Genomic DNA, 63615 nt, shown 5'->3' on the forward strand with positions numbered 1-63615 from the left:
TGTCAAAGCTGTATCTGCATCTCGCATACATCTCCGTTGCTATCTCATATGTCTGAAACAACGGCGCCTAATGTGCCTTGTGTGACCACAATGCCAACATTGTACGTATTGGCAAGAACGAGACCGTCGTCTCTCATTGTCACACATGTCTGATGCCATAAGTGAACGTAAAATGGCAACAAAGTGGTAGATCACTCGACCACTACACAATCATGAAAACCATGATCAATCGCATCAAAACCTGATGCTTGCATATGCACAAACAACTCCAAAATCTTCTATCTGAAAGCATAATCAGGGACAAACTGCTCAACTGAGCGTAAAGCGCATAACCATATACACAAGTAGAGAGCAAACTAGCTCAAAACGCATCCCACAAGAGAAACTGCTCACAAAAATCTGCAAAAACCTGTGAAACGTGTGATTGGCAAAGTCTGTAGCCACACAAGCATACGCTAATCCTCACTCCTGCGAGAATGGATACAAGAACACCAAACTATGTCCTAGCTGACAAAACCTGTCAAAATGGGAATATATCGACCACTGTACAAGATGGCATAACACTGCAAACTTTTATGGCGAGAAGACGAAAAAACAAACAAACATAATTTCCTTTGCAAAATGAGTCAAAACCCTGGCAAAATAAGCACTCCTGATTGAGTGTCTGTATGGACGTATACTTGTCCAAAAACACCTGTAAACCTGCTACCAGTGAGTTATAGCTAGCTCAAGCTGTATCTGCATAATGCATACATAGAATGAAACTGCACCAAACTATGCAAACAAGCTCTGTATAATGCTCCACACAGTTGTACATGAGCACTACATGTGCTGCATAATCCACACTGAAAAGATTGCGCAACCTGTGAGCAAAATCGTTGGGAAACTGGTAAACACTGTCTCATTAGTCGGTAAACACGTCGACGAAACGCCGCCAAGAGCCAAGTTCGCTCAAGGAAAAATCGCTTTGGAATGGTCCGTCGAAGCCGAAAAATTGAGAAAACGTCGAAGCCGAAACGCCGTAGAGAGTACGTCCGAGCCGTCTTCTGTCGCCGGGCGAAAGCGCACTAGCGTAATAGCTGCCTGATTGGTGTCGAAAACTGATGCCGAGCTAATGTCAAGAGCCGAGGCCGAGCTGATGCGAAACACCGAGAAAAACCGCCAAAATCGGTGTCGAAACCGATGCCAGAATGGCTAAACGCCAATGCTCAAAGCCGATGTCAAGCCAATGCGGAACACCGAGAAGAACGCTAAAGCTGAGCCGCTAAATCAGTGTCATAAACTGACGCCAATAGCCGATGCTCAAAGCCGTAGAGGAGATATGCCGAGAAAATCGTCGAATCAGTGTTGAAAACTAATGCCGATGTTGCCTCCCGCCGCCAGACGGGAGTCTCCGATGCTGAGGAGAACGTCGAGGAAAAGTGGCCGACGTCGGGTGATGCCTGGGCTTACTCACCGAAGTCACGGTCGTCGGAGATTGCAAATCCCTGCTCTCGCTCTCTCTCCACTCGCTCCCTCTCTCTCATGGCTCTCTATCCCTCCTATCTCTCAAGCTCTGTCAGCTTGGGTGTGTGTGAGAAAAGACGGGGAGTCGGGGTTCGGTGGTCGGGGCTGCTGGGGTGTCGAGGTCCCCCGTGGGAGCAAAACCTTGCACACAAAAAGTGTGTGAGGCTCAAAAGATTAAAAATTTAATAATTAATTTCCAGTCGAACTGCAGAGGTCTCTGTCGTTGTTGAAAACCTGCAGAACTGCCGACTTGCTACTCCCTTGCGGTAGCACACTTAGGGCGGCGTTCTTCCTCCATGGCAAAATTTAATTGGTTGAAGTTGAACCCAACCTTACACTCCCTTGGAGCCTGCAGTAGTTTGTATGTGTGTGTGTGTGTGTGTGTGTGTACGTACAAACAAGCTCCACTGCTTGATCTGGCTCAAGTCAAGCTACCCAATTGCCAGCGCGCGTGTGTGTAATCACACACCACCAAAAAACTCAAGCCGTCGATTTGGCTTCGGTTCTGCCTGCCTTGCTCGATCCTCACTGGCTTTTCTATGCTCGACACAGCTGGCTGCTCCCCCTAATGCTTCAAGGCTTCGATTCTCTCAAGCTTTGTCTTGCTTCCAAGCATGCCTTTGCTCGTAATTTACTGCCCCTCACTAGCTGCTGCTCCAAGTGCTTGGCTCACTGCCTGAGTGCACCCAATGCTCAGCTTCGAGCTCCAATTCCAACCTCCTCTTGCTGCTGCCGATTTGCCTTCGACTGCCTGCTCGGTTCTCAGCCTCTCGGTTTTTTGTATAGTATCACCACCATTGCCAAACTTTTCTAAAGCTCGAATTGCTCCTGGCCCGACTCTGGAGAGCTTCTCAAGCTTCAAAAAGCCCTTCTCAAGCTTTTCCAAGCTCCCCTCCTTTCTGCCCGAAGCATTCCTGTCACGCTCTCGACTCTGCCCGTGAGCTCATGGTCTTGTGAATGCCTTTTCCTGCAGATCTCAAAGCTTCCAAATCTTCCCCTTTGCTCAAGCTCCTGTTGCCCTGCCCTGTTTCTTGCAGAGATCCCAAATGCTCTTTAAGATTCTCCAAGCCCGAAAGGGGCCGTGCACACCGGGATTGGACCACTGAGATCCGATATCCTCGATCTCCTTCGATCGAGCCCCGATCCGTGTTGGATCTATTGCCACCACCAAGCTCAAACTTGAGCTTTGAGCTCCGACATAACTGGCCAGTTCGGTCGCTTCCAAGTCGGTCGTCAGAGAGCGATCGCGCACACGGTTCACCACCATAGCTCTAATAACACTTGTGAGTGCGTGTGTGCGCGGATACGTGCGTGTGCGGTGTAGTGCGTGCGGCAAAGGGGAGAAGCACGAGACCGGTATGGGTGGAGCAACCTCTGGAACTAGAGATTGAGGTGCTCCTTATTCATACTAGTACAGCCGCGAAGCCCGCCTCTCTCTCTCTCTCTCTCTCTCTCTCTCTCTCTCTCTCTCTCTCTGCGCGTCACTGTGCTCCCGGAGCTGCAGGCCACACCCACCACTTGAAGGAGGTTCTGACGCGTGGCAGGGAGGGGGAACCGGAATTCCCTCCCCCTTTATCCTTAGTATAGATATGTATAATGAATAAGAGCATGTACACATGGTGGGCGGGCGGTCGGACACTGAACGTCCGTTGGCCCGGGCAAAAGGCGTAGCGCCTTTATCCCAACACACCCTGACTGGCACTGGTTCTGATGCCTTCTGGTCAGTAGTTTCTGGCTTCAAACCTTTTGGGCATTGGGCATCAAAGTGTCCATACTTGTCGCAATCGTAGCAATTTAGGTTTTGTTTTTCATAATTTTCTCGTCCTCTGTCTCTACCAATGTCTCTCTGACACCTATCTCTACCAGCACCAGTACTTGTACTGACTTCATTATCCTTTGACCCACTGGTCCCATCTGTCTTGGGTGCTGCAGGATTGGTTAGTACGATCATTGATAAGTCCTTACCATTCTTGAAGTGATAGAATTCTTATTCCACAGTTATTCCATACGTGACCATATGCTTTTCAATAAGTGCATTCATAAGTCCTACGATCTTAGGATCTGTACTTTGAACACTTGGATTTTTGTCTTCTTGACTGAGGGTCTTGTCTTTGCGATTTCAACGATTTGCTTGGACATTTCCTCCAGTCTTCTGGTCCATGACCCTTTCTTCTTTCCCTTCCCCTTATTATCTGATTCACTCTTTGATGAGATCAAAGTGGAGGTTCAACTGGAATCCTCTTCAATAGAAGACTCAGTCTCATTAGATTGCCTTTTCTTATGTCCCTTTTCTTTCTTTGCTTGCTGCTCCAATTTCCAAGCTCTTACACTAAATCGTTGATATCCTTTCTTGGTGTTGTACTTCATGTTGTCTCAATTTCTTGCTTCTGAAGCCGTTCCGAAACCAAGCTCTCATTCTTTTCTAAGAAGGTGGTTCCTGTAGCTGTTAAATTAATTCTTTGATTGTTTCAACGTAGCTTCTGACAGACAACTTCCCTAGCTTGATTTTATCAACCTCACACAAAATATCCTCATCTCCCCTATTGTCTGAGTATCCCAGTTTGAAAGCCTTAATACGCTTGCTATAAGATCTAAGTCAGCAAGCTCGATAGTGGTGATACCATTTTCGTGCTACCTCCTTCAATGTTTGTGGAAAATACTCCCCTTATTCATCTTCATCAATGTCTTTAAGTTCTGTATATTGTTCAAAGCCTGAATATGCACATCGGGATAATCTCTTTTCCCACCTTTGAGCACTGTGAAGGAAAACTTCAGATTACTAAAGTGTTCAGCAACATGATTGGTCGTGGCTTTATGCGCTGGCTTCCTGTTGTACTGATCAATGTCAGCATTCCAGTCTCTATCTATTTCTATTTCCGATACAGTGTCCTCAACTTTGTTCTTAGCTGGCTTCCGTGCGGATGTGTGACTTCTTTTGCCACTCTCACTTTCTTTAGTATGTCTTCGGTTGTTCTGAGATGCATGGGATCGACTCCTCCTTTTGGCTTGCTCAGCCTGTCTTTGCCTGGAATGAGTAGAGTGCTGAGAATCCCTTGATTCATCAGTGGTGCTTGGTCCTGAACCCAAATCTGTCTCATTTCCAAGTTGCTGTTCGATTTCAGAGCCTCGCTCTGACTCTTCTATAATTGGACTGACGCGGTTGGGATCTTCCATGAATCTGGTAGCTGGCCTTCGATCTCTTCTGGGTGGCATGTATGGTCTGTATTTGCTCTAACACCAACTCGGAGATAGTTCGCTTGTATAGAGCAGCTTTAATTCAAGCCACCATGATCACTAAAATGGAATGAGCTGAATGCGTTTAGACAACTATTCCACGTTGGTAGTTAGAGTTGGTTCAATTGAGACTAAAGACTTCAGATCAAACTTCAGTATACAGAAAGACGAAACTGGAACTGAAAATATGAAACATACTAGAAACGACAACTGAAACTAAAATTGTATTGTTTTGATTAGACAAGTGTACAACTGGAATCAGCATCCTAGCATACTGAATTGCGTGTTCAACTTAATGAGAGTACAAAGTACATCATCCAATGGCTCAAGATACAAATATGAGACTTGGGGTTAGGGATCTAAACTTTAGGCTCTTGAGTATCAAACATTGGGTTATCATGTATTCGGTCCCCAAAAAGAAGTAGTGGGTCCTATTTATAGTCATCGGACTAACTAACTGTGTATTGTGTCGGTTATTGTGGTAACTGTCTCTGGGTTACTGCTTCCAAAAGCTTCCAGCCCCGCCTTTTGCCAATCTTCTGCTAGGGACTGTTCTTGCCTTCTAAATGTTCACAAGTCACGAATGGAGATTCTTGGACATAATGTGATCTACATTTCAATTTTCTTTGAGACAAACGATGCTCAAGATGGCATTCTTATCAAGTAAAAAGATTGGTGAAAGCATAAGCGAGATGTATTCATTGGAGTGTACAACTGCTAGGGTGTCCATGGTAACTTCATCATCAACTTGGTCATCCTGCATATGTCCACTATGAGCTGCAAAGAGGGTGTTGAAGTTACAACATCTCATACAATGTGATCCCAATATTTATTTTGGCTTTTGGTATTTATTTTACTTTTTTGTCAAATCTTGGTAAGGGCAATTTGCAAAGGTGAGTATACAAGCACCACCTTGCTCCCTTTGTAAATCATCAATTCATTGCCAAGGTTGGTTGCATCTCTCTTTCTCTCTCATCTATTCTCCCCATTGTTTTACGCTTCCGCATCGCCGACATTTAACAGAGGCCACCTGCTATTCTGTGGGTACCTCTATATTTGAGCAAATGATTCTCTGCCACGTTGGCTGCACTGCTTAAAATTCATGCAAACACCATTGTTACCCATGCAAGCATCGCAGGTATCCCTCATGGATCATCGCATTTGCAGCCGCAATACCAGAGGAGGAATGGCCCTGATGAATTAGCTGGAAGCTTTTCGGGACGATGGAGAAGCGCTCCCGTCCGCTTTTGTGCGCTAGCATACCCTTGGCACTTCAGGAAGCTGCTTCGGAAGGGGGAAGTAGTGAGAGTGTGGTAGAGATGAGTGTGTGCCTTGAGCTGCTACAAACATCAATCTCAAAAAAAAGGCGCCCACACCAGCCAACACCCCGAACCCAAGTCTACCAAATAAAATGATTCTCAGAGGGGGAAGGCTAGCTAGGACGTAAAATTAAGTTTCCTGGTCACTTTCTTGAATACAAAGCCAAGCTCCAACCAACCAACTGTGCAAAAAAGACATGGCCAAGCTACTCCTCTGAGGACAATTCTGCTGTACGACATTCAAATGTTGAGCTCTGTGTAACTCTGCCTTGGCTAGAGTGCAGATCCTATCCAAGCATACCTTTACCAAGCATATCCAATGTGAATCCTATCGACGTTGCAGGGGTGCAAATCGGCAGCCTCACCACACAAAATTTTCGTGTCAAATTATATCCGGTCGGATAAAATTAACGAGGTAGGAGAGCAGATCCTGCAACCATCAAGACGTATCTAGTTGCCCCCAGTTTCTCTCTTCAACGTTCCAAAATTGGTTCGTAAAGGAATTTGGTTTGTTTTCCTGTACGAGAATTGTGTGTGGTACAAGGACCAAGTCCTGCTGCAAATTCGCCTCAAAAACTTCCAGGGTAACTTGCCTACCTTCACCAAATGCAAACCTTTGGGTATGTTTATATTTGTTTTGCGAAACTAGGTAAATATATGTCATGGACCCGGCTTAGCCTACAATTACATCACACAAAATGTTGGCTTCCACTCCTAACAAATGAGGATGACAATACCCAGAAATTGGCAACTTTTCTGATGCTACAATGGCTTCCAACTTTTTTGCCTCTTCTTGCATACCAGCAGCTGCATAGATCTTACTCATGAACAGATATGGTACAGGAGATTTGTCATCAAGTTCAACTGCAGAATTAAAGGCCAGTAGTGCAAGTTTGGCATCCCCCCATTTCTGGCAAGCACCCAACAAAGCAAACCACATGGGGAGATGATCAGATGACGGCATCTTCTTAATCATGTCCACTGCCTTGCTTAACTTCCCCATACGGCCAAAAAGATCCACCATGCAAGTATAATGCTTGAAGGTGGGTCCAGTACTAGACATTTTTATATCCTCAAAAAACATTTGCCCATGATCCTCTAGACCTGAGTAACTGCACGCACTAAGCACAACAAGAAGTGTCACAACGTTTGGCTCTATACCTTCTTCTATCATTTTCTTGAGCAAATGAAAAACAAAGTCATGCCTGCCAGTTTGGGCATACCCCGCAATAAGTGCAGTCCAAGAAACCACATCCCGTTCAGGAAGCTCCTCAAACACTTCTTGTGCCTTGCTTACTGCACCACATTTTGCATACATGTCTACCAGAACACTACCAAGGATGCCAACCTTTTCCAATAGCTCCTCTCTCACCATTTCAGCATGGATTTCTTCACCCTTAACACTCGCTCCTGTGCTGCCACACACTTTTAAAACAAGCACGAAGCTCACTGCATCGGGGGAGACACCCTCATGATTCATCTGGTCAAAACACTCTAGTGCTTCTTCACTCCTCCCGTGCTCACAATACCCTGCAAGGAGTACATTCCACGAGACGACATCGCGAACAGGAAGCTGATCAAACACTTGTCGTGCGAGAGAAAATGCGCCACATTTTGCATACACATCTAACAAAGCAGCCGCAAGCACATTATCTTTCTCCAATAAACCTTCTCTAGAGATCTCTTCATGTATCTCTTTGCCCTTTTCTATGTCTTTTATGCTCGCACAGGCATAAAGTACACATGAAAAGGTAACTGCATCAGGAGAGAAGCCAACATGTTTCATCAACTGAAAGCAGCATAGCGCTTTCTGACTTTGCCCATGTTGGCTATAGCCAGCAATAAGTGCAGTCCAAGAGACGACATCCTGCATGGGGAGTTGATCAAACACTTGTTGAGCCATTGCAAGGTCACCACACTTTCCATACATATCCACAAGAGCATTTCCAAGTGCACCTACCTTTTCCAGCAACCCTCCTCTTACTATCTCCAAATGAATCATTTTGCCTTTCTCGAGTGCATCAGAGATGCTGCATGCTTTTAACAAGCAAGCAAAAGTTATGCTGCTTGGAGAAATACCCTTCCGTTTCATAGCTTGAAAACAATTAAACGCTTCCGTACAGAAACCCTGTTGGCAATATCCTGTGATAAGTGCATTCCAAGAAACCACATCCTGGACTGAGAATTTATCCAACACTTGCTGTGCCACAGACATTGAGCCACATTTGACATACATATGGACTAATGCAGTAAGAAGCACATCATCCTTGCCTAGTAAGCCCTTTCTAACAATCTCATCATGTAGCTCTTCCCCTTTGCCATCTGCTCCAATTTCTCCACAAGCTCTTAAAGTGCATGCAAAAGTTATTTCGTTCGGAGTAACACCCTCAAGTTTCATCACGTCAAAACACTTGAGGGCCTCCTCAAACTGCCCATACTCAGAATGTGCTGCAATGAGCACATTCCAACAAGCTGCATTTCGAGTCAGAAGTTCTTCAAAGACTTCTTGAGCCTTTGAGATTAAGCCAAGTGCAGCATACATTTCCACCAAAGCAGCACCAAGCAATCCATCATTTCTTAAGAAACCCATCTCGGCGATTTCATTGTGTATTTCTGTTCCAATGTCAGCTGCTCCTGTGCAGCCACAAGCTCGCAGGAGGCAAGCAAAGGTTATGCAGTTAGCAACGAGCCCCTCACTCTTTATTTGCTTATAATAGTTCAGGGCAACCTCACTATACCCATGCTGGATGTATCCTGCAAGAAGCACATTCCATGAGACAATGTCGCGGCCAGGAAGCTCCTCAAATACTAATTGTGCCCTTGCCAAGGCACCACATTTGGCATACATATCCACCAGTGCAGTACCAAGCACATTATCGTTCATCAACAACCCTCTCCTTGCTATCTCCTCGTGTATTTCTTCACCCCGTCTGATTGCTCCCATGCCACCACAAGCCTTTAAAATGCTAAGAAAGGTTACTTTATTGGGAAAGAAACCCCCAAGCTGCATCTGATGAAAACAGGAAAGTGCTTGCTCACAATACCCATGCTGACAATACCCCGAGATTACAGTAGTCCATGAGACGATGGTTTTAAACAAAAGCTCGTCAAACACCAACTGTGCCTTTGCAAGTGCACCACACTTGGCGTATACATTAAGTAAGGCATTGCCAATGAAGATGTTTGAAAGCAAGCCTCTTTTGAGAATATCAGCATGCAAGATACTGCCTTTGCCTGTGTCCTTCTGTTTGGAACACAATTTGAGGGAACCCACGATAGCAACATGCTCTGGTGAAACGTGACGGTTGGAATTGCTACAAACGACATCTGTTTCATACTCCCTTCCATCTTCATGTTGACAAGCATCAGCATTTGCATCCTCTGCTGCGCAATGCTCTCCATGCTTCTGTTCTGATATTCTCACATGCAGTTGCCGAACTCCTCTTCGACTCAAGTCGTCATGAACCCAGCAGGACCTTCCACAAGCCATGCCTCAAACCCTCAAGGATCTCCTGATAGTGAGATCGATCTGTCAAGGAAACCCAACACAAGTTAGCAAACCAATGCATACCTGCTTTGCTCCAAGCGCGATCATCTGCCCCGATGTCCATGGCCTGCTGCTGATGACCTCGTGGCAAGAACCTGCGAAGTTACTTGCACGTCAGGTTACCACTCCACGCGAAGGCTTCCTCTCTCTGGGCCGGCGGCAGAATGGAAGACTACCCACTGGGTTACAAAATCCTTCGGACCGTGCTGCGGCCAATGGCACACCCACCGCTGCTGGTTATCACTCCCGCCATTTTCTACACTAGTACGGCCGGCCGCTTTCTCTCTCCCTCTTTATCGCGTGCACAGTAGCTTGTTGGCACTGCCTGCAGTGATATAGGCGTGGTGCCTCACGGCAGGCGTGGTGCCTATGAAATGTTGTACGCAACTTTTAGGCTTTTTGAAAGATGCTATTCTTTGGAGCCATGCGTGTTGCAGTAAAAATAGCACGCACTTTAAAAAAACCGACAGCAGCAAACTCTCCTTGGTCGCTCTCGTCTCAAGCAATACTCTGTAAGCAATTCTCTCTCTCTCGTTGGCAACGCTACTTTGAAGAGGAACGTTATGCTTGTCTCTCTCTCTTTGTCTCTGATCAGGCAGTGCCGCCGTCGTCAAGTTAGTCACGGCCTTGTTTTATTGGCACTGTCATTAAGGCAGGGTCTAAAGGTAGGAAATTTGTTCCCGTGGCCATAGGGACTTTGGCCAATAAAAATATGGCATGAGGGGTTTATTTTTTGAGGTGGACGGCATGCAGAGAAATTGTTATTTTTTGTTCGGACGTGGTGGCTTCAATACTAACGGTGTTTTTTTGGGGCTGTTGCTTCACTTCTGTAGTGCGTGCTTTCTCTCTCTCTCTCTCTCTCACACACACACACACACACACACACACACACACACACACACACACACACATAAAAACACACACACACACACACACACACACACACACACACACAACTGTGTTGCGCAAGGATTGGTATCTACAAAAGCTGACACAGTTTCGTTACAAATTCCAGGTATGTGGCGAGGCACAATTGTGGGATAAGATAATTTAGTTAATAATTTTGCTGCATTGCGGCTTACTTGAGGCTGCTTGCCCAGCACTCTCCAAAGTGCAACTATAGACCTTAGCTTTCAATGTGACGGTGTGCTATTACTTTTGTTGTGCATAGATTTGAAAGTTGTGTCCTCAGGTCTCTCTTGTATTGTAGAGAAACTTTTTCTTTGGGCCTAGTTAGAAGGATTAATGTGATGATAGTACTACTCATGGATTTCAGTTTATTGAAAAGATACAAGACTTAAGTACATGTTTGACTACACTTGGAGAAAGCCCTTCTTCGTGTGTTTGGGCTAAGTCATATTATGTTTTCCCTCTCGGGGTTCTCAATATTTTAGTGGGGCCTTGAATGCTGGATTTCTGTAGAAGTTAGTGTCAATTATCTGAATCTTGGTAGGTCCAGGAGTGACTGTTGATGTGTTAACATACCAATTCTGAGCATTGTGTGAATCAATGAATTAACCATACTTGATTCAATGTAGACATGAACATTGACCAGTTTTCATTCAATTTTACACGGGCCAAATGAAGAAGACAAAAGTTGCTCGACCATTTCATGATGTTGCCTAGAATCTCAACTTATAGACCTGTATTTAAGTTATGAGCATTTTATCAAGTTGAGGTCTGGATATAATTAACAGCCCTTAGTCATCTGAGTCTATTTCTGGTTGTTAGGAGATGCACATTGGTACTCAAGCTTCAAGTGGTTGTGGTCTTTGACATTGAATGTAATGTTTTTGGATTGATCATTCTGCGCAGATTGCAGATACTGTCATACTTTTTGACAGCGATTGGAGTCCCCAGGTTAGTTTATGCATTCATAGATTATGTTAAGTTTCCATCTCGAATGGGGTTTTTTTTTTCTTTTGGGGGTTTTTGTGGGGGGGGGGGTTTTGGGGGGGGGAGGTTTTGTCATATGTTTTGTGATGTCCACTGTTTACAGCTCATTGTAGAAGTAATTGTGTTTGATTTGTGAGCCGTTTTTTGTTTTATGGTAATTACATGGACTATACTTGTATCTAGAACTTGGTTTGAAAGTCTAAAAAACATGATCATGTACGTGGTGGAGCAACGTTATGGCATTATTATCTATAAAGCAAGAGCCGGTGGTGTGCAAGACATTTATGAAGTCAACACATGTTGAAAGTTTGAGTTGAACTTTATGTTTTCCTAGTCAAAGAGTGGATATACATGTCAAATTAAGTCAACACAGTGAAACCACGTTGATAACGGTGTGCTCATTTTAGCTCTTCAATGTGGGGTTGCAATCAAGGTTTAACATCGATGGTTGGTCTTGCCTGGATTCATCCAGCGACATATATAGTATAAAGAGAGTTGGTGGTACCAACGACCTTTTGACGTATACAGCATAGAGAGAGTTGGTGGTACCAGCAGAGCTTTTGCCAGCGATCCAAGGTTGGAGCCATTACTGCAGCATGAGGTTCCTTATAAACCTGCATATATTTATTCGTTGTGGGTTTTGGAGCCATCCTGCGGCATGCGGCTCTACTTAGAAACACTGATAGTTTCGTTTCCTTTCTGTACGTTAGAAACGTGACATAATGAGGAGGTAGCTTAGTGCATCATGTGGCTTCCTCATTCCATTGTCATACTGCTTGCATGACATATTTGTTCTACAGCTATTTTTGCCCATTGAGGCCTGTTTTTCATGTGGATGAACTTCAAAAGGGGTCACATATTGAAGATTGTTTCTATAGCTTTTCCTTCAATCTCCAGAATATGTTTTGGCTTTTGAGACCTGTAATTTCCGAGCCAACGCAACTTGGCAAGATCCTAGAACTCGTAGTGCTTTGTACCTGTTGAAGGCTATTATACATCGAGCTGGACTCGATTCCTGCCCCATGTATTGATTTCTCTCTGATTATAGCCGAACGTAGAAGCTTATACTGTATTACTTGGCCTAGCAATTTCTTTGCTTGCAGTACCATTCTTCCAGCCAAATTATGCCCGAGAAAACTGCATGCCACTTTGGACAGTACGATTTGTGAAATGGTGGAGTTTGTATAGGCTTCAAGACTTTGCAACAACATCAGTAGCAAGTGACCTTAAGCGCACGATATACCTTGCATGGTGGTATTGGGCCTTAGGTGCCGAAGTTGGTGAGGATGTTTTTCTGGATACAACAGATATTAGTGAGTCAGCTTTGGTTACGATTGGCGATAGTCACTGTGACTGAAGGTGCTACCATACAAGCTCACCAGGTGTCAAGGGGTATTGTATGGTTTTCTCCACTTTTTGCAGGAAGGGGGCCATGGATGGGACCCTACTCTTTTGCCAGTCTTGGGTTACATATTCCATCTGGGCAATGCAGGTGTGGAGCAAGTTGATATTTTTTTAGTATGCATTCATTAATATAATGCACTTTTGATGAATGTGGTGAAGCTGTCCTTCAATGAAGTTTTCATGTGTTGTAGGACCTTCAGCCAAGGCGCTTACTGTTTTCGTTCTCTCTATGCATTCAACATTTCTTGGGATTGTACCTTGTAAACTTTGTAATGACCATCTCAACACTGCTTGTATATTCTCTTTTCATATGGTTAGAATCCAAGTTTTTTCAGTTTCCCCAAAAGTTATTCTTGGAATCGGAATGTGTTTACATTGCATTGCCATTAGCTGCAGTCCTCCCATGGCATCTAACAATGTTGATTCCGCTCCTAACATACCAAGATGACCTAAGTACATTATTCAAACCCATGGCAGAGGTAATTGACAAAAGAGTATTCCTTTCCCTGACAACTTGCTTCATAGGGACTTATGCAGTCCACTGTGTTATTTTGTGCACTCTCACTTGTGTGCTGAAGTGGTGCTTAGTTGGTAAATGGAAGCCCAACAAAGACCTTTCTCCTAGCTCCAACGCGGGATTTTGCCTTTGGTTGGTCCATCGACTTATAACCTCTGCACACACCAAGTTCGCAATGTTTTTGTCAGGAACTGAGGCTCTTTGCATATATATGAGAAGCATGGGATCCAAGGTGGGATTTATGGCTTCCATCAAAGGGGTGAATCCTCTCACTAACCCGGACCTTTTGAATTTGAATGCCAAATGCCACTTGGGCGATTTTGCCAAGATTATCACCAGCATGATGCACCAAGGAGGCAGCCTGTGCTCACTTGAGGCTAGACTAGGAGCCCACAAGTGTTGCAGGTGCTCATAGTGTGATACTTCCTGGCACCACATTTGAAGAGCGAGTACTTCTTGGAGCCATGTCAGTGGCCAAAGGGTAGCACGTTGAAAAAGGACAGCATCTATGTCGGTGTGCAAAAAGCAACAGCTCAATGGACAAAATTTCCCAACTCCAAATGGTTGGGTGCAAGAAACCCAGATTCATGCAGATGCGATTTTCCAAAAGGACCTTCCAGATAAAAGAGGAACCCCAACTTTTAGTTTGGGCTCTTTGAAAGTGAAATTGCAGGTGAGCATAAGCTTCCTAAACCTAGCATCTATTTGGGTAATACAGCCCTTGCTTCAAGTCTTAGTTCCTATCACCTTGCTAGTGGGCACGATGTATTCATGTAGCCTACAGGACTAGAAAGCTCCAGACTACAGTAAGCTGCTCCTGTAGGCTAGAGATTTCTGGTCATGTCTTTGTTGGGCATATACGACAACCATTGCACTTCAAGCAAGCATAGGTGCTTGCATATGGAGAGGTGCGTTCATTTTACAACAGTTGAAACCAATCCAGACCTTCTTTGCCCTGCCCTTGTTGGGCATATACGACAACCATTGCACTTCAAGCAAGCGTAGGTGCTTGCTTGCATTGGTTTTACAACAGCTGAAAACAATCCAGACCTTCTTTGCCCTGCCCTTGTTTGGAATATCCTGCATCCAACGTGTATATTAGGAGAAATACTCTCACTCCGCATTCTGAAAATAGTCGGCTGGAGCTTCGCAACCCTATCCCTGTTGGGTATATCCCGCAATCAACGTACTTCAAGAGATGCCATTCTGGATATGCGTGTTGACCAAGGCAGTGCTACATGTCTATAAGCCAAAAGCATACGTGATTGTATCTGGATAGATGTGCTCACTTTGCATCAGCTAAAAACAGTTCAGAGCTTTTTTGCCCCAGCCTGCTCGGTATATCCTGTAGTTAGTGCATACACCAGGTGACTGCATCTGCAGAGATGTGTTCGCTTCACATTAGCTGGAGACAGTTCATGGCATCCTGCAATGCTACAAATGAAGTGGAGAGTCGGTGTGATCTCCGCATTGGAGGCAGCTGTGTTGTCTGTACTATAGCAAGAGATGACAGAGATGTAGGTGATTGAGATTACCATGGTAGTCAAGCTAGAGTTCAAGGACCAACAGCGAACCCTTCGGCCAATTAGGCCAATTACGAGGCGAGGACACCCTAATTGCTAGACCTCGATTCCGACCTGGAGTGAAAGGCAAATAAGTTTCTAAATTGTTTCTGCTAAACCATTACTCTGAAATGGTTCTGTATGCATGATCTTCTCTGAGAACTTGATTCGATATATCTCTAGTGTAGTTTGCTTACTCTTGCCTTATCTTTTGATCGATGTTTCATGCAGGGGGCACCTTGCATGATTGTAACACAGAGTGTTTGGGTTGGTTCTTTTGTGCGTACGTCTCTATATACGTCCACATACGTCTGAGCATGTCGTGTGTTGCATTTTTGCCCCTATAAAGGGTCTAGTTGGAGTGCTTGCAGCAGGGACATGTATGGTGCTGCAACATCTGGGCAAAATAGACCTATCAATTTTGCGTTCTTGTAAGTATCTCTTATGTTTGCCTATAGGAACAGGACTAGAAAGCTTTGGGATGGTTTCAGTGGATGTTGAGTAACAATTTCTCTACACGTATTGTGCTGGACTGTACTTTAAGAGGATATGCATGGCAAGGGCTCCCCAAGTAGACAACTCTCAATATATGTAACTATCAAAATTTTCAATGTGCTCAATGCATGGTGTTATGAAGGTCTAGAGGACCAGAGCCAAATGTATGTTAGTAACATGAGAAGAAATATAGTATTGCATCAGACAAAAAACTGTACATTTGCATGGCTGATCCCTCTGACAAAGCTATTTGGGTCATATTGCTGACCCGGATTGAAAGACAGATGGATGTAAGAGCTTGCATATCTAGTACCAGATGGCAACAGTCCACGTTATGGAAACCCTTGAAATAGGTGCGAGTCGCAAGTGGGGTGATTATCTGAGAGAGAGAGAGAGAGAGAGAGAGAGAGAGAAAGAGAGAGAGTGAGTGGTTCATCTGCACTCATAGCCCCACCTTGTCTGCGCTTAAGTAAAATGCATCAGCATCTTCTTTTGCTGCCTTTGTTCATGGTGTTTTGTAATGTGTGTGTGAGAGAGAGAGAGAGAGAGAGAGAGAGAGAGAGTACAAACGATTTTTTGTTTTTTGTTTTTTTGCACGTTTTTTGGTTGTAGGTGGTTATTGCTGTTGGGAAGTAAAAAGGTCATAAGTTGTTTAGGTGATCTCTCTCTCTCTCTCTCTCCCCCCTTGAACCATGTTACATTTTTTACCCAAAGTTTGAAGAATTTGTGTACTACTGCCATGAAATTTGAGAATAGATTGAAAATATGCTTTTGTGGAGTCAGTAACTTTTTCTTGCCTTGCTGAAAATTTGTGGCTACTATCTTTGGTCCTAGTGACATCATATCTTGCTCAATACCTCCACACTACCCAGGCAAATAAGTCACTATGCAAACAATCATAATTAGGGTAAAATCTATTGCGCATGCTGGGGCTATACCTTTACTTGTAGCATGTAAAAAATGATGATCCGAATAAGATGTGTTGTAGCTAAGGCCAAGAGGTTGGGCATGGCTCAACTCTTGTGATGATGGTTGATCGGTCGGTGGGGCAAGGGAGAGTGAAATTCTTGGATACTCAAGAAGCTTCTGGATTGTTTTGATTTGCGTCTCTCTGGATGGGAGGCTGCCATGCTTTTGCAAAAGAGAATGTGGATATAAGCTAGAAGCTGGCATAGCTGCATGAGCGTGCACATTAGACGCTTCTTCTTGAGCTAGTTGTCTTCCAAGATGACTATATGGCCAAGGGTTATCGGTTACAGGCTGATTTGAATGAGGTAGGGCTAGCGTGGATGATGTTGCGCTGCAGTTTGCAACAAGTAGTATACTTTCTTGGGAAGAGGAGCTTACGGGTAAAGAGGCAGAGGCAAGTTTGAGAGGTAGTTTCCTACTTTTGGATTGTGTGGTATTCTTATGACTTATATATTGTGGGGATACAACATTCTGCAGGTGAGTAGCTGAGGTAAGACTATGCATGCTGCTACGATTTGGGACGGCGTCACTTGCTGCGGCACTGGAAATAGGAGGTGACTGTGCCGCACCGTGCAAAGATGCGGTTGGCGAAGGCTGCAGCTTCCGCTTGCACGAGCCTTGCGATTCTGAAACCAGTGGAAGACATTGGCCTCAGCAATAAACGTGAAGTTGAAAGCGAGTGCAAGTCGGACCGCTCCCTCTAAGAGTGACAAGGCTTTGTCTTATCGGGCTCTTTGTTTGACAACAAAAGAGAGTATCCAGTTGGGTCATGAGAATGACAATCACATGCTAATCCTCAACGAAAAGGCAGTCTCGAACCAGTCAGGTGCAAGTCCTCTTTGCAAGTACTCATACAGTTTGCTATTATACAAAAAAATGGAATCGAAGGTCCTTATATATCCAGAGCCGTGCTTGATTCTTGCAATTGGAATGCTCAAAAAGATGTTCGACTTCCAAGCTTGAAGAGATGACACAAGAAACATATCTAGGAGACTGGGAGACGTGGGCAACTTTCTTTATCCCCCCCCCCGCTCCCCTCCCCTCCAACAAGCATGAAACACTTTCTGCTTGAGGTTTACTGGCTTGCCCGACCTCGACGGGTGTAAGAGCCTCGAGGGTGGTAAGGGAAATGGTAATGACAGCCACATGTTTCAGGGATGTATTTAAGGCTTGAATATGTTGAGACCATTGTCGAGAGACCGTGCACAACTATATCTGGAGTGGCATCGCTGTGCAGAGGGCAGTGTGTGAAGCCGTTGTTTTCTACGTGCATGTCAGTCGTAGCTACAAACCAGTATGTGCAGTTAGAAACAGAGTTCAAAAGTTTCGATGACACTGGTTGTTAGGACTTGGACTGAATCGAAGGAATCCTCTCTAGAAGCCTATCTCGAGAAGTCTTACGCTGCTTCTTGTGAATGCAAAGCTGCAGGTAGTCTATAGCTTCTTGTCTCTATTGCTCAGATCCAACCACACATAATCAAAATATGAGAGAACCTATCACTCTACATTTGATGGAAACAGCTCGTAGCATCATCACTCTTGCCTTATATATTCTACGACCACAATGCCAGGTGTAAGCATAAGTCATTGCACATCGCAAAAAGTGCTCGCCTTGTACCTGATGACATCAGCCTAGGAAAATAGCCTTTACGTCGGACCAAAACAGCCTAGAGCTTTCCCACTCTTCTCATTCCAAAAAATTTTATAATAAAAAAATAATGCATCTAAAGAGGTGACTAATCCAGCCTCTCTTTCGCTTGTTGGACATGTTAAAGTGGTGATGAATACATTGCAAAGTTCAGATGCAGATCCCAGTTGCAATCATACATGATTGTAGCATGAGAGAGTTCATCGCTTTGCATTAATGAAACAACCGACAGCTTTCCCACGCATCCCTTGCAAATGGAAAACCATGCAAGTCTCCAGCACAAGCCTCGCAGAAGCTTGAGCAGCAACAACTGCGAGAAAGACGATGACTCATGCCTTTTCATGGACTTCAAAAGAAACAGAGGAAGACTATTTCTCGAAAACTCATGCAGGAAATTTCTTCCTTGAAAGCCTTGGAAGGGAAGACTTCTCTTCATTGGAATACAATCGACGAGATTACGACTAGTAGATACTCAACCTGTTGAAACCATCTCCTCAGAAATTTTGTTACCCATGTAGACGTCTTGTGCAAGGCCACAGACCTTCAAGTGAGAGCAATCACCTCTAAAAGCAGCATAGAGCGAAAGGCCTCCCGTTGTTAGGTGATTGCATCTGGTGAAAGGCCTTTTCCTTATTAGATGATTGTGTTTTGTGAAAGACCTTCAAATCTGCGATTCGGCGCTGCTCTGCGGATAGAGAACGGGTGAGGCAGAAAGTGTCTACGCACACACTACTTCGAGGAAAGTTAAGGAGCTCCTAAACACATGCTGTGAGGGAGAGTGTGCATACACGCGTGCGTGCATGTGTGTGTGTGTCTGTGTGTGCGTGCGTGTGGTTTATTTGTTGTCTATGAGCATTTAGTTTCGCAAGGAAGGATTGGCTGAGCTTCACTGTGATGTGCAAAAAGGATTTTAGTTGCTTGATCTCACTTCCTAAATCATAGACAAAAACTTTGGTTGCACCCTCATCCAAGTGTGACAGCTACGATATCAAATGTGTCATCTCAGCCACGACTTTACTGACAAGAATCGCCAGCTTTGGGAGAGCTCCAAGGCAAGCGAAGAGATTGTTTCAGCACTTACGAGAAAGCAAACATTGATTGTTCAATCTGTAGCTGTAGATGTCAGCCAATAGGAAATTCCAGGCAATACTTGTGAACAACTGGCTGCAAAAAAGACGCAGGTTTGACATGCAAAATGCAACATATTTACCATGTAAACCAGGACTGAAAACGCGTCTTTTAACGAGGCCGAGGATAGAAATCAACGGGAGCACTTAATGATGGCAAAAGAATGGTCATGCGGAGGCTCAATGGGCTGCCAAAGTTCTGAATCACAAAAAAAGAGGCTAGCCAGGCTAGATCCAAGGCAATTCAATGAGGGAAGAGCTAAAAACTGGAAATGCTAGGGGTGATTTATAGTGATGCACAGTGGTAGGGCTTACCTGATGATGCAGGGTAAAAGCGCTAGGGCTCAATGCTACTATTGAAAACACTAGGCTGATTTGAGTAAAAAAACATTGGGGTTACTCCAAAAACGCTAGGGCTGATCTGTTTCTCCACCTGGTGCTGCGAATATTACTAAGATTGACGAATGGTTGGGACTCCTTTACAAAAACATTGGAGCATGGGCGTTATCTGTAAACTTGTGGAATGGCTAGGCCGGGGTCTCTCTTTACATGCAAGTTTTCCAGTTACAAACCCTTCAAGGTTTAGGTAGGTACAAAACTATCTATGTCTTGAGCCGCATTCGGGTGTCATACATAACCATAAAATGGTTGCAAAATCTGTAAAATTTCAGCAACGAAAAGCTGAAAATATCATGCACAAGATGCCTGCTAAACCTCCTCAAATGTCTCTACTACCACTGATGTACATCGGTATGCATCTAAGTGTCAATCCGAACCTGCACATAGACCACCTCCACATGCAAAACACGTTATGAATTCCCTGAATTCTCAGCTATGCAGAGCTGGAAAGAACAGTTGCATATGGCTTGCAATAGGTCTCCTACTCATCGTGTGTATCGACTAGTAGTCGGGCTGCTCACACATGCATACACGCACTTGTCTATGGCTGAATATTTATCACTCCAAAGCTGTCCAAAACCCTGAAGTATACTGATGCAAAAAAAAAACAGCATACTTCAGTTGACACTCAAGCGTCTAAGACTGTCAAAACATTAAGGGCTGTGATACCATGTTAGAATAAGCAGTGGAAGATGCAACGAAGACAAAAAAAAGACTTTTGATCTGGCAAACACCTTGACTCCAAGTTGGCTCAACTTCGAAAGGATCCTCTACAGTCGAGAACAGTGCTCTGCATCTCTTTAGGTTCTCCTCTATAGTGAGGTCGGAGTCAATGAGGGTATCGGACGGAGAAGCCATAAGCGAGGTTGCCCTCTGTAAAGCGAGGTCGGAGACAATAAGGGTAAAGGACGAAAAAGTTGTAAGTGAGATTCCATAGCCTTACGTATGCAGATCAGCCCCGTTTCGGAGAAAATGCCAAAAAAAAGAACAACAAGATTCTCCTCACTCAATCAAGTCCAAAACAGCACCAGGTCAACCTACACTCCAGCGTCGAAGATTGTTGAGACACCTAGGGTTGCGATACCATGTCAGAATAGGCAACTGAAGATGCAATGAGGACAAAGAAAGTTTTTTGATTCGGCCTCGACTTCAATCTCGCTTAACTTTAAGAATATCCTCTAGTACTCAAGAACAGTGTTTTGCATCCTGAATCCTCCACAAGGTTTCCCTTTGAAAAGAGAAATCGCCGTAAACAAAGGTATGAACAGGAAAAGTTCTAAAGAAGGTTCCACAGTCGCCACGTACTCAAATCAACCTCGACTTGAAAAAAGCCCAAAAAAAACCAATAAGCTTCTTCTTTCTCAATCAAGTTCAAAATGAACCAGATCAGTCTACTCTTGGATATTATAATGAACAAAGGTAAGAGACGGGAAAGTTGTAAGCGAGGTTCAGGTTCTGCAACCTCTACATATCCAAATCAGCCCCGAATTGGAGAATATGCCAAAAAACAAAACACCACGCTTCTTCTCTCTCAATCAAGACGAAAATGGTACCAGATTAGCCCACACTCGAGTATCCAAAGCTGTCGATACACCAAGGATGTGATACTAGGTTAGAATAGGCGGTAGGAGATACAATGACACAAAGAAAAGCTTAAGATCAGATGAATAACTCGACTCTCTGATTTGTGTTACCTTCAAGAGGATCCTCAAATACTTGAGAAGAGTGCTCTATATCTTGAATCCTCTATTAGATTCCTCTTTGTACAGAGGTGGGAGTAAACAAGTATTAAAGACGGGGAAGTCGTAAGTGGACATCCATAACCTCCATATACCCAATTAGCCTGAAATTGGAGAAGACGTTGTAAAAAAAAAAAGCAAGCTTCTTCTCTTTGAATCAAGTCTATACCTCACCATATTAGTAAACACTTGAGCGTCCAAGACTCTCGAGACAACAAGAATTGTGATAGCATGTCAAAATAGGCGGTAGAAGATGCAATGAAGACAAAGAAAGGCTTCTGATCCAATAAACACCGATTTGGTTCAATGTCGAGAGGATCCTCTAGCGCTTAAGGAAAATGCTATGCATTCTTAACCCTCCACACAAGCACCCAAGGCTATCGAGACACCCAAGATTGTGAAACCATGTCGGAGTAGCCAATGCAAGATGCATTGAAAACAAAGAAAGGGTTACGACTGAAAACATTGAGATTCCGATCTAGCTCAATTTTGAGAGATTCCTATAGCAACTGAGATGAATGCTCGGTACCATAAATCCTATGCGAGATTTCCCTCTGTAAAGTGAGATTAGGGTAAAGGATGGGAAAGTCATAACTGGGGGTCCATAGCCTCATATACACAAATCAACCTTGCATTGAAGAAACACCGAAAAAAAGAACAACAAACTTCTCCTCTCTCAACCAAGTTAAATTGGCACTAGATCAGTCTATACTCGAGCATCCAAGGCTCTCAAGACACCAAGGTCTTTGATACCATGTCAGAATAGGCTGTGAGAGATGCAATACAAACTCCTCCAAAGGCCCACTTTCTATGGTGAAAGCGGTCTACTATTGATTGTACAAATCTCTACAATGCAATGGACTTATCGATGATGTCGACGACGATGAGGACGACGATAAGCCGGACTGAAAACTGAAAATGCTAAGGGCTGAAATCTGTAAGACTCTACATCGGTGAGGACGGCGATGACGACAACGTGACGGCGATGCGTTGAAAATGCAGATGTAATTTGCAAATAGTGGGCTGAATATGCAAACGATAGCTAATCTAACCGTGCGGTGAGGATCTGCTGCGCGAAGGTGAGATATGCGAAGTTTGGGGGTTGCGATGCAGAATCTAACTGCTGGAAACTGAAAACTGAAAATGCTGATGCAAGGGACACAAGTACTCCCGTTGTTTTCTATCATCGGCCTCATTGAAAAACTGGATTTCGAGTCCTGGTTTACATGGTAAATTTGTTGCATTTTGAGTACCAATGTTGCATTTTTTGTACTCGGTTTTCAGTTCTTTAAGTCAGCGTTGACGCCGTCGATTATCCGGAACTGCTCATTTCTCCATCACTCTCCTAGTGTAAGACTCTATCGGCTTACCTCCAGTAAGACTGTAAGACATAGTACCATCGTCATTACTAGCAAGTAGATGAGCAAAATCACATTGAGAGTCTCCGCAATGAGCTTGTTGCTGAAAAGGGAAAAGCCTGAATCTGCATCTTCTTAGCGATCAATAGCCATTAATCCAGAGCCAATGTTCCAACCTGAGGTAACCACCACGGGAGTCCGCAAGCATTGTGAGCCTACATTTGGAACCACATCTTTTACAGAGACATGGATTTATCTAGAGCTTCCATCTTTTAGCAATCGAGTCAAAACCGCAAAATGAGTCTCTATGTGAGGGGTGCCTGCAAAGCGAAACCTCGACGTAGCTATTCCACAAGCTGACAGATAACGCCCATGCTGTTGTAGCAAGCTTTCAGCTGTTCATTCCAACAAAGCTGAGTCTGTAGCATTCAAAAAGTCACCAAAACTAGAGAAGATACTCCATCCAATTACATCCAAAAGAAATCATGATACCAAACAAGAAGGATATTCTGAGGACTAGTCACCTGAAGGTTGTTAATTTTTTACATAGCTAAAGCAATTCAATCTTCGTGATGACTGTAAATTGTGGGGATATCTCATAGTACCTCACCAAAATGCGGTCAAACCTTCCTCTGAAGGCACCACTTCCTACGGTGAGACCAATCTACTACTGATTGCACAAACCTCTACAATGCAACGGGCTTGTCGACGATGTCGACGACGAGGAGAACGATGATGATACGGGCTGGAAATTCAAAATACTAAGGACTGAAATCTACAAATCTTCTAACTACTAAATTCTGACTCTACGTCGATGACGACGGCAATGACGACGACGCAACGATGACGATGCAGATGCTGAAACCTATGAGCAGCGGGCTGAATAGTGAGGTTCCATAGCCTTACGTACGCAGATCAGCCCTGTATCGGAGAAAATGCCAAAAAAAAAGAACAACAAAGTTCTCCTTACTCAATCAAGTCCAAAACAACACCAGATCAACCTACACTCTAGTGTTGAAGATTGTCGAGACACCGAGGGTTGCGATACCATGTCAAAATAGGCAATTGAAGATGCAATGAGGACGAAGAAAGTCTTCTGATTCGGTGAGCGCCTCGACCTCAATCTGGCTTAACTTTAAGAATATCTTCTAGTACTCAAGAACAGTGCTTTGCATCTGAATCTTCCACAAGGTTTCCCTTTGAAAAGAGAGATCGCCATAAACAAAGGTATGAATAGGAAAAGTTCTAAAGAAGGTTCCACAGTCTCCACGTACTCAAATCAACCTCGACTTGAAAAAAGCGCCAAAAAAAAACAATAAGCTTCTTCTCTCTCAATCAAGTTCAAACATGAACCAGATCATTCTACTCTTGGATATCATAACGAACAAAGGTAAGAGACAAGAAAGTTGTAAGCGAGGTTCTGCAACCTCTATATATCCAAATCAGCCCCGAATTGGAGAATATGCCCAAAAAAAAACACCATGCTTCTTCTCTCTCAATCAAGACGAAAATGGTACCAGATTAACCCACACTCGAGTATCCAATGCTGTCGATATACCAAGGATGTTCTAGGTTAGAATAGGTGGTAGGAGATACAATGACACAAAGAAAGGCTTAATATCAGATGAATAACTCAACTCTCTAATTTGTGTTAGCTTCAAGCGGATCCTTGAACACTTGAGAAGAGCGCTCTATATCTTGAATCCTCTATTAGATTCCTGTTTGTACAGAGGTGGGGGTAAACAAGTATTAAAGACGGGGAAGTCGTAAGTGAACGTCCATAACCTCCATATATCCAAATTAGCCTAAAATTGCAGAAGACGTTGTAAAAAAAAAAGCGAGCTTCTTCTCTTTGAATCAAGCCTATACCTCACCATATTAGTAAATACTTGAGCGTCCAAGACTTTCGAGACAACAAGAATTGTGATAGCATGTCAAAATAGGTGGTAGAAGATGCAATGAAGACAAAGAAAGACTTCTGATCCGATAAACACTGATTTGGTTCAATGTCGAGAGGATCCTCTAGTGCTTGAGGAAAATGCTATGCATTCTCAACCCTCCACACAAGCACCCAAGGTTATCGAGACACCCTAGATTGTGAAACCATGTCGGAATAGCCAATGGAAGATGCATTGAAAACAAAGAAAGGCTTACGACTGATAACATTGTGATTCTGATCTGGCTCAATTTTCAGAGATTCCTATAGTAATTGAGTGTTGGGGTATAAAGCCCAATGTGGTCGCCCAGGTAAGTGGGCGGGCCGCCAGGTATGTACACATATTCTTTTGTAAAAACCTAATAAGAACTCACTATGCTCTACACATTACAGTAGAGCGAGTTCACCATATCGTCGTGCTCTTCTTCTCGCACTCTCTCTCACGTCGCACTTCCGCTCGTACTCCTTCAACTGGTATCAGAGCTCAGATCGAGGCTCGGGGCAGCACTGCAGGAGGCTAGAGTCACCAACTCAGATTGGAGTGAAATTCGACAAGCGAAGACACGGCCCCAAATCTCGTGGGCGAGACCAAAGGGCTCGGTGTTGTCAGAATTTTATTCTGAGGTCATCTCGGCCACCGTTTGGCTTCGACAAAGGTCTACACAGGCCATTTTCGACTACGTGGTCTCGACGGGTGCAGATCCGACTCTGCAAATTTGGGGTTTTCGGCTTACGACTGCAGGTGCTGAGGATATCGACACTCCCAGAGTGTTGATTTGTGGCTGTCTACACATCGAAGGACGGCTCACAGTTCTTGGAGGCGTGTCACATACGACACGGGCACATCTACACACAGATGTGGGCGACATCCACTAGTTCATCAGGTAGCTTGTGTTTGCTGCTTGATATTCCAGATTTCATCTTGACATTGCAGGTACTTCCACATGGGATGTATTGTCAGAGATGATGTATGTCTGTTGAGGGTTTGCTGGCTGTGAGTCACGCAGCAAACAACCGCCGCAGCGGTTACAGCATATAGTGGGAAATTTGTGGATGTATGACTTTGTGGGAAGTCTATGTACTGTCAGATTTACTGCAGCCTTTGTTGAGGGTCGAGTGAGGTTTTATTGAGCTGGGGGATTCTCGAATGTTGAGATCCTTTCGGTGATACAGGTCTTGGAGCGATCCCTCAAGCACCCTTAGATAGGCAGCTAGGATGTATTGACTGTGAGTTAGACAGTTGGGATTGCATCTTTGCTTTACTGCCGTTGAGGCATTGTCGCAGTCTATGCTTACAGGACAGTGACAGGACAGTGAGAGACAGTACAGGTGCAGGAAAGGTTTACCCGCAGCTTACAGTGTCAGAGAGACAGTGTTTTTTGAGCTGTTTTTGGTCTGTTTTTTGAGTACACCAGAGCCATTTTACAAAGGAGACTCTGCCAAAATTTATGCAGAATCTGAAGCTTTCTTGGTTCATTTGACAGGTTGATATTGGTTCAGAGGTCAGTTTACAGGGGAAACTCTGCCGAATTTTTCCCAGGAAAGTAAACCACTGTGAAGCGTAGCTATGGTTGGATCACACGACACTGCTCTTTACAATATCAAGAAGCTGGATGGAACCAATTTCCCATTGTGGAAGAAGCAGATTTGGCACGTGTTGGTACAAAAGAAGCAAATAAAACCTATAAAGATCAAGGGGATAAAACCAGAAGATATGGACGAAGATGAATGGAGCGAAATGGATGAATTGGCACTTTCTACCATTATGCTGACTTTGGCAGAAAGTGTTTACTTCAATGTAGCAGACGAGATGTCGGCTTATCAAGCATGGTTAAAGCTGAGTGATCTTTATGAGAAGCAGAGTGCAGCTTCACAGGTATACTGGCTTAAGAAGCTTGTTGACTTGAAGATGAAAGAAGGGACACCTATGTCCAATCATCTGAATGAATTCAACACAATCTATAGTCAGTTGTCAGCTCAAGGTGTCAAGTTTGATGAACCTGTTAGAGCTATGTTCCTGTTGATCACATTGCCGGAAAGTTGGGACACTTTTCGCACAACTTTGAGTAATTCTGCACCTCCAGATGGTTTGAACATAGCAGGTGTAGAAGGAAGTCTGCTTACTGAAGAAACCAATAGAAAGACAATGGACAAAGGCAAAGGAACAGCCTTAGTTGTCAGGGGAAGGACCAAAGAAAAGTACAAAGGTGGAAAGAGGAATCAGTCTCGTAGCAAGTCCCGCAGTGCTAAAGGCAAGAGTGACATAGAATGCTACCATTGTGGCAAGAAGGGTCACATGAAAAGAGACTGCAGAGAATGGAAAGCAGAAAAAGGCAAAGAGAAAGCTAAAGACCATGGTGAGAAGAACAAGTCCTCAGTGAAGATTCAAGAAATAAATGTGACAAACACTGTTGCAGAGGATGACAGTCTAGTGTCAGGAGACATCTACTTCTTGAAGAATACAATGGACTCAGCTCTTCTTACAGCATCTGATGGAAATGCACTGAGTGACTGGATTATAGACTCAGGGGCATCACTTCATGTGTCTCCAAACAAGGAGTGGTTTACCTCTTATGTGACCACTAAAGATCATGTTCGGCTAGGCAATGGGCAGACATGTGAGATCTTAGGTGTTGGAGATGTTCAATTGAAGTTTCAGAATGGCTCTTCTTTCACGTTGAAGAATGTGAGACATGTTCCCGCAATTACAAAGAGCTTGATCAGCACAGGTTTACTTGATGATGCTGGCTACGTCACCACTTTTGGACAGAACATGTGGAAGATATCCAAGGGTTCTATGACAGTAGCACATGGAGTAAAATCTGGAGGACTTTACATGATTTATGTATCAAATGTCTCTAAAAATGTAATCAATGTAACTGAGCAGCCGAACGTTTCTTTGTGGCATAGCCGGTAAGGACATATGTCCAAGAAGGGAATGGAAATCTTGTCTCGTTCTAGTTATTTGCCTGGCTTTTCATTTAATGATTTTGAATTCTGTGAACATTGTCTGTATGGTAAGCAAACACAGCAGCCACATAAGCATAGAAGTAGTAGAAGAGATACACAGTTGGCACTTGTTCATAGTGATTTGTGTGGACCTATGCCTAACCTATCTCTAGGGGGAGCTTCTTACTTTATGACATTTATAGATGATTACTCGAGGAAAGTATGGGTTTACTTTCTCAAGCACAAGGATGAAGCGTTTAGTGTTTTCAAAATGTTTGTGACACTTGTGGAGAATCAGAGTGGCAAGAAGCTTAAATGCTTATGCACTGACAATGGTGGAGAGTATGTTTCAAAAGCCTTTCAGGACTTTTGTGAGTCAAAAAGTATAAAATGTGAACTTACTGCTCCTTACAATCCTCCTCAAAATGGTGTTGCTGAGAGGATGAATAGGACCATACAAGAGAAGGTCAGAAGTATGTTGTCTAATGCACAGCTGCCAAATGGGTTTTGGGCTGAAGCTATATCAACAGCTGTTCATCTTGTAAATAGATCTCCTAGCAAGGTTTTGCAAAAGGATTCAGTGCCAGAGATGGTATGGTCAGGCAAAATGCCCTCATACAAGCATCTCAGAGTCTTTGACTGTGAGGCATATACTCACGTTCCAAAGGAATTTAGGAACAAACTTGAGCCAAAGAGTAGAAAGTGCATCTTTCTAGGCTATGGTAATTCTGGTGAGATGGGGTACAGACTTTGGGATCCCGAATCCAGAAAGGTTGTCCGCAGCAATGATGTTCACTTTAATGAATCCAAATATCATTCTAAACCAGAGAGGGTTGAGGATATTAGAAGAGTTGTCTTCCAAGAAGATGGACCTACACGTGCAAGACAAAATGTCAGGGCTCAAGAGGAGCAAGGACAGGATAGAGTGGAACCACAGGTTGTGGCTGAGCCTGAGCCACCTATTGTGCGTAGATCTGGACGTGTCACGCGACCTCCTGATAGGTTTGTTCCATTTATAAACTATGTCATGTTGACTGATTGCAATGAGCCTTCATGTTACAAGGAAGCAGTGCAAATGAAGGACTCCGGGAATTGGCAATTGGCCATGCAGTTAGAGATGACAGCTCTGCATAAAAACAAGACATGGAAGCTAGTTAAATTACCACAGGGCAAAAAGGCTCTACCTTGTAAATGGGTTTACAGGTATAAGATCACCGCTCATGATAGTCAGCCAAAGTACAAAGTAAGGCTTGTTGCCAAGGGCTTTCAGCAAGAACAAGGCATTGACTTTGATGAAGTCTTCTCTCCGGTGGTCAAGATGACTACATTGAGATGCTTTCTTGCATTAGTTGCCATATTAGATTTGCTGTTGCACCAAATGGATGTCAAGACAGCGTTCTTGCATGGTGATTTAGATGTGGAAATTTACATGCAGCAACCAGAAGGGTTTGTTGAGAAAGGAAAGGAAGATTGGGTATGCCAGTTGTTAAAGAGTCTTTATGGCTTAAAACAATCACCGAGGCATGGTACCATAAAGTCCACAAGTTTATGCTTTCTCAAGGCTACAAACGTAGTGAGTTCGATCACTGTCTATATACAAAGAAGGCTAAGGATGGTAGTTGGCTGATTCTTATTTTGTATGTGGATGACATGTTGATTGCTGACAAGCACTTGGAAGAAATTTCAGCTTTGAAGTCAAAGATGGCAAAATCGTTTGACATGAAAGACATGGGTGAGGCAAGTCATATACTTGGTATGCGCATTGAGAGAGACAGATCAAAGAAGTTGATTTTGTTATCTCAAACAGAGTATATTGACAAGGTTTTGCAACGTTTCAATATGGAGAAGGGAAAGGCACTGAGTGTTCCATTGCCACCATATGTGAAACTTAGCAAACAAGATTGTCCTGTGTCTGAGGAAGAACAAGCTGAAATGGATAAGATTCCATATGCGTCTACAGTGGGTAGTTTGATGTATGCAATGATTGCTACTCGCCCAGACATTGCATTTGCAGTGGGAGTAGTAAGTCGATACATGTCAAACCCAGGCAAGAAACATTGGGAGGCAGTGAAAGGAATATTGAGATACCTGAAAGCTACAAAGAGTATGTGTATATGCTATGGGAGTCAGGAGCTAAGTGTAAAGGGTTTTACAGACTCAGATTATGCAGGTGACTTAGACAACCGAAGGTCTACGTCAGGGTATGTCTTTACATTGGCTGGTGGAGCAGTATCATGGCGTTCTAGATTACAAGATTGTGTTACTCAGTCTACTACAGAGGCTGAATATGTTGCAGCATCAGAGGCATGCAAAGAATCAATTTGGCTTAATCGACTAGTAACAGATTTGGGAATCAAAGAAGAGATGCCTGTGTTATATTGTGATAGTCAAAGTGCTATACAATTGGCTCGCAATCTAGTTTATCACTCAAAGACAAAGCATGTGGATGTGAAGTATCATTTCATCAGGGAAATGCTCGAGGATAAGCAACTTCAGCTTGTCAAAGTTCACACCACAGAAAATCCTGCTGATCTACTTACAAAAGGACTTCCCTCAGAGAGCTTTGCGCATTTTCGCAAGCAGTTAGGTGTAGGGTAGTACATCACTTCTCTACATCTCTTGTATATTAGCTTGTATAGTAGCTTCTCTCACACTTAAAGTACCACATTGGACTTTAAGTGGGAGGTTGTTGGGGTATAAAGCCCAATGTGGTCGCCCAGGTAAGTGGGCGGGCCGCCAGGTATGTACACATATTCTTTTGTAAAAACCTAATAAGAACTCACTATGCTCTACACATTACAGTAGAGCGAGTTCACCATATCGTCGTGCTCTTCTTCTCGCACTCTCTCGCGTCGCACTTCCGCTCGTACTCCTTCATTGAGATCAATGCTCCATACCATAAACCCTACGCGAGATTCCCCTCTGTAAAGTGAGGTTAGGGTAAAGGATGGGAAAGTCATAAGCGGGGGTCCATAGCCTCATATACACAAATCAGCCTTGCATTGAAGAAACACCGGAAAAAAGAACAACAAGCGTCTCCTCTCTCAACCAAGTCAAAATGGCACTAGATCAGCCTATACTCGAGCATCCAAGGCTCTCAAGACACCAAGGTCTTTGATACCATGTCAGAATAGGCTGTGAGAGATGCAATACAAATTCCTCCAAAAGGCCCACTTTCTATGGTGAAAGCGGTCTACTATTAATTGTACAAATCTCTACAATGCAATGGACTTATCGATGATGTCGACGACGAAACGGAAAAATATAAGGGCTGAAATCTGCAAGACTCTACATCGGTGAGGACGGCAATGACAACCATGTGACGACGATGCGTTGAAAATGCAGATGTTGAAATTTGTGAATAGCAGGCTGAATATGCAAAGGATAGCTAATCTAATTGTGCGACGAGGATTTGCTGCGCGAAGGTGAGATATGCGAAGTTTGGGGGTTGTGATGCAGAATCTAACTGCTAGAAACTGAAAACTGAAAATGCTGATGCAAGGGAGGCATGGTTTACACGGTAAATTTGTTGCATTTTGAGTACCAAATCTGCGTTTTTTGTACCTAGTTTTCAGTTCTTTAAGTCAGCGCTGACGCCATCGATTGCCTTACCTCCAGTAAGACTGTAAGACACAGTACCGTCATCATTACTAGCAGGTAGACAAGCAAAATCACATTGAGAGTCTCCGCAATGAGCTTGTTGCTGAAAAGGGAAAAGCCTGAACCTACATCTTCTTAGCGATCAATAGCGATTAATCCAGAGCAAGTGTTCCAATATGAGGTAACCACCACGGGAGTTCGCAAGCATTATGAGCATACATTTGGAACCACATATTTTACAGAGACAAGGATTTATCTAGAACTTCCATCTTTTAGCAATCGAGTCAAAACCCCAAATGAGTCTCTATCTGAGGGGTGCCTACAAAGAGAAACCCCGGCGTAGCTATTCCACAAGCTGATAGATAACGCCCATGCTGTTGTAGCAAGCTTTCAGCTGTTCATTCCAACAAAGCTGAGTCTGTAGCATTCAAAAAGTCGCCAAAACTAGAGAAGATACTCCATCCAATTACATCCAAAAGAAATCATGATACCAAACAAGAAGGATATTCTGAGGACTAGTCACCTGAAGGTTGTTAATTTTTTAACATAGCTAAAGCAATTCAATCTTCATGATGACTGTAAATTGTAGGGATATCTCAGAGTACCGAACCAAAATGCTGTCAAAACTTCCTCCGAAGGCACCACTTCCTACGGTGAGACCAATCTACTACTGATTGCACAAATCTCTATAATGCAATGGGCTTGTCGACGATGTTGATGACGAGGAGAACGATGATGATACGGACTAGAAACTGAAAATACTAAGGACTGAAATCTACAAATCTTATTACTACTAAATTCAGACTCTACGTCGGTGATGACGGCAATGACGACGACACAACGATGACAATGCAGATGCTGAAATCTACGAGCAGTGGACTGAATCTACAAACGTTGGCTGACCTGACCATGTCACGAGGATCTGCTGCAAGAAGGTCAGATCTACGAGGTTTGGGGATTGCGCTACAAAATCTAACTGCTTCAAAAACTGAAAACACTGATGCAATGGAGGTAAGTGTTTCCGTTGATTTTTATCATCGGCCTTATTGAAAGCTTCATTTTAAGCCCTGGTTTACATGATAATTATATCAGTTGCTTCCAAAAGGGATTGGCATCGGCTTAGAGGGTCACTCTCTATGGCGAGAGCGGTCTACTATTGACTGCACGAACCTCTACAATGCAGTGGACTTGTCGAGGATGTCGACGATGATGAGGACGACGATGAACTAAAAACTGAAAATACTAGGGCCTGAAATCTACAAATCTTGTACAGACTGAAGCCTGACTCTACAAGCAATGACAACGACGTGACGACGATGTATCAAAAACATAGATATTGAAATATACGAATAGTGGACTGAATGTGCAACTGATAGCTAATCTGACCGTGCGGCGAGGATCTGCTGTGCGAAGGTGAGATATGCGAAGTTTGGGGGCTGCGATACAGAATCTAACTGTTGAAAACTGAAAATACTAATGCAAGAGAGGTAAGTACTCCCGTTGTTTTCTACCATCGGCCTCATTGAAAACTGGATTTTTTGTCCCGGTTTACATGGTGATTCTCCATCACTCTCCTAGTGTAATATCCTATCGCCTTACCTCCAGTAAGGCTGTAAGACACAATACCATCATCATTACTAGCAAGTAGACGAGAAAAATCATACTAAAAGTCTCTGCAATGAGCTTGTTACTGAAAAGGGAAAGGCCTAAATCTACATCTTCTTAGCAATCATTAGCCATTAATCCAGAGCCAGTGTTCCAATCTAAGGTAACCACCATGGGAGTCTGCAAGCATCGTGAGCCTACATTTGGAACCACATCTTTTATAGAGACAAGGATTTATCTAGAGCTTCCACCTTTTAGCAATCCCGTCAAAGCCCCAAGATGAGCCTCTACCTGAGGGGTGTTTATAAAGCCAGACCCCGATCTACCTATTCCACAAGCTGACAGACAACGCCCATGCTCGCATGTTGCATTTTTTGTAGCAAGCTTTTAGTTGTTCATTCCAACAAAGCTAAGTCTGTAGCATTCAACAAGTCGCCAAAACTAGAGAGGATAATCCATCCAATTACATCCAAAAGAAATCATGATACCAAACAAAAAAGATATTTTGAGGGCTAGTCACATGAAGGTTGTTAATTTTTTATATAGCTAAAGCAATGTAGCCTTCGAGATGGCTGTAAATCGTGGGGATATCCCAGAGTACGACACCAAAATGTTGTCAAACCTTTCTCCAAAGGCCCCACTCGCTATGGTGAGGTCAACCTACTACTAATTGCACAAACCTCTACAATGCAATGGGCCTGTCGACGATGTCGACAACGATGAGGACAATGATAAGACGGGCTGAAAATCGAAAATACTAAGGACTAAAATCTGCAAATCTTGTAACTACTGAATTCTGACTTTCCGTCGGTGACGACGGCGATGACGACGACGCAATGATGACGACACAGATGTTGAAACTTATGAACATTGGCTGAATTTGCGAACGCTGGCTGACCTGACCATGTCGCAAGGACCTGCTGTGGGAAGATCAGATCTATGAGGTTTGGGGGTTGCGATTCGAAATCTAACTGCTAAAAAACTGAAAGCGCTAATGCAACGGAGGTAAGTGCCTTCGTTGATTTGTACCATCGGCCTCATTGAAAGTTGCATTTTCAGCCTTGGTTTACATGATAATTTTGTCGCGTTTTGCATGCCAAATCCACGTTTTTTTGTAGCTAAATGTGACATAGAAAGATAGTACAGTTGCAATAGAGGCTATTGCAAGGGTTCTCCATTTGTATCTTTGAGCTTGCCTAGTTTCAACATACAGACCTCCTCGCTTGTACATGGCTGCTTTATAGTGCAAAAAGATACGTGGCTACTCTTCATTGGCCAAACACCCTCGCCATTCCCACAATGGCAAAACAATGAGGAACTATGTGCATCGTGTCTAAGTAAACGGCTGCCATAATGTCTACCTTACTGCAAGCCTATGTAAGATTGCACATGAGAGTACAAAACCAAGAGGGTTGTTTTGGGTAGACCTACATTCTTCGCAACTTGCCATCCATTAATGTGTGGATTAGTCTTCTCACAAAGGGATGCAACTGTGCACGGATCTCATTCAGCAAGACTTGCAATCTCAATGAAAAAAATACATGATGCCCAATGGAGGCAGGGGCAAAGTCCGCATCCACCTGTATATCATGGAATGAATTATCAAATTGGACCCTTCTTCTTGCTAATGCAATAGACCATGCCTGCAGCCTTGTATAATTACGTCACTTTGACCTTTGCTACCTAAAAAACGTAAAATAGTCAGAGTAATTTAACCATATTTACTTTTTCTTCCCAATCGCAAGTTCCCACATAGTCCAAGTTCAATTGGATTAATGTAGTCGGAGGCATCCAATACTGCTTTCTCTGCAGTGAAGGTAAAAGACTTGAATTGGACTCCAACACGTATTGTTCCTTTCATACTTAAGCACCGTAGAATTTAAATTAGTAAATATTCTATGTGATCAAAACTTCCAAGGTTTGCTTACTCTATTGAACCATCTTCAAGTCTTACAATTAAGTATAAATTAAAAAAATAGTAAAATTGAATATTTTCTAAAACTTGTTTCTTTACATTTATGAAGAGAGAGAGAGAGAGAGAGAGAGAGAGAGAGAGAGGAAGATGGAGGGAAAAAATAGAAAGAATATTAATCTAAACAATGTAAAAATGGTATATATATTAATAACAGTTTCCAGTGAATGGATGCACGTAATGTATTGTGATCTGAATACAAATTTAAATTAGATTTTGATTCGTGAATTTCAAGTTCTTTGTTTGTCTTTGTAGAAAATTTATGGTTCTTTCATATAGTAATGTAGTCATATCAACAAAAAAAGATTGATATTGATAATAGTTCATTGAGACTAAACAAAAGAAATATATATAACAACTTTGAATGTTATATGAGGTAAACTTCGATTTTAAATATATATAGATTTATTTTTTTTTCCCTTTTGAAATGCACCCTACTATCCTATTCTCAGGACATAGTTGTGCGGGTAAAATCTTTTCATATTCAAATAAACGTCAATGTCTTCTTCCGAAGACTTGATTGTGTTCTCAAAAGGAAATAAATGTGCATATAAGCGCACGATTATGTCTTCCGAAGACAAAATAGTGCAACAGAGAAAAAAAACAATATTTAATCGCACTTTAACGTCTTCTCCTGAAGACTTGGTAGTGCTTTTAAATTAAATACGTGCAATCTTTTACATCATATTCAATGTTGCTAATGGTCTCAGTTTGCAATGCTCATTTTTCGTAGTGTACAATTTAGAAGTGTTTTTTTTTTTTTTGCACTATATATGCTGAAAGTGACAAAATGATTTGTAAACAGATGCAACTTTATTTACATAGAGTGAATTTTTACATTGAACAACGAAGTTAAAATACTGTAAGGTGAATGTTCCATTCGAAAGCCGTTCTTCCTTCCAATATTCCCTTGCATGTTCGCTTTCCATCTGGTATATTGATGTATATTTCATGGCTATATTTTTTAGCCAAAAGAAATGTTTCTATAGTACTTGAATATACGTCGATGTTTTTGCTTGGCGTCACTTGCACTGCTCTAAAATTTCTACCTGGTAGAAATATGTACATTGTACACTCTTCTAAAAATAAGTTGCTTTATGGACCTCTACATTTGTGTATAAGAAGTTTGCTTGAATTCTGTAGCAAAAAATGTCATATTCAAAACTTCTATCTTCAGATAATCTATTCGTAAATTAGTGTGCATTTTGTACTTTTGGATAATCTACTTACAGATTAACATGCACTTTGTAGTGTCGTTTCGTTTGTAGACAAAAACTAGATTCTTGAAATTCTCGAATACATGTCGATATTTTCATTTGGTGTCTGCTTATAGTAGCTGTGAAAGATTGCTCATCAGGGACATTTACATTGCGTATTTTTTCAAACAACTTGTAAAATTTTGCATCTGTATATAAGAAATATATTTTTTACAGTCATGGTTTTTACGTTGACCAGTTATATTCCAATAATAGATTGCTAGATTAATATATGCTTCATAAATGTGTCTTGATTGTAGACAGGGAAAAAAACGTATTTTATACTGCTTGAATATATGCTAATATTATCGTTTGATAACTGTTTGCCTTAGAAAATTATTCAACACGAACATTGTATGTTGTATTAAAATACTCTATAGAATTCCATACTTACATATAAAAAGTCAGTACTTTTATTGGCTATGTTTTTCATATTGGTTAGATGTATTTTTTCTTAGAATATTTCAATATATACTAATGGTTTCATTCGATATTTACTTATATTAGTTTCAAAATACATATGCAGTAGAAACATTTATGTTACACCGTACATTTAGAAAAACAAACTACTCTATAGAATTTTATATCGGTATATGAAGAAAAAAAATTCTTGTTGATTAATTAGTATTGCAAACCAACATGTATAATATATTATACTTTTATAATAATTTCTTCAATGTAAAATTATTTAAAGTTTTAATTTGTAATAGTTTTTCTAGTGAAGGGAAGATAACTTGCCATCCCTTCTCTTGTTTAACGTAATTTTTAATGTTTCTATATAGACTATAGAAATTTCAAGAGAGAAAAGAACTTTAGAGAAAGACAAGCGTCAATGTTTAGTAACCGCAATTGTCACGAGATGTTTGGCTTTCAGTGACCAAGAGCTTGAAGACTTTTTTGAGCCTACCCGCACCGACTTGCAAGAGTTGTTTGTGGTGTTACAGGAGGCAAGTATTGCTAGGTTGAAGGCTACGTGGCCTTACTTTGAGCATTGTAATAATTTTCTTTCTTCAAAAGATTTCCTCAACGAAATATCTAAAGCTCTTGGTGAAGTTAAAAAGTCATTTTTACAGTTAAAGAAAAACGTACAGACAGATTCCGATAGTACATTGATAATCGAGAAAATAGAACGAATGTATAAAAAGTTTCAAGAGGCGAAAGGGAAACGAAAATAGAAACAGATTTGTCGTACGCAGAATAAAAAAAGTCAACTGTGGTGAAGGCCCTTCCCAGTATGTGCACATTGTCTTATTATAGCATCAACAAATCCATTTTATCGATGGCTCACAACGAGTTCATCATGCATACGGCAGTTACTGTTGCATGTGTAAAGTTTTGGAAGACACATTCACAAAGAGTATTTACACAACAAAAATCTTCAATGCTACAGAAACCCTTGCTCTGCCAGAATTATGTGCAATTGATGAAGCTACAAATATGTCTATAAGCCACAATGGTATCATATCTCCGCTTGGACTCTGCCGTAACGAAGAAGAGCCTATTGTAGTATACCCTTTTTGGAATGGCCTAGCCCTTACGAATTGGACATGGTTATCTAGTACTACAAGCACGACTGCACCTCCTAAGCATTATGTCAGTATTTCTCAGAGGATTGGTACAAAAGAGTGTTTCAAGGCACATATTTTTGATATTATCAATGGACTAGAACAGACTGTAAGTTATATACATTCAAATGGGTACTTGCATAATGACTTACAACTACAGAATATTTACCTACACTTCTCTCAGAAAACAGAAGACATTTATGTAGGTATTGCAAATTGGGAGAAAAGTACGAGTACAAGTACGAAGAAAGTACATGAACCATTGCCAGATAATAAAAAAGACACCTTTGAAGGATATAGAAGACCATATCCATGGGTCGCTGAGATTTTTCAATTCTAAGCCTTTTCGCTTACAACTTGGCAGCTGAAATTTATTCTCTGGGAAAAATTCTTTTTAAGCTTTTACAGTTTCTTCCGTTTGAAGGTAACAAACTGAGAAATGACTTTGTAAGAATTTTATACACATTTGCAGAATGCTGTACTCGTATAAATCCAATCGAGAGACATGCACTCTATGAGCTGTATGCTATATTAAAAAATGCTCATCTGTACAGTGCCTATGTAGATACAGATGCTGGCTTACGTCCAAGAAATGAATAGAAAAGCTTTGGATTTTTCTTCTATTTTCTACTAATTCCAATGTATTGTATTTAATATAATAAAGAACAATACTTGCATATTGACGATGATTTTTATTTTTTGTATTTATTATAATGGTAAAATAACTAACATCAACTTTAGAACGTGTTAATTATTTATTGTTTGATGTTTTTTGAATCAATATACGATATGTGAGTTTTAATTCTTCTAATTCATTTTGTAACAATTTAAAAGAAAAACCTTCGTACACTAAATAGCATTGAGTTAGTAAAATGTTTTCTACAAGTTTATGTACTATACACTTCTCTCTCTTTGTTTGCCTCTCTTCCTCTTTGTCTTCTCTTCCCCAAGGTTTGAAAATTGAATTTCATGTTTATTACAATAAAATTGTAAATCTGCATAGAAGCAAGTATGTGAACTGGTTGATTTGTTCTTTAAATATTTTCATGTCAAATGTTTAACGAACATGTATATAATGCTTTCCAAAAGACTTTCAAGAGGAGCTCCACTAAATGGAACCAAGCAACACAATTACTTGTTCAAACAACTCTACAACAATATTTATTTCGCCAAACGATGGTGACTCTGTACGAACATGTATAGAAAATTCATTGTTTTCAATAGCAAACACAGAGGTTGCTCGACGGAATAAACAGTGTACAGAGAAACATATTGATGTATGAACCTAAGAAGGTAACACTTCAAAAATTTACTCCAGGCTTCGAACCAATAGAACACAACGATGAAAATGTTATCGACGAGCCTGTCCTTCTTAGAAATCATTTCAAAAAAGCAAAGTAAATATTGTTGTGGCTTGAATTTAGACAACTTCTATTTCCGAACTTAGGTTCGAAACAATGTACAAATTATAGAAGAGGTAAATTTTAAAATATACAATTACATGTTTCACAGTAGCTTCTTTCCAATTTAATATATAGCAAACTTGAAAATTTGTTTGTTGATAATGTAATTTTTGTTTTCAGATAATTTTTATAATTTTCAATATTAACATTATTCTCGTGCTTGATTTTACTTTATTACAATTTGAAGTGTAATATGTATTAGTACTGGAGCTTAGAATTTACATTTATAGGAGACAGAAAGAAATAAACCTTTATTTCCGGTATGCAAAATTGTTGACTTTTACTTTCTAGTTTTACGGTTGATACATTTACAAAATACATATTTTAATATAGTTAAACGAGTTATTTTAATTCATATTCGATCAATACATTCAAAAAATTACTTCAAACTAACATACAATCTTAAGACTATCAATTAAAAACATATCTAAATATTCAAAAGAAAAATCTTATCCTTCAATATAAAAGATATTGTTCAACTTTGTAGTTGGCAAAAATAAATAAATTAATACAACTATATAGATCAAAAATAACTTCATGGATTAAATATAAGAAATATAATAATACTTTCTTCGAATATAGTTTGTTTTTTCCCTTCAATTTACAAAACGATTGTAATTACTAGGTACAACAATTAATCTACTTACGAACTCCCAGTTTTATTGAATCAAACTAAAAAATACGCAAACAGTTCCTGCTACTAAATAACATTGAAATTAAACTTTCTTCCCCTGGATGCAGATGGAGTTAATGGCATATTTGCATGCATTGCCTCCTGAATGTACAAATAAGATATATTCTTGATATACATGCAGCTTCTTGTTGTTGCGGAATCAAAGTTTTACGGGAATTGACAGATACAAGGGCCATCGAGTATTTGGTGCCAAACACGTTCTTTGCATTGGAGTTTTTTGTAGATGGCCAACCAGAGTTTTGTAATGAGCCATCAACGTTTTTTTCTCGGAATATTGAGTGGGCACACTGGCAGATAACTGAAGGGAATATCAAAGTAGCACATGATGTGCTATATATTGATGCTTACGATTTACTGGTACACCTTCTAGAGATACTATATTATGTACAAAAAAAGCTTTAATGATGAATCAGAAACTTGGAGTTTGCCCTATTGTGATTTTCAAGATTTGGATGCAGCATGAACTTCGATTGAATTTCAGTTACGTACCACAATGGCTATTTAATGAACAAACATTTTGGAAAGATTGTCGTTGACAATCCTTTAGGTTTGGATATAAGGTTTGATCAATATCATAAGCCAGGATGTGTATGGGATAACGCTCGAGTATCAGAAGGAACAGTGGATCCATATTCTATCTTCTTTATGGATCACCTTACTGAGAGACAAACTTACATCAATAAAAATCATTGTCTACTGCCTTCTGATATTTCGAATACTGAATAATGGTACAAGGAGCACGACATGCTTACCGATACAGAGCTGAATATGTGTAGGTTAAGTGAGTTTACACAACAATTTCAGAATGTAAAGCCCATAGCTAAATGTAAAAATTGGAAAGCTACTCCTTACTCTATATTGCTTCCCCACTAACCATTTGAACATCTTAAAGTAGAAACTTACTAAGTTGTAATTTTTACAGTGTTACAATTTTTATTGAGTAATAATAGTACGGTAATTTAGATGGTTATATTGTTCTCCATCTTATATAGTACATTTTCATGGGTGACTTTTAATTCAATACAATTTGAAATACGTTCAAACATAGAACCTACTCTAGTTTGCATACATTATACTTAATAAAACATACTCGTCTTTTAAGGCGAAAAAAATATAACCTACTTGACAAAATAAATAATATGCAAAAAAAGATAATTGTATAAAACAAACTACAAATATACCAACTTAAAAAACTTTACTGAGGATTTAAATTTGGAAAAGGTAGTAAATCTTAGTAATAAGCTAATTAGTATTCTTGCAATATCTTGTTCATACCATTTTCACTACTCCAAAATATTCTTTAATAGCATTATATCCATAGATGTAGAACCTCTTTAGTTTGCACATAGTACACTTAATAAAACATACTTGTGTTTTAAGGCGGAAAAAATAGAACCTGCTTGACAAAATAAATGATATTAAAAAAAGGTAGTTGTAAAAAACAAACTGCAAATATACCAGCGTATAAAATTTCACTGAGAGCTAAATTTGAAAAAGGTAGTAAATCTATTGATAAGCTAATCAGTATTTCTGTAATATTTTATTCATACCATCTTCACTGCTCCAAAATATTCTTTAATAACATTACACCCATATATATTCTACCTTTTTAATAGACATTTACAATGAATTTTTATGTTGGTATTGCCTTTAGTTGTTCCGTACAGTGATTGCTTACACTTATTAGCTTATAAACACCTGCTCTCTCTTCAGTTCTAATTTACCTTCATGAAAATACTTATTGCAAAATATATAACGGCCCACTTCAATTTTGTATTGTCTCTTTCTTCAGTCCAATCATTTGCCCTAGTCTTTATTTTTTACTGCAACTACTTTGTCCCCACGGTCTATCAATTGTGAAATAACATTAAAATTTTAGCTGGTATTCTAAATACGCGTCATTTTGATTTTTATACAAACCATTCTTGACTTCTGTACATCTTAAAATCAATGTCTATTACTTACATTTCTTTCTCTGTTTTAATTTATTTAGAGACCTCTGAGGGAAAAAAAAAGAAAAGAGCTAGTTGAAATGGAATCATCCAGTATCGAACATGTAAGAACTTACATTGAAAAGAGTTCCATTCATTTTGTAAAAGAAGTTGGACACAAAATTATTGGATTGTTTAGGCCAGAATTTGTAAACGACCACACCATTTAAAATAAATACTACGAGCTAAAAAAAATACTCACATTACATTTAGGTGCAAAGAGATTACATGATTGAATACACTACTTTGACTAGTCAAAATATAAATACATTGTAGAGTACATATTTAAACAGTGTAAACAAGTAATTCAGCTGCAGAGAAATTACATGTTTGAATATACTACCTTGGTTGATTAAAATATAAACACAGTGTAGAGTACATACTTAGACAATGAAAACAAGCAAATAACTTTAATAAGAAATACTAATGACAATTTCTTTCCCTTCCTCTTCTTTGACCTCATTTCTTTAAATTTTTTAACAATCAGATCGTTCCTAGTAGTACACCTCTAATGAAGGTTGGATATTTCACTGAAAAAATGAGATATGGGTTAGTTTTCGAAGGCTACATTCTTAATAGGTACGGAACATATGACCAAGTCCTTGCTACAAGTATGACTCCGTTGCTTCAAGCAGATCTCGTTGATGAAGTAGGATTTACAACAATTACATTACAAATCAGTAAGTCCCAGATAAGCAAGTTTGAAACCATTATTCAAAAAAGGACATGGGTTAGAATAGAACGCTTCTTCATCCAACTAAAGAAACCTTTATACAACAAAGGTGATGCTCCAGTGATCATTGTCCCCGACAACAATACACTAATCCGCAGACTTTTCGCGAAGAGCATAGAAATTATGTTTTTCTCGAATGCAAAAAATGTTGAGCTAACTCATATTTTAGACCACGTTGAAAAAGAGGACACAGTTTCCGCTATAGTAATTCAAGACGGAGGTACAGAACTTACAGGCAAAGATAAGACGATATTTTACATACAGTTCGCAAATGGTGTAAACAAATATGATCGGCATACTGTAAGTATCCAACTGGCCTTTCTACATAGTGCTTGCACAAAATTCTATATACTCGCTAACACTTTTTAAAATATATATGCATGAAGATTGTTTTTATGAGTGGATGCGAAGAAGACCGGAATTTTATTTTGAACGAGTTTTATAACAAACAGTACGCAATGTTCGTACTGAAAAACTTGTTCTCCAGCTCATACAGAGGCAGACGCTCCTTACAATTTTGAACTTCTTCAATTGCAGTTCTCGTCACTGACGATGATTATAAACAACATTTACAAAATATTACGAACTTTTGGAAAATGCTGAAAGAGGTAATATATAGTATTATATATGGTTCTCATCTTCGTAAACAAAAAAAAAAAAAACTCTGCGTACTTACACTTTCATATACACGTATAAAGATACGAAATTTAAACTGCGTTTATTTGTATAAGTCAATGGTTGTTTTGTATTCTCGTCTCCAACTCAACCGTTCTAATAGGCTGTGAACTCTGCAGCTCCAGAGTTCAAGATAGTTCTTGCTCTTTATCTACCATCGATACAGTGGAACTATATTGTACACGATGTACCAGAAATACTCGTGTGAAACTCATCCCGTACTTAATGGGAACAATCCAGAGTGATGAAATCTGCACGAATGTATCTATTATAAACGAGTGGGTGACAAAACTCCTTGAAATAAATAAACCGATCCACTTATTATTTCAGAATCATAAAAAAGACTTTTACAAAAAAGTAATTACCGCACGTAACCATGGCCATTTCAAAATAGGTAACACGAACACTATTGTTGATTATGAAGGAGGCTCTTTTAAGAAAGCTAAAATTGGTGAATTGTCACAAGTACGTACCATTCTCAATACATTTTACAAAAAAGTACTTGCTCCTTTTCATTTTTCTCATTTTTTTGTGTCCCCGTCTGCAGGAGTCTATCACACGCTCATTGGAAATATAACCTCACGTGCTTACTTCCACGGTCATGTAAATTTTGAATGTTTTTATTGCAAAATGACATTTCTAATATTTGTTGCAGGATCTTGATACAAACAATTCCAAATATTCCAATTCCCTAAAAATCTGTGATTGTAGATGTACTTAGCGCTTCTTTCCAGTATACAAGCGTTTTATATGTACATGTTGTACACATACTTGTAAAAAAACAGTAGGGACCTCCTGTAGCTTTATAAACCAAAATAAAATATGTCTAACAACTTGTCATGTGCAAATGTCACATATCTTGAAGTAGGATTACAATGTCTAGAAGATTATATATATGTACCTGGTGACTGTTTGTTTAATACCTTTACTTATTTATTGCACAAAAGAAATTCTTCTACTATGATTTGTAAAACTGTCATCGACAACTTCATTTCTTCTTTGCACAATCATGATAATAAGGCTCTAACATGTTTAAGAACGTTTTAATCGCTCGATATTTTATTGTCTCTACACAATGTCCACTCTTTAAATGAGTATTTTGAAGAAATGTGATTGCCAGATTCGACTGAAGGTTTATGGGGAGATCATTTCTGCATTTTTTGGTTTGCTCATTTATTTAAGAAAAGTATCACATTATGGTCTAAAATAACAAAAAAAAATTATATTACTTACTCGTTTGAGTTTAATGAAACTTTACATATACTGTATGATGATTGGGCTGTATATACTGGACATTTTGAACCCTGAATCCTATATCAAACTATATCGACTTCTAGTTGCACAAATATAATAATACAAGAAACTAATACACAGTTCCTACAATTTCATGACTCCCAAACAATTAAAAGTTTTAATTTTAATATTGGTGATTGTATGTTTGAGTCCATTTTATTTCTCTTCAATAACCAAAATATAGAAGGACAAACGATTACTACAAGTGAAGAACTGACACAAAAAAGTATTACTACACTAATTGAAAACTTCCGTGAGAACGATTCTACAACTATTGAAACTGTACAAATTCATTTAACACAGTCTTTCTTACAAGAAACTCATAACATTAGTACTACAGAAGAATATATTCAGCGGATGATACTGCCATCAGCTCTAGGTGGTTTATGGGGAGATGCAATTATATTATATTGGGTTGCACGAGCTTTTAATTTAAATATTAATGTACGGGGTTCTTCTCATCATACATTACTATTTAATACAAATTTTGTAAGTAACAGTGAAACACTAAATCTACTTTTTCACGACCAGTGCAGAAAAGACGGACACTATGAACCTCTTATTCTAATAAATAGAAATAAGAACAAGAGAAAATTAACTCAGAATACTAAATATCAAGAAAAAAAATAGCATTTGGAGAAAAAAATAAACTACCTAAAAATAAGAATAGAAAAAATATAATTTTACTCCTCAAAATGAAAAAAAAACAAATACAAACAAAAAAACGTATACAAAATGGAATAAAAACCTGGAACAAAACTTGTTAGAAACCTTTGACAATAACATACATTCGACGAAAAAAAAATGTAGTATATTTTTGAAACAAAACCAAGATTTTGTAGCAACGTTAACACTAGTTCTGTAATCGGACACTCAAATGTTCTGAGACACTAAAGTGTCCTGTTTTTTTTAGCAACTTATCATAATTATTTGGTGAATCTAGAAAAAAAGATAATAGGTCACGTTCATATCTTAGGTCAGCTATGAGGTGAAGAACATAGCCAAATTTTACTTTTATCAAAATTAATACCAAATTAAGATTATACTGATAAGTTTTAAGATTAAAAATCATAGAAATTTAGTGCAGTTTTAACAAATTTTTCTTAAATTGAACATAACTTCTCATCAAAATATGATTTTGCATAGATTTCAAGGTGTACAAATAGGAAAAAACTTATTATAGCAAGAAATTGAGCTTCGTAACCTAGTTATGGGACTAGATTTTTTTAATAATCAAAAGACCAAAATCTTGAAAATGCTGACAAAGAGGAAAATTTTGGTCTTTCAAGGCCTCTTTCATTAACATAATGAGGTCATGGGACAGAACCTAAGGTGTATAATGTATCTATACGTCAATACCCATCAACTAAGCATTTTTCATGGGTTCAAACTCATAGGAATCTTGTAATTTAAGCTCATTTAAAAAAAATTGTAGTGTGTAATTTCTTGCAAAAAAAACATTGCTATGAAAAACTAATGAAAGTGTGTATATAAAATCTCCAATTGTGTCCATATGAGGTATTTGTATACAAATAAGTGAGATGAATGGAAAATCCAAAAGTGGACTTTATTTTAAGGCTTATTTTTAATAAATAAAAAATCATAATTACAGCATGCATAGTTTTCTGAATATGCCATAAATCACCAAATGTGGCCTGCATAACCATTAAAAATTATCACTTTATGTAATGGAGTCATAGATCTAATATATATGCATCATAAGACATTGTAAATTTAGATGAACTATATATTTTTTGTGATCGTTAATTGAATTTGTGAACGTTGCATATTTGACTTACAGGACTTTCTATATTTAATTCTAGTCACAAAGGATTTTTTTCTCACATGACAATTGCAAAAATATCAAACACATATATAAGTAGTTACCACGGATTATTACATGCACCCTGCTCATTTTTTTCTTAGGCTAGAGTACGAGTTTTAATGAAACATTGAATGCTGTTTGTGTAGGTTCTTTTCATGAGTGTAGTTACTATTGAGGTTATGATCAAAAGTGAGGGATTATAATTTCTATGAGTACTTTGAATAACATTTTATAGGTTTGCAAAATCATTTCATGAGATGTGCTCTAGATTTCATGTACCATTTTATTTAAATTCGCGAAAAAAGGACACTAAAGCGTCTTTTTTGGTACCAAACTAGTGTTAAGCGCAGTAAACATCAAAGTTAGAAGATTATTAAAAAAGTATTCTAATGAAAATTCTAAAAATATAGAATACAATGTCTCATTTAAATGGACACGAGACATAAAATATAAAATTACTCAATCAATATAAAGAACAACCATTAGTATCCAAAAAAGAGATTTGCACTAGGTTTTCACAACATATTAATATATCGAAGAACAATTTCAATAGAGTAAGAAAGCACTTAGATTCTCTGATTAAAAAAAATATTGACATCCAAATAGAAGAAAATACAACATTCAATGACGTTGATGATGAAATCCAATATGCCATGAGAGAATTCCATGAAACTGTACAAGATACACCCACAAATCCTTGTATCTGTTGTAAACAATTGTACTTCTCCTACCAACTTAACACAGATTGTATACACGAAATACAAACAATTGAGCATGGAACCTCATACACTTTTAACGTCCATGATAATACATTAAAAAATCAGCTTTGCAATAGTTGTATATATTACTACAAGAAGAACAAGATCCCGAAGTTTACATCTCCTCCATTCATTCAAATGAACAAAACCATTCCATCGGTCAAGATTCTTAATGAACTTGAAGAACATTTAGCTACACCAAGAAACACGTTTGGACAAACCCAGCAATATTTACAGTACAGATAGTTTTTGTTGCGAGGAAGTATAATTAATATTCCAGCAGCAGTAGATATAATTTGTAGATTCCTGCCGCAAATAAGCATTGAAAATACGACTATAGGTGTAGCTATAAAGTGAAAAATAGAATACAAATCTATTTACAAGAGCGGTTAAATTCAACCACGATATGTAATCGAGGCTTTATTCGACTTGGTCCACACTCCATTGTATAGAGAGTATGCAATACAAATTCAAGAACAATTTATTCGGCAAATTTTTCAGACGCAAGCTATACAACCTGATGGTAGTAAACATGAATTTCATTCATTAGATAATACAAATTTTGAAGACCTTAATGTCAAAGATACCGTGCTATATGAAGAAGTAGTTGAACCACATACAAATACCTTAGTACAAAAGTTTTCAGATTCAAACTACTTCTTTGATGCTTCTTCAAATATTCTAACTATTGCACCTTGCCAAAACAAAAAACCATTAGGTATATTTGCTGATAAATACTGTGAAGAATTAAACTTCCCTTCTCTTTTCCATGGAGAAAGACGTTGTAAACCACTTGGACCCTACCAATATATTCGCCAATGGAAAATTATAAATAGAGATCGACAATTTGCTAACTATATAACAAATATATTTTTTAAAACCATAAAAATAATGATACATCAAATTCATTCATCAGCATGGATAAGACTTCGAAAAACAACTTTGAATGATCAAACACTTCGTGTTAAAGACATTAAAACCAAAGGAAACCTTGAGAATATACTACAGTCAAACATTGGCTACAGAGATCTTCAACGATTCAAATTTCTCCTGATTATTATGAGCAGTTAAGAAAAAATATTTTTGCAATGATTCGTCAACTTGGACCGCCTACTTTTTTTGTGACATTCACGAGTGGAGAACGGAATTGGAAACCACTACAAAAAGCACTGGAACTTCTTTCAAAAGACAAACTACCCCAGAAAGAAAGATCAACTTTACAGGATTACATGAGAGAAGACCCAGTCACATGTGCGCGATATTATAATCATAGAATATGATGTTTACAAGAAACATTGAAACGTACAACATACATATATGGAACAATAAAATATTTTTTCTTTGTTACTGAGTTTCAATCGCGTGGCTGTGAACACGATCATGATCTTCTTTGAATCGATAACGCTCCAATTTATGATAGTAGAAATGAAAAAGAAATAGTCGATTTTATAAACTGCTACACATCCTGCGATAAAATACAAATTGCAGAACATTTGCGACAGAGTCAAACGCACCTCCACACACACACATGCAAAAATATAATAAAAAAAATGTAGATTTACATTTTCAAAGCCGCCACTTCCAAATACAATTATTCTTAAACCTTCAGAGAATATAACGAGCAATGATTAAAAAACGCTAGTAAAATTCAACAATATTTAGAAACATACGACGAGAGTCAGCCTATTGATTTTCACCAACTTCTTCTTATTTTAGAAATGACCGAAACTGCTTATTTAAAAGCAATACAGTCAACAATTAGAAGAACGACAATTTTCTTGAAAAGAAGTTTACAAAACATACGGAGAAACGCATTTACAAAACACCTTATTAACATTTGGGAAGCTAATATAGACTCCCAATTTATTTTAGAACCATATGCAACATCACAATATTGCACTTCGTACCTAACAAAAGTCGATAACACTCTCACAAAAACTTTCCAAGAAATATTGAAACGTGCAAAAATAAAAGATACACATGCAACTGAATGAATTAAACAACTTGGATCAACATTACTAAATACACAACAAATGCCAATACAGCAAGATATCTATATAATACTGTCATTACCTTTCTTCCATGCAACAAGAACATTCCAATTTATAAACACAACGCCTAAAAATGAGCGCGTCTTCCTCCTGAAGCATCCACGTGAATTAGAAACCTTACCAGATGAATCTACAAGCATAGTGAAAGAGTCAATTATAGATAAATATTATCAATGACCATCAGAGCATTGCACACTAGCAGACATTATTACCGAGTATAACTATGAACAATATTTCAAAAAAAGAAAACAAGAAAAAATAATTAGATCAATCAAATACAGTAAAACACAAGATCCAGAAAATCACTACAGAGAAATGGTACTTATGTATTTACCTTTCTAACACAAGGAAGAATCCCTTACCAACGGACATACAACTTGGAAAGAGGTATTTGAAACTAATGAACAAATAATACAGACAAACTACGATAAATACAATTATAAATTAAATAGCACTACACAAAAATAGTTGAACAATATTGAAGAACTGACAAAAAGTGTAGAAGACAATTCAGACTCTAACAATGATGATAACGACTGTATTAAAATTACGAATATCACAAAAATAGAAACTGTTGATATTGACACTCATATTGGAAAACAACAATATAAAACATTGGAATACCAAATACTAACATTCCCTGGTTCAATTTTAGAAACGCCTCAGCATCATATGCAAATACGAAATCTTAATATACAACAACGATATTTTTTTGAGGACATACAATACAGATTACATTATGATTCAAAAAACCAAATATTTGCCTTCGTAACAGGTGGAGTTGGGACAGGTAAAACAACTCTTCTACGAGCACTCAATGAAGAACTTATTAGATTTTATAACTCCAACAAAAACTACGAATTAACAAAACCAAAAGTTCTTAGACTAGCATACACTGGTAAAGCAACATACCATATTGATGGTACTATAGTCCATTTAGCTTTCCATATACCGATAAATTGAAAAACCTTGACACAAATTCCAGACATACACTTAGATAATTTAAGTAAATTATATAAAGAGGTAAAAGCTATTCTTATTGATAAAATTTCATTGATAGGGGCACGAATGTTTTCATACATAAATAAACGCCTCCAAACAATCAAACATATTTACCATCTACCATTTGGAGGATTACATATGTTTTGCTTTGGTGATTTATATCAGCTCCCTCCCGTAAGAGATAAATGGATATTCTCAAATCTTCATCCACTTGTACCAAATATTTGGAAAACTCACTTTATACAATATGAACTAACACAAGTTATGCAACAAAATGATCCAACTTTCATAAATGGATATTCTCAGATCTTCATCCACTTGTACCAAATATTTGGAAAACTCACTTTATGCAATATGAACTAACACAAGTTATGCGACAAAATGACCCAACTTTCATAAACATATTAAATAGAACCGTAATTAATCAACAAACAAAAAGTGATATCCAAATTTTAAATAGTTTATGCTTGAGAAAAAACCTCTACGAGCTCTACATACCCCACTTATTCTACACACAACAAGAAACCCAGAAACATAATAACAATGTTCTCGAATCAACAGAAGGGCCAACTTTTACTCTCACAACATTAGACATGCCTCTTATAACTACCTCTACAATCTTAACTAACACAAATAAAACTGCAGGCCTACATTCCACCATAAAAGTAAAATCGTCGATGTTAATTGAACTATGTGCAGGGAACTACGATATTTTTTATGGCCTTGTAAATGGAGCAGATGGGTATTTCAAAACTATTACAATGTACAAAAAAAAAAATTCATGTGGATTCAATATTTAAATAAAAAAGTAGGCCAAAACACACGCACAAAATATAAATTATTATACGACTCTACTATAGATTCTACGTGGACATCTATATTCCCAACGACAAAAGAATTCCAATTAGGAGCAAATACTAATAAACAAACATATAGAACACAATTCCCAGTTCAACAAGCTTCTGCTCGAACAATGCACCGATCCCAAGGACTTTCATTACAAACAATGACATTTTCTCCAAAAAAATGTAATAACCATGGATTAACTTACACAGCTCTATCACGTGTTCGAACATTGGAAAACCTATACTTATTGGACTCCTTATGTAAAGAAAATTTTATTTTAGATAAAGACGTTGAAAATAAAAACCGTAGACTTTCTATAAAAGCAAAGTGGCATACAATAATTCCAGAATTGAGCATATCAAACGAAAACAATATCATAATAGCAACGCTAAATACTAAATCATTTTCTAAGTACTGCGATGACATACAACTACATCCTTTACTGCATCAAGCAATATAATTTGTTTCCAAGAAATGAACACAACAATCCTTGATTTGCCAGACTGGAACCAAAATTTAACTTAATTTCGACTCAAACTTCACATAATGCAGCAATAATGTATGATTCGTCGACAACACTTGTTTCAAAAAGTATATACACATCTGATGTATACAACATCATTGAAGAAAAACTTAGAATTGGTGAAACAAAAATTTTACAAGTAATAGCAGTTTATCAATTCGCAAATACAAATATACAGCCATTTCTTGATATTCTTGAAACAATTTTAGTTGAACCTCCTCATAATATACAATTATTTGTTCTTGGTGATTTCAATATTGATATGCTCAAACCATCTCATCAACAAAAGAACTTATGAACAAAAAAAAATTACAAATCATAAACAAATTACCGACAACCATACACACAAGTTTACTTGATCACATATGGATTAAAAAAACACAAAATCTACTCGAAACAAACAACTACCCTATATATTGGTCAGATCATGATGCTGCATTCTTATCAATACAAAAAAATACGCTTCTTAATATTGACCAAGAGAGAAAAATAAATACCAATTTCAAGAAAAAAATTATTCAAAAAATCAAAGTAATATTAAAGTGCAAAAAATAATAAATTCCAACATATATTCGTTCTACAAACCTACAATAATATACACTATAAAACATTACTCCTTTAAAAAGACCAGAATTCACCTCAATTTAAATAACATTTGTGCTTTGTTTAAACAAGGTAAAAAAACTTACTACACATCTTATAGTCTTGTCTAGCAACATCACAGTTGCTAATATATCTTATTTTTCAATAATACAATTCCATTTAATTTTACAAATATATAATGACGAAGAAATTAAATAAGCGTCTTGGACAACACGACTTAAATATTTTAGATGATGCAAGCAGCATTAATGTTCTTATGAATTTCTTTGAAATCTGCAAAGCAAGTATACAATTGCTACTTGAATGATCACTTTCTCATAGACTACTGTAAAAGTATTGCTTCATCCTCTATACGTACACGACTTAAATTCACCGCAGAATACTGAATGTAATAAACAAGATTTCTATGAACAAAAAACAAACCATCCTCAAAGGTAACACTCTACAATGTTTAAAGTTGACAGTCATTTTTCTAACCAAAAGTCATTTCTCATCTCGAAACAAGTGCCCACTATATGAGATATTTTTTACTACAATTTGAAGACGTTATTGAAAACTCAAAAAGAAAAAACCCCCACTGCACAGCTTCCATAAAATCAAATAAGAATAAGAAAAGAACAAGGCAATTCGAAAGCTTCCTGATTGTTGTATTCCACTTTCTACCAGATGACGCATTTTAAAAACGTACTTCTCAGCATTCTTGCAGAGAGTAGACCAACAGGAAAATATGTCAACACTGTGTAATGTACACACAATACGAAGACTCACTGCCACTTTACCAACTCAAATGAAGACTACCGTCGCAATATTCGTTCGTATAAAACACCATCGAGATTGATTTGATGCACCTTTGAATCCGACTCGATGTGGGCTACCAGTGGCCTCTACTGGGCTGAAATGCGCAATCAATGTGGAAAAAAAAAATCTGAAACCACAGATGTCAAAATTACCAACGACAGATATCAATGAAGCACTTGATGCAGCAAAGAAATGGCCGAGAAGAAGCTCAATGGGCTCACAAAGTATCAAAACGCGATGGAATAGAGTAAGTATACATATTTCTCCCATTTGTTAATATAGTATATGTAAACACTACCAGTATACTTCACCTACCTACCGTACCATTCCTACCCCAAAGTAAAATTCATTTACGTTCTATTTTATATCTCGATTTTGATACACAAACAAAGCCTTACCATTACACTATTCTTGTTTGAAAAAACTTGCAGGTGGATTATTCTCAATCATGCATATTCCCGTAGACGAATTCAATAAAGATATACAAGGCTTGAAATGTATATTGCTGGAAATGGCGACAAGAAGATACATTCTTCCCCTTGTTTTTGGTTTTTGAAGGAGAAATCAACTTTCTTTTAGCCAGAAAATTTGTGGAAACAACAGGTTTAACTTTGCCTTCCTTCATAGATAAGACACTAGGCAATGTAGAAACTGTAATAGCAGTTGATCTGAGACTAGGGCCATCACCTAGAATTTCTAAATACCTGGCTATGTAAAATGAAATAAAACAATAGAAACACTTGATGTTTATCTAAATCTTGTATAAACTCAACCTCTTTTTCTTGATTAGCTCCAACTTTGTAAACATCCAACTCCCTTACCAACTCAAATGAAGACTATCGTCGCAGTATTTGTTTGTGATAAAACACCATCGAGATTGATTTGATGCACCTTTGAATCCGACTCGACGTGGGCTACCAGTGGGCTCTACTGGGCTGAAATGCACTATCAATGTGGAAAAAAAGATCTAAAACCACAGATGTCAAAGTTACCAATGACAGATATCAACGGAGCACTTGATGCAGCAAAGAAATGTCCGAGAAGAAGCTCAATGGGCTCGCAAAGTATCAAAACGCGATGGAATAGAGTAAGTATACATATTTCTCCCATTTGTTAATATAGTATATGTAAACACTACCAGTATACTTCACGTACCCACCGTACCATTCTTACCCCAAAGTAAAATTCATTTACGTTCTATTTTATATCTCCATTTTGATACACAAACAAAGCCTTACCATTACACTATTCTTGTTTGAAAAAAACTTGCAGGTGTATTATTCTCAATCATACATATTCCCGTAGACAAATTCAATAAAGATATACAAAGCTTGAAATGTATATTGTTGGAAATGGCCACAAGAAGATCATTCTTCCCCTTGTTTTTGGTTTCTGAAGGAGAAATCAACTTTCTTTTAGCCAGAGGATTTGTGAAAACAGCAGGTTTCACCTTGCCTTCCTTCATAGATAAGACACTAGACAATGCAGAAACTGTAATAACAGTTGATCTGAGACTAGGGCCATCACCTACAATTTCTAAATACCCCGCTATGTAACATGAAATAAAACAATAGAAACACTTGATGTTTATCTAAATCTTGTATAAACTCAACCTCTTTTTCTTGATTAGCTCCAACTTTGTAAACATCCAACTCCCTTACCAACTCAAATGAAGACTACCGTCGCAGTATTTGTTTGTGATAAAACACCATCGAGATTGATTTGATGCACCTTTGAATCCGACTCGACGTGGGCTACCAGTGGCCTCTACTTGGCTGAAATGCGCTATCAATGTGGAAAAAAAGATCTAAAACCACAGATGTCAAAGTTACCAACAACAGATATCAACGGGGCACTTGATGCAGCAAAGAAATGTCCGAGAAGAAGCTCAATGGGCTCGCAAAGTATCAAAACGCGATGGAATAGAGTAAGTATACATATTTCTCCCATTTGTTGATATAGTATATGTAAACACTACCAGTATACTTCACGTACCCACCGTACCATTCTTACCCCAAAGTAAAATTCATTTACGTTCTATTTTATATCTCCATTTTGATACACAAACAAAGCCTTACCATTACACTATTCTTGTTTGAAAAAAACTTGCAGGTGGATTATTCTCAATCATGCATATTCCCGTAGACAAATTCAATAAAGATATACAAAGCTTGAAATGTATATTGCTGGAAATGGCCACAAGAAGATACATTCTTCCCCTTGTTTTTGGTTTCTGAAGGAGAAATCAACTTTCTTTTAGCCAGAGGATTTGTGGAAACAGCAGGTTTCACCTTGCCTTACTTCATAGATAAGACACTAGACAATGCAGAAACTGTAATAGCAGTTGATCTGAGACTAGGGCCATCACCTACAATTTCTAAATACCCCGCTATGTAACATGAAATAAAACAATAGAAACACTTGATGTTTATCTAAATCTTGTATAACTCAATGTCTTTTTCTTGATTAGCTCCAACTTTGTAAACATCCAACTCCCTTCCCAACTCAAATGAAGACTATCGTCGCAGTATTTGTTTGTGATAAAACACCATCGAGATTGATTTGATGCACCTTTGAATCCGACTCGACGTGGGCTACCAGTGGCCTCTACTAGGTTGAAATGCGCTATCAATGTGGAAAAAAAGATCTAAAACCACAGATGTCAAAGTTACCAACGACAGATATCAACGAAGTTCTTGATGCAGCAAAGAAATGTCCGAGAAGAAGCTCAATGGGCTCGCAAAGTATCAAAACGCGATGGAATAGAGTAAGTATACATATTTCTCCCATTTGTTAATATAGTATATGTAAACACTACCAGTATACTTCACGTACCCACCGTACCATTCTTACCCCAAAGTAAAATTCATTTACGTTCTATTTTATATCTCCATTTTGATACACAAACAAAGCCTTACCATTACACTATTCTTGTTTGAAAAAAACTTGCAGGTGGATTATTCTCAATCATGCATATTCCCCTAGACAAATTCAATAAAGATATACAAAGCTTGAAATGTATATTGCTGGAAATGGCCACAAGAAGATACATTCTTCCCCTTGTTTTTGGTTTCTGAAGGAGAAATCAACTTTCTTTTAGCCAGAGGATTTGTGGAAACAGCAGGTTTCACCTTGCCTTACTTCATAGATAAGACACTAGACAATGCATAAACTGTAATAGCAGTTGATCTGAGACTAGGGCCATCACCTACAATTTCTAAATACCCCGCTATGTAACATGAAATAAAACAATAGAAACACTTGATGTTTATCTAAATCTTGTATAAACTCAACCTCTTTTTCCTGATTAGCTCCAACTTTGTAAACATCCAACTCCCTTCTATTTTCGAAGCCAAACCATCTACCAAAAAGTACTTTGATGACTCTTTCAATAAACCTACAGCCAATATTAATATTTTTTAATTTAGTCACTCTCCCAAATCAGCATTTACTGGACACATAGAGAAGAATTTACATTACTTGTCGTTGCCAACCACGAGCATGAACTACATTTTAATAATTTTCTGTAAATATAATTCAACAAACTTCTACCTAATAACTCCAATTCTTTACTAGAGGCAGCGCCCTCGTCTACTATAGACAACCTTGTTTTTGGACTTTAGCCTTCAACTCGCAGATGTCGACACGTGTAAAGAGTTCCCACTTCTGCCATATTATGTTAGTATAGATAAACGTAGCTGCTGTTTTGTGTGGACCTGAGGCAAAAAATATTTCAGACATATGTATGATCCCAGCCTTATTAGCCTAGGTTCACACTCCTCGTGCTGAGCTTACGAATTGAGCTGACCTGATGTGGAATGCTAGTGTGGCATGCTGTTTGGCCTAATCTGTGTCTTTCAAAGAAAAATCAATACTTACAAAGCTGCTACAACATCTATTTTTTCAACCTCTACTTCTTCCTATGTGCCAAAAGCATGCCTCACCCACGCCCCCTTGGAAGGTATGCCATGGCACTGCTGCACTTTCCTAAGCACTCACCCCCTGACAAATTGCTGAGTGTTTGTTGTGAAGGTGGGCTTGTGTGTGTGTGTTGTGGGTTGGGGGGAGAGAGAGAGAGAGAGAGAGAGAGAGAGAGAGAGAGAGAGAGAGAGAGAGAGAGAGAGAGAGAGAGAGAGAGAGAGAGAGAGAGAGAGAGAGAGAGAGAGCACAAGCATCACTTTGAGTTTTATTCTAGATTGCCTGCGTCCTTACTAGCTTGCATGTCCACCCTTTCAATTTCCCTTGCGAGCACTCCCTTCTTCCCGTGCCATCACCCCCACCCGCTTGTATCAAGAACAATATGTGCTTTTGTGTCTACGAAAAGAACCTTCAAGCAAAACGTGTCTCTCCGACAAGTAAGTGCATCATGAATTCTCCCCTCTTGCAAGGCCAGTGGGTAGAGTGCAATTCTCATTAGCACCGGGGCGGGGGGGGGGGGGGGGGAGAGAGAGAGAGAGAGAGAGAGAGAGAGAGAGAGAGAGAGAGAGAGAGAGAGAGAGATTTTATTATCGTCCTCGGAGGTCAAATATGACCTATGGGACCAAAGTTACATGTGATGTAGTACGTGTACGGCTGATGAGTGACTCTCGATGCTCCAAAATTGTAGTGATGAGAGTCGCAATGGAGAGCCCACACTTTGGCTGGGAGAGGAAAGTGTGTAGGTCTAAGTTATGGCTGAAAATGTGAGAGAAGCAAGTTCGGATGTGATCAAAAGCTGAGCACTCTAGTAGTGTGTGGTACTCAGACTCTCGAACTTGCAGTGAGCATAATGTGCACAATTGATTTGACTCTTCTCCATTGCCCCAACGCCCTATCTCGCATCGAAGGAAATGGGAGCTAAGCCGAATTGCTGTGATAGTGCGTATCGCGGACAAGGGAATAGGCTCAAGCATGTAAGTGTGAGTACGGTTTCCTCTCTCAGTGAAGAACATGGTTTTGTAGTTGGGGGCAATATAGGTGGTGTAATGTATGAAGCGTGACCCACCGGATTTCTCCCAAGCCGTAATACATTGGCGTTGTAGAAAAGCTTCATTCACTTGAGAGTCAATTGAAGCATCATGTAGCAAGTGTAATGCATCCCATCTCCCAAACCACTTCTTTATGTCTTGCATCCATCCCGTGCTCAAGATCTTGCTTTTATGCGTCTTTTGAACTTTTTTGCTTGCTTCCCATGCAATTGTAGGAAGTCGATGTGAGGGGTTTTTGACGCATCTTTATCATGTACTCCACAACCCTTTCCATGCCCATAACCTCAATTGGAAGAGATCCCGACTCAAGAAGTAGGAGCATATATGGTGTTTGTGTCTTAACTTGGAGAAAGTTTGTAAGAAAACGCTTTTGGACATTCTCAAACTCTTTCCAAGTAGACTTTGAGATGCTCCCACCCCACACTTCAACTCCATAAAGAAGAACCGGTGTCACCAATGCATCAAAAAGATACTTCTTGAGAACCCAACACTTGATGTTTCCCGCATTACACATGTTCTCAAATGCATAATATGCTCTCTTTCCCGCTTCCAAATGACGCATAGCACATTCATGCCACTTGTGATTGGATGGAACCTCAAGGCCAAGGTACTTAAAGCTCTCAACAACTTGAAGTGTCTCGTTGTTGTACACAATGCATGGCTTCTCCTTATGGTTGGTTTTCACAAGCATAACCTTTGTTTTGGATTCATTTACAATCAGCCCACTATGCAAGCAAAAGTTCTCAAGGACAACCATAAGCTTTTGTGCATCTTCTAAAGTGTGTGCTAGAAGCACTACATCATCCGCATACAACAAAAGCATGATTACCGCATTGCAAATAGTGACCTCTTCAATGCCTTCTTCTTGCATAAATTCAAGTACCATTTGTTCCAATTGATCGATGCATAGACCAAAGAGAGTTGGTGACAATGGACATCCTTGTTTAACCCCAATAGTGCTTACAAAAATTTCTGAAATTTCTCTTCCCATGCGCAATTGACAAATCACCTTCTCATAGATTCGAGAAACCGCAAGCATAAACTCACTTGGCACTTGGAGTTCTTCCATCATTCTCCACAAATTGTTACGTGGAATCATATCAAAGGCTTTCTTAAAGTCCACAAAACAACAATACAATCGCTTGCCTTTCAACCGACTTTCCTCCATGAGAACACGAAGAGTGACAAGATGATCAATGGTGCTATGGCATCGACGAAAACCCGCTTGTCCCTTTGCACGCTTGTCATTCTCTTCAGCCCAATCACTCAATTTCATCTCCATTATGCACCCAAATAACTTTGCCATAAGAGACCCAATCATTATAGTCCGGTAGTTGCTTACATTCTTTACATCCCCTCCTTTATGCAAAGGCTTAACCCAATTAATACTCCAATCATAAGGCATACCATGTTGAAGTGCAAGGTTGAACATATCACACATCCACTCATGGGTAAAATCTCCCGTCCATTTGATCATCTCCGGCTTGATACCTTGAAGATCTCCCGCTTTGCGAGTGGCCAACTTTTCAAGCCCACCGCATACATCCTCAATAGTAAAAAAAGACGGCATACATGGGAGTGAACCATAAAATGGCATTTTTTCAGTATTTTCTTGCTCATATAATTGCCTACAATGTGTGTACATATCCACTAGACTCAAGTTACCAAAATTCTCAACCCGCTTGCCTCTCAAGTTTCTCCAAAATCGTCCACATGCATGTGCCTTTTCTTGGACTTGAAATTCTTGTTGCTTTACTTCCCATCTTCTTCTCTTCTTTTGAATCAATGCCTTGTATGTATGCAAATGACTTTGATAGTTGTCTTTGTCCATAGTTGCATCAAGCTTTATCAAGGACTTTCGAGCATCTTGACATTCTTTATCAAACCACCTTTTGCGTGATCTATCTTTGTTGATACCATGGAGATGCTTTATGGCAAAGCATTCTTCCACACAAGAACAAATAGCTTTCTTGAAAGCTTCCCATTTAGTTTCCAATGGTGCATCACATTGAAGCTTTGTCATCCATAATTTTTGCTCAACCATTTCAATGTACATTGGTGTCCGTTTGAAATCCATACATAGTGATAACTTCTCTTTCCTTTGGCTGAGATTATCATGCTTAGTTGCTTCTCCACATGAAAGGTCAATACATAAGGTGCGATGGTCGGATTCCGGGGTCCATTGACCAAACATAAAACTCTTTATGCGATACATGATGGCTTCAGAGAGTAGCATATAGTCAATCACACTATCCCCATTATGTCTTCTACATGTAAATCCATTGGTTCCACTCCACAAAGATACACCATTGGCAATGAGCATACCCGTGCTATTACACATGTGTAAAAGTAACTTTCCATAGTGATCCGGCTCTTTCTCATCCATTGAAGTACGATCATACAAGTGAACTTCCTCCAACTCCCTTGAAATGTATGGCATATCAAATTGTTGAGTATCATGTTGCAATGTTTTTGTGCGAGCATTCATATCCCCAAATACAATAACATCACCTTCACCTTTGAAATAAGCAATGTCCTCTTCCAAATCAGAAAATGGTTGATCTCTATCCATGCAAGCATAAAAGGGAGAATCATGATGAGGAATGTAGCAACCGGCTACAAAAATGGGTGCTCTTTTTGGTGTCATAATTTTCAGCCATACATAACGTTTGTACTTGTCATCTTTCACAATTGATACAAAATCTTCCAATCCTTTCTTAACCATACATGCTAACCCTTCTTGTCCTCTTCGTTGCTTGAGATTCTTTGACCACATCAATGAATGTACATTGTAATCCTCCAAGCCGTTAATCCTTTGTGTCTCATGCTCCCAAGTTTCAACAAGAAGTACAACATCGGCTTTGCTTGTTAGTTCATCAATGCCAACCCCCGCATTCCATGGATATCCATTACAATTCCAAAAGCATATTTTCAATTGTAACTCGGTCTCATAGGTCACACATCCCTATTTGGTTGAGAGACTTGCCTCCTCCTTGGGCACATTTTCTTCATGAGAAATCTCCTTGTTTTTATTATTCTTTTCCTCATATGCCTTGCGACGCATATTTTGTTGCTTAATAGTGCGATCTTCACATACAAAACATTTTGTATTCCTCAAATAGATCCAACTATTATCAAGGATAATCTTTCGCTTGGTCTCATCCGGCATGGTGCATACAATTGGCCGTTCTCCCGAGCGAGGAGCTCCTTGCTTCCCCACTCTATGTGCTCCATAGACCATAACTCCGGACATGCCAAAGTGGGTTTTGAAGAAATCTTCAATAACAATGGCAAGAGAAGGAGGTGTCTCTAACTTCTCTTCGGGAATTCCACGAATAACAATGTTCTTGGAACGTCGCTCCCGTTCCTTCAACTCCTCCACATCTACATTCTCAACATTCTTTGTTTGAACCATAGCTTGCATGAGTGAGGAATTAGAAACCACATTGCTACCACATACATCAGCCCAAGACTTGTTTGTGCATACATTTTTCATGTCGCATACATCCCGGCTCATAGTGTCAAATTTCTCCTCTTTCAATACATGGTCATGCTCTACTTTGCTCATCCCCTCCTTCAAAGCATTCAAGTCCACAAGAGAGCGTTTACATTCCTTGACTTCCTCTTCAAGTTGCATCAAACGCGTTGTTTGCATCTCAAGTGTCCTCTTGAGATTCTCATTCTCAACCACAAGTACCCTTAGTGTGCCATTCTCCATTGCAAGTGCTCGTAAGTCTTCGCCTTGTTTGTTTACGGTCTCTTGCAATGATACCAAGTACGCCATGATCATGGTTTCCGATATCGTTGGTTGGGTGGTTGTGTTGCTATCTCCACACTTAGGAGATTTTGGATCATTTTCCACAATGGTTGTGGACCTTGTTGAAGAAGAAGAACCCTTGCGAGTGCCGGAAGACATTGTATGTAAAATAGGAGATGAGAATCAATTTTGTTGAACCTGTTCAGTTCGGAAATGCTGCTACAGAAACGCCTTCCATAACTCTGAAAATTTCTGTCTTTACATCAATGCGTAGAGGACTTTGTGCTCTTCGATTGAGGCTATAGATCACCCAAATCGGAGTTCGGATGAAGAAGTTATGATCAAAAGAGTGGACTGCTGTCTACTAGGTCAAAAAACGGCTGCACTGAGAGAGAGAGAGAGAGAGAGAGAGAGAGAGTCCCGCTAGTTCAGCATGCGGGCTACCAATTCTCAATTTTCCAATGAAATAAGAGAGAGAATTTAGAAAGATTCTCCTCTCTTTTATTTTTCAAAATGGATAATTTGGGCCTACTTCAAAAGAAATGTATTCATTAGACCTAAGATTCCTTCGGCTTCTCTTTTTTAGTGCGTCTGCTTCCACATCTGCACGGTCCGTTGCTCTCTCTCGTCTGCCCCGCCCTCTCTGGCTCCACATCTCCTCAAATTTTGCGGCCTCTGCTCTTTAGCTCGTTCTCGCTTCCCTTCTCATTTGGTGATAATAACGTAGCCGCCTCACACCCACAAAACACGGCACCTCAACCTGAACACAAAAAGAGAGAAAGAGAGAGAGAACTTCCACGTAGAGAGAAAGCCAGAGTGCCATCGGGCCACCAGTTTCCGCTCACAAAGAGAGAGAGAGAGAGAGAGAGAGAGAGAGAGAGAGAGAGAGAGAGAGAGAGAGAGAGAGAGAGAGAGAGAGAGCTGTCAGGCCACCAATTGAGAGAGCTGGCATGTAGAGAAAACGCTAGAGAGCCGTTGAAGAGAGAGAGAGAGAGAGAGAGAGAGAGAGAGAGAGAGAGAGAGACCACAAGGCCAATGGCCACTTTTAGTTCGAGAGAGCAACTGGATGCAGCATGTGGGTCATTAGAATTTGTCTCAAGCTCCCTGGGATCTCCCTTAGATTCTTGTTGTTTACAATTTTCAAAAATTGGGGTCCCCTACACTTCTATCGGCTTCTATTGGCTTGATGTTTATCATATTCATTTATACAGGAGATTCCTTTGAATCCCATGCCAACCTGCTAAGGAGCCCGCATCATTTTAGTTACAAGGTAAAAGAGGCGACAATGGATTCGAACCTTTACCCATGGAACAACAACCACAAGCTCCACCTCTTGCGCTAACGTGCCGACCTGGAGGGTCCACCCATCCACAAATTTTTAAAAAAGCTCCAGCTCCAGCTCCAACCGATTAAACCACATCATCTATTGTGTTGCCAATCGAGACGGCTTTATCTATTTGTGCCGCCAACCGATAAATCTGGTCTTTCCTCCCACCTGGCACTAGCGTTGACGCATTCCCCACTTGCTACCCTATTCTCCACCTGGTGTTGGCGCTGCCCTTTCCCCTACCTTTGGAGGCTTCACTCTCCCTCTAAATATCAATTGATTCTACTTCTTTTTCGATTTAGCCCCAGTTGGTACCCCTACCTGGCTTCGCAAGAATTAAAACCCATTCATTTCCTTAAAAATATCGTTCGTCATTAGGCTTTGTTCCACTAGCCTCCAAAAATTCTTTGATGAGTCTCGGCCTCCTTCTCTTTCTGCCTCTTGCTACTTGGTTAGACCAACACCGATGGTGAAAGCACCTTTTCTTTAAAAGCATTTGCCTCGCTAGAAATAACCCTTGTGAAAACCCTACATGATTGGCAGACGTTGAATATGAGCAAAATGAACTTAAAAATTTTGAGATTAACGGCAAATGTGGGTCAAACCTTGGAGCATTAAATGGATCTACTTTACTTTCATTAATTAATTAATGTTGAAGATTCCTTCGACCCTAAAATGATGATGGCTATTAACACTAAGATTATAG

General features: G+C 39.5%; 2 protein-coding genes across 5 annotated transcripts; one reads left to right on the forward strand and one right to left on the reverse strand.

The window, feature by feature from the left end:
* Positions 1 to 4987: 4987 nt before the first annotated feature.
* Positions 4988 to 9967, reverse strand: LOC147430399 (pentatricopeptide repeat-containing protein At2g39620-like). Its single transcript, XM_086494858.1, has one exon. It carries the CDS (start codon positions 9547 to 9549, stop codon positions 6733 to 6735), a length of 2817 nt encoding a protein of 938 aa, XP_086350984.1. The 5' UTR covers positions 9550 to 9967; the 3' UTR covers positions 4988 to 6732.
* A 2195-nt stretch (positions 9968 to 12162) lies between these two features.
* Positions 12163 to 35856, forward strand: LOC147430400 (uncharacterized). Of its 4 annotated transcripts, XM_086495725.1 has the most exons (4): positions 12163 to 12815; positions 12925 to 12994; positions 16093 to 16136; positions 35588 to 35856. In XM_086495725.1, exons 1-4 carry the CDS (start codon positions 12644 to 12646, stop codon positions 35605 to 35607), a joined length of 306 nt encoding a protein of 101 aa, XP_086351851.1. In that variant the 5' UTR covers positions 12163 to 12643; the 3' UTR covers positions 35608 to 35856. The 4 variants fall into 4 exon arrangements, 2 of the variants coding, with proteins under 2 accessions (XP_086351851.1, XP_086351850.1); XM_086495724.1 differs by lacking the exon at positions 35588 to 35856 and adding an exon at positions 16927 to 18481 and having other exon boundaries at positions 12671 to 12994; XR_015185869.1 differs by lacking the exons at positions 12163 to 12815; positions 35588 to 35856 and adding an exon at positions 16927 to 18481 and having other exon boundaries at positions 12862 to 13175.
* The last annotated feature ends 27759 nt before the right edge of the window (positions 35857 to 63615 follow it).

This window comes from Adiantum capillus-veneris, chromosome 22 (assembly GCF_014529385.1).
Source record: "Adiantum capillus-veneris isolate H3 chromosome 22, ASM1452938v2, whole genome shotgun sequence".
In the NCBI taxonomy this organism is placed as follows: Eukaryota; Viridiplantae; Streptophyta; class Polypodiopsida; order Polypodiales; family Pteridaceae; genus Adiantum; species Adiantum capillus-veneris.

What these genes read in the sequence shown, in the direction of transcription:
- LOC147430399 (XM_086494858.1), bottom strand. Translation starts at nt 9,549, where the DNA reads ATGGCTTGTGGAAGGTCCTGCTGGGTTCATGACGACTTGAGTCGAAGA.
- LOC147430400 (XM_086495725.1), top strand. Translation starts at nt 12,644, where the DNA reads ATGCCACTTTGGACAGTACGATTTGTGAAATGGTGGAGTTTGTATAGG. An exon ending in TCTGGATACAACAGATATTA is followed by an intron (nt 12,816 to 12,924) that starts GTGAGTCAGCTT and finishes CACTTTTTGCAG; the next exon opens with GAAGGGGGCCATGGATGGGA. An exon ending in ATTCCATCTGGGCAATGCAG is followed by an intron (nt 12,995 to 16,092) that starts GTGTGGAGCAAG and finishes TTTTGGTTGTAG; the next exon opens with GTGGTTATTGCTGTTGGGAA.